Source organism: Gobio gobio (assembly GCF_949357685.1).
Source record: "Gobio gobio genome assembly, chromosome: 23".
In the NCBI taxonomy this organism is placed as follows: domain Eukaryota; kingdom Metazoa; phylum Chordata; class Actinopteri; order Cypriniformes; family Gobionidae; genus Gobio; species Gobio gobio.
Window position 1 is genome coordinate 41,163,751 of NC_137119.1, and position 72,089 is coordinate 41,235,839.

General features: G+C 39.9%; 1 protein-coding gene and 2 long non-coding RNA genes across 3 annotated transcripts; all 3 read left to right on the plus strand.

The window, feature by feature from the left end:
- Positions 1 to 1,866: 1,866 nt before the first annotated feature.
- LOC307119865 lies at positions 1,867 to 3,340 on the plus strand. Its single transcript, XR_013815694.1, has 2 exons — positions 1,867 to 1,915; positions 2,886 to 3,340. It is a non-coding gene; the product is annotated as an uncharacterized lncRNA (long non-coding RNA).
- A 19,144-nt stretch (positions 3,341 to 22,484) lies between these two features.
- On the plus strand, positions 22,485 to 24,231 carry LOC307119471. The gene is made up of 2 exons (XR_013815647.1): positions 22,485 to 22,607; positions 23,780 to 24,231. It is a non-coding gene; the product is annotated as an uncharacterized lncRNA (long non-coding RNA).
- A 6,519-nt stretch (positions 24,232 to 30,750) lies between these two features.
- LOC307120019 (receptor-type tyrosine-protein phosphatase H) lies at positions 30,751 to 54,719 on the plus strand (the record flags this gene model as incomplete). The annotated part of the gene is made up of 11 exons (XM_079806846.1): positions 30,751 to 30,911; positions 30,996 to 31,096; positions 33,469 to 34,161; positions 43,263 to 43,517; positions 47,242 to 47,505; positions 47,812 to 48,099; positions 50,514 to 50,774; positions 50,863 to 51,132; positions 51,291 to 51,382; positions 53,511 to 53,599; positions 53,705 to 54,719. 10 exons carry the CDS (start codon positions 30,751 to 30,753, stop codon positions 53,592 to 53,594), a joined length of 2,469 nt encoding a protein of 822 aa, XP_079662972.1. The 3' UTR covers positions 53,595 to 53,599; positions 53,705 to 54,719.
- Positions 54,720 to 72,089: the final 17,370 nt, after the last annotated feature.

Below are 72,089 nucleotides of genomic sequence, written 5' to 3' on the forward strand. Positions count from 1 at the left end.
ACTAAATGTTTTATAACTGAATTAATGATGAATTACAGGAGGAATACGTGTTAATAAAGCATTTACACACTGAGTAACTATTACTATATGTCTAAAGAATATTTATAAATGTACATTTAAATAATTTATTAATCATTTACTTTCTAAATGATCTGATGAAACACTGACAACTCCTAAATAACTGGTTTGTAAATTATGTAATAATTTAGAAATGATAAATTGATCATTAATAAAGTATAAATATACAATTATTAAACACATTATAGATATGCTTATAAATCAAGAGTAAAGCATTTATAGCTGTATTTATAAACTGCTTATTAATGCTTTATAAATGATGAATTCATATTTACTAATGCTTAACTAATGATTCATATGCAGTTATTGTAAAGTGTGAATGTGTGTTTCTATGATATCTGCATTATGAGGATGAACTCACTCAATCAGAACATGTTTATGATGATGATGATGATGATGATGATGCCGTTTAGAAAGAAGAATATATTAAATCATAAATGCAGAAAAAACTAAAATGTGGTGAAGGATTGACTGAATTTCTACATGAAGGATGAAATAGGAGACAAATATGACTTCTAAAAAATCACAATCAAAAACTAATGAAGCTCAAGAAAGTGATGATCAATAAGATCATATTGAGTCGTTTCTTCACTGTTGAGTGTGTGTGTGTGTGTGTGTGTGTGTGTGTGTGTGTGTGTGTGTGTGTGTGTGTGTGTGTGTGTGTGTGTGTGAGCAGCTGCAGTTTCAGTTCAGTCACTGTGACTCTGACTGACGGAGGTTTTTGTACGACTCTTTATCACTGTGTGAACACATCTTTACTGTTGATGTAGTGGTAACTCTGACAGTAATAATGTCCAGCATCTTCAGTCTGGACTCCACTGATGGTCAGAGTGAAATCACTGTTAGATCCACTGCCACTGAATCTAGATGGAGTTCCTGACTGACGGCGGTTCTTCCAATAAATCAGGAGTTTAGGAGCTTCTCCAGGTTTCTGTGAGTACCAGAATAAATAATTATTATTGTACACATCTCTGCTGGTTTTACAGTTGATGTTGACAGTTTGTTCTGGTTGAGCTGTCATTGAGGGACTCTGAGTGACGCTGATCTGTCCTCTACACTCTGAAACACAACAAGAAGAAAATACACTCAAAACTTTGACAATATACTTGAAGAAATGAATTGATATCAAACTTGTGCTCCACAAACCTTGAGCAAACGCTGTGAGAGTCCAGATGAAGATGATGATGAAGGTCATGTTGATGAAGATTGTTGTGTGTGTCAGTGATGAAGTGTTGAACTCACAGCACTATAAACACTCTCACACACTGAAGCATCTGATCAATATGCAAACACACTCCAGATCATTTACCTGAAGACAGCACAAACACTGGTTTGTCATTTAGTATCTTTGCTAATAAACTTCTATTTTCAGAAACACACTCATGATTTACTTCATGTTATTTTGGGCAGATCTTCTCCCTCTAAACACAGTTTTAATGATCAGTTTCATTCAGACTTTGATGCTGAGAGCATTTAATACCTGTGCTGCAGATTTATATCATCCATGAGACTGTACAACAGGTCAAAGGTCAACAACAGTAAATGACCATCTAAATCTGGCTGAAGATTTCATTATAAAGCAGCTCAACAGAATTAGTGTGTGTGTGTGTGTGTGTGTGTGTGTGTGTGTGTGTGTGTGTGTGTGTGTGTGTGTGTGTGTGTGTGTGTGTGTGTGTGTGTGTGTGTGTGTGTGTGTGTGTGTGTGTGTGTGTGTGTCTCATCTCTTTCTCTGCTGGAGTGTGTGTTCATTTGAGTGTGACGGTTTTTGTACGACGCTTTCACTAGAATGAAACACTGTGGTACACTTTTGGTGGAGGAACTGAACTGGTGATCAGAAGTAAGTGTTTCTTAAATTATCTGATAGAAATGTGTATGATCTGTGTGTTAATGAAAGCAGGTTTAATGTTATTTAAGAGCATTTGGCAACAATATTCTTAATTTAATTTTTTTAAAATTCATAGGCTTAATTCTATTTAATCGATTGATCGCACAAATTGATGTATCTATTATTTAATTTTGTCTGTTTTATTATGAATATTTCATAGTTGGTGATATACTTTTTTTATGTTTCAAGGCATATTTCATATTTGCATTTAATGTTTTACATTAGTAATTTCACACCTAATGTATTCTAATTTTAGTATATTTTTTATAATTTCCTAATATATTTTTAATTTTGTTCATGACACAAAAGTTGGATAATATAGACAAAATAATTATAATTTTTCATCAGTGTCATCATCAAAAAGAAATGCAGTTGAAAATATGTTAAATTATGATTAAGTTAAGTTCACTATAATTCTGTCCTGAATGCTGATTATATTTCAAATACAAATATATTGAAATTTTCTTTAATATTGTTTCCTATATTTTATAAAGACATTTCAATAAAAATGATCAATTCGAAATAGCCATTTTTTAAAATTGGATTAAACATTTTGCTATTTAGTATTTATTTCACTCTATATCATGAAGAGAGAACTAATTTATATCTATACATATATCCTATACTTGGTATTTTAGTAGCAGTCAATATATTATTTAAACGGAGAATAATTCAAAAATTAAATCAGGATCATTTCTATGGGGTTTATGAATGAACTTAGTGATGTGTAATTTCTGTAAACATGAAATTGTAATTTTTTACTACATTACCATGTCTGACATCTAATCTATGAGCTAAAGACTGTGTTGTGTGTGTGTGTGTGTGTGTGTGTGTGTGTGTGTGTGTGTGTGTGTGTGTGTGTGTGTGTGTGTGTGTGTGTGTGTGTGTGTGTGTGTGTGTGTGTGTGTGTGTGTGTGTGCAGCCGGCGGTCCCTCCGTGAAGCCCTCCGTGTCTCTGCTGCCGCCCTCTTCTCTGCAGATCTCTGGAGACTCAGCCGCACTGCTCTGCCTGCTCAGCTCTTACTCTCCACAGGGGGCGACGGTGAGCTGGACGCTGGACGGGTCAGAGGTCACCGAGGGGGTTCAGACCAGCGCAGAGAGCGAGCGGGACGGACGCTACAGCCGCAGCAGCGTCCTGAGCCTCAGCAAAGCACGCTGGGAAGGCGCAGACCGCTTGGTCTGCAGAGTAACACATGACGGAGCTGATCAAGAGGCCTCGTTCCTCAAGAGCTCCTGCTGATGTTTCTCCAGTGAAGACGAGCCGTATCTGAGCGTCCGGCAGGATTCACAGCAGTCACGTGATCTACAGCTCAATACTGAAGCCGTCTGTCAATGTGCTGCCATTGCTGTTCATTCAATAAAGCTTCTGAACGCCTTACATTTGTGTTGGACTGCATCATTGATCAGTGTGTCGTTCATTCAAAGTCCTGCACTAAAGTTTCAGCTGCTTTTGATTGATTGTAATAGTTGAGAACAGCTGCATTTAGCAGGAAATGTCAAATGAAGCTCTTGGGGTTTGAACATGGTCACTGGAGACGGAGCTGCTCTATTCTGAGAGGATCACAATCACTAAACCTGACAATGCAAATGAGATTTACACCTCAAACTCACAGTTTCACTCTTTGATTGGTTCAACGCTCTGAACTGAACACTTTCACTTCTGCTCATGAGAAATCAGTTATGAGTCATAAATTCATAATCAGCTTGAGATGAAGGAGCTGCTTGAAAACTGCTCAAAAACATCTTTATGTTGCTGATACACAATGACTTTACAGTGTAGTTTAATGTACAAAACAAAACAACAAATTACGCCATTATTATTTGTTTGACTTCATATCATTCTACACGTAGGCCTACTGTTCATTCTGAGCACGGTTGAGCCAAAAATCTGTAACAGCAGGACAGATCAGAGTCTAATAGAGCTGAAGTCAGTTTTGAGCTCATGTGTAGTTCCTGTGTTTGTCGTGTGTGTGTGTGTGTGTGTGTGTGTGAGCAGCTGCAGTTTCAGTTCAGTCACTGTGACTCTGACTGAAGGAGGTTTTTGTACGACTCTTTATCACTGTGTGAACACATTGTTACTGTTGATCCAGTGTACACTCATACAGTAATAATGTCCAGCATCTTCAGTCTGGACTCCACTGATGGTCAGAGTGAAATCACTGTTAGATCCACTGCCACTGAATCTAGATGGAGTTCCTGACTGGAGGAAGCTTGTTCCATAAATCAGGAGTTTAGGAGCTTCTCCAGGTTTCTGTGAGTACCAGCTTAGACACTGTTTGCCATTACACCAGGAGACTGGACCTCTGCTAGTTTTACAGGTCACAGCGACTGATTGTCCAGTCTGAGAGAGCAGCTCTGAGGTTTGAGTCACTGTCACCTGACCAACAGATTCTGACAAGAGAGAAAGATTAGAAATCACAAACACTTTTACAACCATAGATCTTCTCAACACACATAAAGATATCAAGTAAATAACGTCTGTAATCTTGACCGACACAAACCTCGACATAATACTGCCAGCGTCCAGATCAATATGGTGATGAAAGTCATGTTTGTTGGTTGTAGGTTCAGTTCTAGTGAAAAACAGTTGTTGATGATGTTTGATGTTTGACAGAGTTATAAACACACGCAGAGACTGAAGCGTGTCGCTCATGTAAAACACACTCTCTATGCAAACGCTTCAGTCGTCGACAGATTTAAGTTGGTTTATTGACGCAAATGTACATTTACAGAGAAAATCCCTGTGTTTTTGTCTCTGCCCTGATCTGTGTGAAGCAGAATGTATGACCTGTAAAGCTGGAACGTGTGTGTCAGTGTCAAATAAAGGTGCTAGAGACCTAGAAGCCCACATAAGCTCCACAAAACACACAATTGCAGCTTCAGGAGAGTGAAAATGTTCAGACGCTCGTACTGAGGCCGAAGCAACTGTTAACGCTTTGATAGCAGCACATTCTGTCGACACAGCTCTGAAAGCACTGAAGACATTCCTTACTGTGATGTTTCTCCTGATGGGAGCAATCGGTGCTGTGGAAATATTCCCTCTGCTTATTCACTATTTGGAGTGGAAGAATGGACCGTAAATTAGTAAATTAGTCGAAGTTAAATGAGGGAATTTTTCTAAATGCATTTTGTTTACAGGTGAAAACTGCAATACAATGTTCAGGGCAATCCGGTGTGATGAAGAAGGAAAGAAAGTTTTCGCAAACTTACAGAAGTCATTGCAGAATAAGTCTTTAATCGGTGTGAGCTGCCCATCACACGTTTTGAACATTTGTGTTCATTATGGGGCAGACACACTAGATATTGTATTGTTCCTCTATACTCCATATTCAAGGACACAACTCACTGGATGAAATCAGACTCTTTATTTTCTTCTTCTAACTTGTTGCTTAACAACCTTAATCTCTAGCCCCACCAGGTGGCCATAACCTGCCACTACATCTCCCCCTTTTAGATGAAAGTATACTTGTTTTAACAGAACTTTAAAATAATAAGATACATTCAACAGTATGGCCGTTACTCCGTTATTTTACTCACTTATTTTGTACTTTACGAATTCCTTCAAATCCTTTCTTTAACTTAAAAGTGTAACCAGAGAAACTAACAAAAGACAATTTACTTCACAAACAGAAAATTATGACTCTTTTTTTTCTTTTCTTTTCTCTGTGGTGTGTATCAGTGATGCGCGGGTTGATCCAAAATGAGCGGTTACCCGCGGTTACGAGTCATCCAAAATTATTTTTAATGATATTCGGGTCACGGTCGGTCGGGTCGTCAATGAATCCTTATTTACCTTTTGAATGTTGAGCGTTATTAACTTTTGAATAAATGCTGACGCGGGAAAAAATGCCTGAATTCCCAACACGTTGAACTGAGCAATGCCATTGTACCATTTTAATAGGCTACTTTTAAACGCATATAGCTCAGTAATGTCAGTTTTATGTATTTTCTGAGAGGGATTTTTGCTGGGAAAGTCGGGGGAGAGACGCACACTCCGATTAGACTGGATAAACACATGCAGCATCTTAATTGTTAAGAAAATGAAACAAAATAAATGAATAAATCAAGCCTTTACATAACACTAGACTATATCATACAGCATTCAGAAAAAGAACAGTTTGCGCTCCTAACTCCTTTTTCTGAATGCTGTATGATATAGTCTAGTCTTATATAATAAACATGTCATTTAGTTGAAGCTTCTATTCAAAAGCAACTTATTAGCAACAGAAACTACATCACTCAGCTGGCATAAGAAAGTGAAACTAGCTCTTGAGGGCTTTCGCACTTTTCCAAAAGTGGGCCTTCTCTCAGTTGACCTGCTGATGAATTCTTCAAGCCGGGTCGAAACATAAACATCACGTTCATCAATAATATGCATCTAGAGCTGAAATGGAAAATTATGGGCCGCCTCAAGAACGGCCTGCTCTCGCCGCTGCACCTCTGAGCGCACCACGTCTGGGCCTGAAACATTTTCTCAATGGCCCAATGACGCTACGATGAGCATTTACTACTTTTAAAAAATGCGATCAGGAAGCGGGTCAGGTAGAATATTTTCTTTTTTTTTTTGCGGTCCGAGTTGCGGGCGGTTAGTTGAAAATGTCGGTTGGGTGCGGGTTGTTTATACATTGACCCTCGCATCACTGGTGTGTATGCATTAGGGGCGGCACGGTTCACAAAACTCACGGTTCGGTTCGTATCACGGTTTTAGGGTCACGGTTTTCGGTTCTGTACGGTTCTTGTTGTTGTTTTTTTTATCGTTAACACTCCAGAAATTTACTTCAGCATATGATTTATAGCTTAATCATCCACAATTTAGGATACAGTATTAAAAATTGTTATATCATGTAGAAGTTGTTTCCTAACTGACTGTCTACCGAGTCCGACACATTGGCGTAACATTTTTCCTGTTAATCATGTCAATTTTGATCAGAACAATGCACTGTGGCTTTAATTCAGCTGACCTGATGAACACATTTCACCATGAAGTGTCCCGTGTGTTTCACAATCACCATATGACATCCAGCGCTGTGAAAAGAAAAAAAAATACAGTTTTTGCCCAAACTTCAAAGGCATTTTAAATTATTAAAACTAGAAGCATATCTTAACTTTTAAATGTTACATTTATCATGTGAACTACGTATATACAACATGTCATATGTATGTGTGTATGAGACAGAGGGGAACAGGACGCATCTGCCGCAGATATATGCTGCCCATCATAAATCAAAGCATGAGACAGACAGGGGTCGGAGGAGAACACCGGAAAATGTGACAGAATGGACAATATTTGTCTGTATTTGCAATACACGAGCCGCGGTTCAGCTGCGCGAGACAAACACTGCCAGTGTGTGAATGCACAACGGGCGCGCGGCTCCCGCTCTCCATACGCACTGCATCTGCCCTGCCCTGCTATACGTCGCTGGCGCATCCTCCAACTCCGGGCAGCCTTCCTTATCTCTCCCACTTGCATTTCTACACGTGACATGACCTGCAGCACTCCACTTTTACTTTATTTTACTGTATGTCCACACACACACACACACACACACACACACCTCTTATTTCGCATGAAAAGGACACCCACTGTCTGAGGTAACATACGGGCACGAGGATACATTGCGCAAGCCTCGAAACCGTGCAACGCACACGCTCCGAACCGAGACAAGCGAACCGAACGGTTCAGTTTGTTTTCATGTACCGTGCCACCCCTAGTATGCATGTGTTTCATGTTCAAAGCTCCAGTCTCTCAGGAGCCTTAGACAGTCTCCCTGACCTAGTTATTGTCATTTCACCTGGTGCAGGAGACACTGGACCTTTCCTGAGGTGTGAACGGCTGCGTCTTCCATCCGGGGTCTCCACCTCGTAGGAACGTGGTGTAGGTGCAGTACTAACAACCAGGGGCGCCGCATAGGGGGGAAAAGTTAGGACATTTTCAAGGGCCCCTGACTGACAGGGGCCCCAACAAACAAATTAAAATGTTGTATTATATTATACACTATATAAACCATCATCACAGAGAATATTTCAAATAATAATAAAATGAATGATGTCTTTGATTTTACTTATTTTGGCAATAAAAGTTAAATATCCCGATTGACCAAAAAGTAAAGATCCATATTGCCCGACCCCCCCCTGTATCTGCATGAAATGGTTTGGTCCTGCCTTAGCGCACTCATCAGTAGCTGCGTTTCCATTACAGATTTGAACAACACTTGCTATATTGTAAGTCGATCAAAAATATTATGAAATGATGGGGTTTCCATTAACGGATGTTATGTGACTAAAAACTATTTTTTTTCTCTCGTTATAAGTCATTCCAAAAATGATGTTGTTAGGTTTATATCCCAGCCACCGCACGCCATTATTATTAATGGAAGGAGACGTGTGTGTTATCCAAGCATCGATGGATTAATGTTTGAAGGTTTTTTTACCACTTTGTTATTTTGGCTCGGAATTTCGTTTGTTGGAAATATAAACTGAATTTAGAAATGCTTTGAAATGAAAAACTTTGCGTTTAATAAACAAAATATATTTTTGAAATGAAGACAGCGTTTGGAGTGGAGTGCAAAATAATCCGTTCCCTGAGTTGTAAATCTCCATCCATTAGCCCAAAAACCGGATACTAATGACTTGGCCAGAAGGAATTCTGCGTATAAGCCTTTTCAGCCTTTCGGTGAAGTTTTCTGACTTTATTGATATCTCATTTTAAATCTGACTCCATTAATAATTTTATCTGACTCCAATTCTAAGTGACTCCATAAAGTGTGCTACATTTAGAGTTTATCAGCTGATTTTATGATTAGTTGCGATTTAATTTAGATTGTTGATTTTCTTTGTATCTTCCTAGTTTTTATATTCGTTCATCGAGAGACCCTAAATCGCACAGAGACATGACGCGTCCGGATTTCGCGCGCTCACGGGCACAAAACGGTTACTTCTGTGATTAGTCAGAGGGTGCAGGGTGAATATTTTACCTTTAAGTGGTTGCACATGCTCACTCAACAAAAAGTGTAATTTTAGTAATATTCACGGACTACAACGTGCTAACCCAGCGATAGTCAGAAATCGGAATATCGCGCACGCTGCGCTCCATGCTTCAGTCGTGGCGTCATCGGTGTGATCTATCATAACCCTAGATTTTGCGGTAATAAAGGACTCTACATCGATCCATACTAGAATAATGATTTCGGAACCATACAAGAGAAATCAAGGTTAACATTTATTTTGGCCAGACAGGAAAAGTAAATGCATAAACAAGAATCCATGGTAGCACAACTGATCAGCGTAAAAACATAAAACACAATTGCAAAGCAATATGAAAATAATTTAAAAGAGTCATCATGTCTGGCACATCTACATGCAGTTTGCACGGGGGGTCTGATTGCAGAATATTCCCCCCGAGAGTTAGAACATCCAGCCTTAAATACTCCAACCAGAACAAAAGGGTTGTAAATATTTGCAACACCCCCACCTGGTTTTGGGGGAGTGGATCAGATATCTTTGAAGAGCCTACTCAAAGGAGAACTGAATTCTCATTAGTTTTCCAATCTTTCTAATACTACCAGTGACTGCAGTGAAACTGAGACCATTTTACCATTCGCACTGAGACCTTTAAAAAGACATCAAACATGAAAGGGATAAAACAATAGTTCCCCTTCGAGGGAACTCGAACTGCGTCGTCGAGTGACAACACTCTGGGAACGCCCACAGCGTTACGCATCTGAAGTATGAATGAAATCAAGCCAATCTGATTGGTGGTGCGTCGTGACGTAGTAGATGACGGCATACCCGGAAGATACAAAAAGGAAGCTGATGCAAACACACACTAGCTTTTTTTGCTCTTCAGCGAAGCGCTATATGTAAAAATTGTCTGTCTATTTGGTGTTGTTTGTCACATATATCCAAGTACAAGATGGCTAGTGAGCAACAGTTCACAAGGTGTGTGCACCCGTGTCCGCGATTCCTTTCGGGCACGGACACACACCTTTTGTGTGTACAATGCCTGGGCGTGCAGCACGCTAAGGCGGCTCTCGAGGGAGCCGCCTGTAGCGAGTGTGAGAAGCTGCCGCTCAGGGTGTTGCGCTCACGGCTGGCTGTGTTCGGCGAGACCGGCCAAGCCCGCGAGCCCCAGGGTTCTGGGCCCGCTGTTGCTGAGGCACGGCGGCGCCGTAGATCATGGGGCTCGCAGCGGGACCTCGTGACGGGATATGGGACTGCTGAGGCACCTTCCCTATCCTCGTCCGAGGATTCCGATGTTCTCCCGCCCCGTGCGGAAGCCCGCGATGCGGCTTCTTCCCGCGGGCTGGAGAACCCGATGCTTCAGCTATCTGGCTCTGAGGAGTCGGATGTGCTGAGCGTCGAGGCGGGTACAGTGGAGCCTGAGCCATCGCTTCACGCACCCGCTCCAGAGGAGCTAGTGGAGGTTTTGTCCCGCGCCGTGGCCAAGTTAAACATCCATTGGCCACAGGAAGAACCGGAAATCCAGCCGCCCAGTAAGCTGGATGAACGGTTCTTCAGGCGCAAGCCTCAACCTCCACGCCGGGGTCTGCCTTTTTTCCCGGACCTACACAATGAGTTGTGTAGGTCTTGGGATAAACCCTATTCGGCCAGATTAACCAGCCCTCCAGTACTCGACTTCGGTAATGTGCTGGGGGCGGCCGAACAGGGTTATGGGACACTGCCTAGGGTAGAGGAGGCTCTCGCGAGCTACCTTTCTCCCGAGGCCGCTTCGTCCCTGAAGACCCCGGTATTGCCCGCCAAACCAGCGCGCAATACATCAGCGCTGGTTGGGAGGGCATATATGGCGGCTGGGCGGGCTGGTAGTTGCCTGCACACTATGGCGGTGTTGCAGGCCTACCAGGCCGACCTCCTCAAGGAGCTCGACGAGGGCGGGGCCCCGTCTCCGGACGATGTCCTCGAACTCAGGAGGGCCACCGATTTGTCTCTCCGCATCGCCAAGGAGACGGCCCGTTCCATCGGCCGCTCCATGGCAGGTATGGTGTGTGTGGAGAGGCATCTTTGGTTAAACCTGTCGGGGATGAAGGAGAGAGAGGAACACTTTCTCCTGGATTCCCCGGTCTCGCCTTCTGGGCTTTTCGGCGGTGCGGTTAACACCGTCGTCGAGAGGTTCCAGGAGGTGAGAAAACAGGCGGCGGCCTTCCAGCAGTATCTCCCTCGTCGATCCAGCTCTTCGGGGAAGGCTGTCTCAAAGGGACAGCCTCGGCCGTCTGCTAGCTCCTCGCACCGGCAGGTGCAGAAGGAGAGCGTTGCTTCTCGCGCCCCTCCCGAGGGAGCTTGGCAAAAGAGGCGGCGCTCTCGTGGCAAGCCTTCAGAGCCTAAGGTCGATCTGAGGACCGTCCTTCAGGCGAAGAAGGCTGCCACTAAGCGGTCCTAGCTGCGGCTGGATCGCTCAGAGCTGCCCCCCCCGGGTTGGAACGACCGAGGTCGTCTTCCCCCCGGAGCTCTCAGGAGATCAGTGCTGTGTTCCCGCCGTCACAGACGCTTCGGGCCTCACTGATCTCCCGCACACGCGTGCTGTCTTCGCTGCCTCCAACAGGACTTGCGGCTGGACAGCAAACGTGTGCACCCACCGAAAATCGTTCCCGACTTCTCCCTGCCGGTCAGCCGCTTCAGGGGAACGAGGCTCGGTTGACACCCGTGGCCAGCCTCGAGAGGCTGGTTCCCTTAGTAGATTATCTTGGCGCATGGACATGCCTTCCGAGTGTATCTACATGGGTCCTGCAGACTGTAGAGCTGGGTTACAGACTGCAGTTCGGTTCTCCTCCCCCGAAGTTCAACGGGGTGGTCCGGACTGTGGTCGGCCCAGAGCAGGTTCGGGTTATGGAACAAGAAGTACAGGCCCTGTTAGCCAAGGAAGCCATAGAGCGGGTTCCGTTGGCGAACAGGGACTCCGGGTTCTACAGCCGGTACTTTATAGTTCCCAAGAAGGATGGTGGGTTGCGTCCGATAATAGATCTCAGGCTTCTGAATCGGTCTCTGAGGAGATTCAGGTTCAGGATGCTCACAATTCCAGCCATCGTGAGTCAGATCCAGTCCGAGGACTGGTTCGTCACGATAGATCTAAAGGACGCATACTTCCATATTTCCATCCTTCCAACCCACAGGAGGTTCCTGAGGTTCGCTTTCGGGGGCGAAGCGTACCAATATCGGGTTCTTCCCTTCGGCCTGGCACTCTCCCCTCGCACCTTCACCAAGTGTATGGATGCAGCACTGGCTCCGCTGAGACTCCAGGGCATCCGTATACTAAATTACATCGACGACTGGCTCATATTGGCCAGATCGCGCGAGATGGCGGTTCGGCATCGAGATGTCGTTCTGGCCCACATAAGGTGATTGGGGCTGAGACTCAACACGAAGAAAAGCGTGTTGACGCCCTCCCAGAGGACCACGTTCCTGGGAGTCGTATGGGATTCCACGTCGATGCGGGCACGTATGTCTCCCGCACGCGTGGAATCCATACTGGCGAACGTCTCCAGAGTGAAGTCAGGCCGCAGCCTCACTGTGAAGCAGTTCCAGAGACTGCTGGGGCTCATGGCAGCAGCGTCCAACGTGATACCTTTTGGCCTGCTGCATATGAGACCCCTACAGTGGTGGCTGAGGGCCAAGGGGTTTTCCCCGAGGGGAAATCCGTTTCGTATGATCAGGGTAACGCGCAGATGCCTTCGTTCCCTCGTCATATGGCGGAAACCTTGGTTCCTGTCCCAGGGGCCAGTGCTGGGAGCATCATGTTGCCGGAAGGCCGTTTCAACAGATGCCTCCCTCACTGGTTGGGGCGCGGTCATGGAAGGCCGCTTTGCGAGAGGTCTGTGGGAGACCCGGCATTCTTCATGGCACATCAACTGCCTGGAGATGCTGGCGGTCTACAAGGCTCTGAGGAGCTTTTACCCGGACCTCCGTGGCCACCATGTCCTGATACGCTCAGACAACACTTCGGTTGTCGCGTATCTCAATCACCAGGGGGGTTTGAGGTCGCGCCCTCTATGCAGACTGGCGCATCAAATCCTCCTGTGGTCCCAGGGGAAGTTATCGTCCCTCAGGGCGATATACATTCCCGGGGACCAAAACCAGGGAGCAGACATCCTGTCGAGGCAGGGGCTGAGGCCCGGGGAGTGGCGACTCCACCCAGAGGTGGTGGAGGCCATGTGCGAGAGATTCGGCCCAGTGGAAGTGGACTTGTTCGCGTCTCGAGAGACGTCCCACTGTCCACTGTGGTTCTCTCTCAGGCATCCAGCCCCGTTGGGACTGGACGCCATGATGCAGACGTGGCCGAGGCTGCGTCTGTACGCATTTCCCCCGATCACTCTGCTCCCGGGAGTTCTGGAGCGGGTCCGCCGGGAGGGCATCAGCCTGCTCTTAGTAGCACCCCGGTGGCCCACTCGAGTATGGTTCTCGGACATCATAGCTCTGCTAGACGGCTCTCCGTGGCAGGTTCCTCTGAGGAGGGATCTGCTCTCTCAGGCAGGGGGCACAATATTTCACCCCCGGCCGGAGTTGTGGAGCCTCTGGGTCTGGCCCCTGAGGGGGCTCGGTACCTAGAGGCAGGCCTGTCAGCAGAGGTAGTCGAGACCTTACTCAGCTCCAGGGCTCCTTCTACCAGGAGACTGTACAGCCTCAAGTGGAACGTATTTTCCACTTGGTGTAGAGAGCGTGAGGTGGATCCAGTTAACTGCCCAGTGGCTTCAGTGCTGGAGTTCCTCCAAGATCGCTTCTCCGCTGGTCTTACCCCGTCCACCCTGAAGGTGTACGTGGCTGCCCTTGGGGCTTTCCACGCACCTCTAGGTGATGGACCTTTGGGAAAGCACCACCTGGTTGTACAGTTCCTCCGTGGGTCTCGGAGGATGAGGCCGGTAGCTCGCTCCAGAGAGTGGGAGATCTCCAGGCTTTGGCGGTCACGCCAACCTGCCTGGAGTTTGCCCCTGGCAGAGTAAGGGCCATTCTTCACCCTAGACCGGGTTACATTCCCAAGGTTCCATCTCAGGGAGCCCGGTCTCTGGTTCTTCAGGCTTTCCATCCCCCTCCCCACCTGACGGCGGAAGAGGGGAGACTTCATCTGCTCTGCCCGGTCAGAGCTCTGGGTATTTATCTAGAGAAGTCTTCCCATTGGAGGAGGTCAGACCAGTTGTTGGTGTGCTTTGGCTCACCCAAGAAGGGGCTGCCTGCGTCAACTCAGACGATCAGTAACTGGATCGTCCAGGCTATAGCCACGGCTTATGGGGTGCGCAATTTGCCTTCCCCCATGGCCGTGAGGGCCCATTCCACCAGGAGCATGGCTTCCTCAGTGGCCCTCCTTTCTGGCGTCTCGCTTCAAGAGGTATGCGAGGCGGCCGGGTGGGCCACCCCGCACACCTTCATACGTTTTTACAGTCTGCACCTCCCGGTGATGCCTGGTGCTCGAGTTCTTGCGTCCTGAGTGTGCCTGGGTCACCAGCTTCACACTGGGACGTGGGGTGATTTCGGTGTGGCCTAGTGGGTATTAACGTTCCCAGAGTGTTGTCACTCGACGACGCAGTTCGAGTTCCCTCGAAGGGGAACGTCTCGGGTTATGACTATAACCCTTGTTCCCCGAGAAGGGAACGAGACACTGCGTCTCGTCGCCACACCTATCACGATTAGAGCGCTTGCTTCATCGCAAAAGAGCTAGTGTGTGTTTGCATCAGCTTCCTTTTTGTATCTTCCGGGTATGCCGTCATCTACTACGTCACGACGCACCACCAATCAGATTGGCTTGATTTCATTCATACTTCAGATGCGTAACGCTGTGGGCGTTCCCAGAGTGTTGTCACTCGACGACGCAGTGTCTCGTTCCCTTCTCGGGGAACAAGGGTTATAGTCATAACCCGAGACGATTTACAAAATACATCATCACTGGTATATCTGCATTTGGTGACTTGAAACCAGGACAAGGAGAGGGCAAAATGCGGAGGGGGGAGGAATGTTTGTCAGGGTGTTGTCACAGTTTCTGTGAGATCTTTTCCTCAAGATTAGTGACTTTTATTGTTCAATTACTGAGGTGTGTATCTCAACTTTTGTCTTAGCACCAAAACCGACTCTTACAGAGTCCACGGCCTTTGCTGTTATTGTGAGTCTACACAAATAAAAGTAGACAGTTTATAATTATATCTTGCACTTTTCTGTATGGCTAAAAATGACGGAGTATTGTGAGTTTTTTCCACTGTCATAAAGGAAAAAAATCCATTAGAAGGCGCCGACAACTTCATCGCCATGGGTTAAAGAAAACGCAGCCTATTTAGTTTCATAGTTAGGCTATGTTTAAATAGTATTATTATTTTAATTTCATATGTTGATTATGAAAAGTGAGCAGCATGAGTAAGGCACATAATCAGATGCGCATAGGCTATGTCTGGGGACATGGATTTTGAGCATGTATTTCATTTAATTTTGTTTCCTATAAAGTCTTTCTTTAAAATTAATTTAGTTTTGTATAATGTTATCTTAATTTTAATCAATGTTTCATAAACTAATTGACTGAATTTAATAAACAATTAGGAAATATAGCAGTCAATATAATCGTGACATGGAGGCGTCAGAGACATTAATAGCATTGCTTGTGAACTGGAGCGCGTCTCACAGACACGAGAAATATGTCGCTTGAAATGTCTACTTTTAAATGAAACAATTCAAAATGAAAATAAATAGGCTACTCTCTGATTATGTAATAAAATGTGCATTTCTCTCTTGGCGTGTTCACTACTGCGGAGATGACACAGAAAACTATAGAGTTTATTAATAAACAATTAAAATGTCTCCTTGCTATTTTTGACACATTCATAATCAATACTTTTGCTGTTTTTTTGTGGCAAGCTTAATGTGTGTGCTTGAGTGGGGATAATAATAGCCTATTATATCGTTAGCATACTCATTACGGTAATATATTAATATATTAGCCTACGTAAACGCTCGGGTTTAGTTAGTCAACGAATGGCTTAAATGAACAACAGTCAGAACAGTCATTTATCCCTTCAGCTGTCAAAATTTTAAATGTTAGGAAAAATGTTGTTTGATAATTTTGTGTTTTTTATATGTTTGTATTATGGTGTTGTCTTATGATTATATGCTGCAACCAAATTGCCCTCGGGAAATGAATAAAGATGAACTGAACTGAACTGAACAACTGTCCCTTTTGTGCTTGTAGGTTTGATCTGTACCTGCTGTCCCGGCTGGAGAGGTGGTAGGGTTTGAGTATGGTGTCTCCGGTTGAACGTTTGTTGCTGTTGCAGTTTCAGCACCATGTCCTTTTCTCTGAACCTCTCAAGATCAGGCCACTGTGGTTGTAACTGCTCTGGTGACACTGGGACTGGTGTTCTGATTCTCCTCCCCATCAGGAGTTGTGCTGGGGAGCTCCCATGCGCCAATGGAGTGGCCCTGTAAGCCAACAGAGCTTTGTGGAAATCTTCCTCTTTCACTAAAAGGGACTTGACAGTTCTGACGGCCCGTTCCGCCTCCCCATTGCTACAGGGGTAACAGGGACTGCTTGTCACATGGGTAAAGTCATAGTCCCGTGCAAATTGAGCAAATTCATGGCAGGAGAATTGAGGACCAATGTCCGTGACCAGCACTTCTGGACATCCGTATCTGGCAAACACAGCTTTAAATCTGGCATTTGTCTGTTTTGCTGATGTGCTGCCCTACAGGGAGCAAACTTCAATGTAGTGAGAGAAATAGTCTATCATGACTAAATAGTTCCCATTCTGCCACTGGAAAAGATCAGCCGTGACTCTCTGCCATGGTCTGCTTGGGAGTTCAGTCGTGAGTAGAGGCTCGACTGGCATTTGAGCTTTGCATGCGCAAATCTCACATCTCTCGACCATTTGCTTTACTGCAGATGTGATACCCGGCCACCAGACTGATTCTCTGGCCCTAGCTAGACATTTGTTGATACCTTGATGTCCCTGGTGCAGTCTATGCAGGATGTAAGGTCTCATGCATTCAGGGATTATCAGTCTCTCTCCTTTCATGAGCAGTCCTCTTCCTTCATGCAAGACTGACCTATTGGGCCAGTAGGGTAGCAGCTGTTCATGCACATCTCGTTTGTGTCCTGGCCAGCCCTTTGCAATGTATTGGCTGAGACGTTTGCAGATGTTATCTGAAGTTTGTGCACTCTTAATCTGTTCCAGCTTTGTCGGTGTGGCTGGCAAACTTTATACTACACTGTCCAGATAAGCGTTGCAATCTTTTTCCAGGTTTTGCTCCGCCTCTGTAGCTGTGGCCAGATTTTTACCTGGGACATGGATGATCTTGAAATTCAGTTTTTTCTGAATTGAGTTGCAGGAAATTACCGGTCATCCAATGTTTTATATCAGCGATGCATTCCGTTAATCTTGTGAATTGATACGTTTCTTCAGGGCGTGAAGAATTATAGAGCTGAGTACTTTTCCAATTGTCTATGAACCCTATGTTATTTTGCAGACACCACTTAGACAACCAGCCATTGAGTGATGATAGTCTGCTAATCTCATCACTCCTTTGAACAGGGAGCGGTCCAGAATAATAAACAGCCTCTGACATCGTACTAGCGAGTTCACACACCTCTTTAATGTTAATTTTGGTGATCTCCGACTGGCGAAGTCGAACATCATTTGTGCCGATGTGAATAATAATCTTAGTGAATTTACGATTAGCTTTAGCCAGCACTTTAATTTTAAATTTGCTTTGATGTCAGACGCTCTGGCTCCCGGTAAACATGTGACTATGGTGGCTGGTGTCTCTAATGTCATGTTCCGTGTAATAGAATCACCAATGACTAGGGCACTTTCAACAGGATACTCAGTGGGTGCTTCACTGAGAGGGGAGAACCTGTTTGATGTTCTAACTGGAACGGAAAAGTGTTTTTTTTTTATCCGCGACAATGCCGTCTCACCGTTACCCAGTTTCTCTGCTGCGCGGGCCCTGCAGCCGGAACCGAAGAATGTACAGAGTTCACTAAGCTATTCGCATCCAAATCAGTATCTAAAGCTGTTACATTCTCACTACTCTCAGATAAAGTATGGATGCGTGTTTCTAATTCTGAAATCTTCTCCGTCAGCCTAACTATCTCCTTACATTTATCACATGTGAAGCCCTGTTCGCCAGCGGAGAAGCCTATACTGAACATGCAGCATGCGGTGCAAGTGACAATGACAGGAGAAGATTACATGATTTACCGTGTTTGTTGATTAATCCAATTTACCACAATTGTTTGCTGGACACTATTTACTAATCCAACTAATGAACTCAGGAGACCCGGGTGCAGAGATGACAAGCTAACAGGCTAGCGAAATGCTAACGTGTGATGGTGATTTAGATTAAAAGCTAGCGACGTCAAATTTAACGTGATAGGCAATATTTATGTATGGTGAGGAGTAAGTTACATTTCGCAGTAGAACAAAGAGGAAATATCAAAATAGAGATTTAAACATAAGCAACGTAACTGAAACGACAAATTAGCATATTTTTTATTAATATTAGAATGGAGTTCTAATGCGTGACAAAATAAATCCCATTTAAAATAATTACTGAAGAATTGTTTAATGTTAGAAAATACTATTATTATTAAAAAATAAAAAATAAGTATTTCCCTTAATCTGACAGGATGGGCAAACTGTCGATCTGTGGGCCTGGCCTGTGATCTGACCACTGCATGAGTGACCACCTCAGAAACTCCTCATGTGCTTCATCACTGCAGGAGGAGCACATCTCCAGATGATATTTTGCCATTTAATTCCTCAGAATTATATGTAGCCAAGAACAGCCAGACAATATATTAATACAAAAATATAACATTTCAAATCAGATGAGTATTTAAATCATTTAGTAAAGTAAAAACGGTCTGGATGAAAGGCTGAATAGTTATTTTCATATTAGAGCAGTTTCAACAAAGAATCATAAAATCATAGCTTGCAAACACACACAATCGTTTGCACGCGATCATAGGAACAAGAGAGAAAGGGAATCTGCCGTCGGCTCAGTTCTCTTGCATTATAGGCTCATGTATAGCGGACCCGTGATCTGAGACCCGAGTCACTTTATAGAGAAGAGACTCCCGTCCTCAGCTCTGAAGAAGCGCCATGTTCAGCGGCGGACGAGAGGACGAGAGAAAGGGAAAGACCGTCTCCGGCTCCTCAGCCAGATCCACTCGCGATATGAAGCACTTTAATAGTAACAACTCACAGTGTGTGCTCTCGCCATTCTCAAACACAAGCACCGGCGCATCTGTAGATCAGAAATTTGTTATTTTAATATTATTTATATGTATAATTAAATCTATAATGTATTTGTGAAGTTTAAGTGCATGAGAAAGTTATATATACTGCATGAGCTTAAGTTTGCATGACATATTACTGTCATATGGAGGGAGAAGGACGGAGATATTTTGGTCATACAAGAATGTGTGTACATGTTCTGTCATGAACTGTATGAAGGACCTTACTGTATATGTAGCACCTGTTTCCGATGATGTAACAGTAGCTTATATTATCAACTGATGCAAGCATGAAGTATACATTCTATTTTAAACAGACCAACATGTTTCTTTACCTTGTAAGGATTTGCAAATCCTGTGGTCAGTGGTATATAATGCTCACTGTTAATGTACAACCTCAGAGAAACATACAGCTGGCACGATAACAACACGTTTCTCTCCTATGTCGAGACATATGACAATAAAGAGCTTTTTGACAAGGCAACTGGTATTCCGGTCCTGTGATTCAATCATAACGGGGACAAAAGCTGAATTTTCAGATCTACAGCATCATAATCAGGGATGCCGAGAGCAGGGATTCATCTCTCGCTGGATTCTCTTTTCTTTTCGTTTAGAGAGAAAGAGAAATAGAGTGTGAAAAGGCTTTATTCCTGCCTAGCAAAACTAACTCCTAACAAAAGGGGATAGTTTGAGAAGAACAGTTTGTTTCAGTTCACAATGCAGTTCTGAAGAACACACACCTGATGATGAGCGCCTGTGTCACGTGTATTTATAGCCTCTGACGCGCGCATTCCGATGACATCATCACAGGTGATTTATTTTTGGAGCTCAATTATTGATCATATTAATTGGACCACAGCTTTAGGTTAATCCCCTTTAAATATTGTATTAATAATAAAACTAAAGAAATACATTTTAAATGTTGCACATCTACCCTGTTAAATCATTCATCTCAAGATCCTCTGATATTGATGATTTATGCTCCTTTTGTAAAAGTGAGAAAGAGCTGTTGACACATTTGTTTTTCCAATGTAAAATTATTCAAAGTTTTTGGAGGGATTTGGCAGATTTTATCTTTAATTTAGTGAAGATGAATTATTATTTCACATTAAAGGATATTATTGTATATTATGAAAACAATGTTAACAAAGATCTCGAATACATCATTAATTCAAATTTCATATCCATAAACAAAAGTATGTAAATTCATCCCCAAACTTTAAGGTGTTTATAGTGGGATTTGACTCGTTTGTGTCTTCTTTGAAATTGTTCAAAAACAAAAAGTCATGAACATGTTTAAATATTATGATATAATCTTCGGATCCGCTGCCACAGATTAATGCCACTCATTGTTGTGCACGACTGTATGTTATGCTGTGTTTGTTACGTGTTCCTTCTTCATGAAAATAAATAACTAAAAATGATTTGTCAGTCAAACGAAGACGTTTTTCCCCATAGCGCTCAGAATCAAGTGCAGCATTGAGTGTAGCTTTTGAAATAGTGGCTTTTTTTATGGCAACTTATTATTTCATTTGAACATATGGCCATGAAAAGAAACAGTGTCAGGTAAAGGTGTTAAAAGCTGAGCCCCGTCCTCGTTCTTGAAAACTAAAATACGGTCACCCTAAATAAATCATGTGTTCAGGAGCTTCTCCAGGTTTCTGTCCGACCAGCTGAATAAGTTTATCCTGTTCCAGTCGCTCTCATTAGATCAGAGGTTTGTTCATATTCATCAGTTTACACTGAGCTTTATCAGCTCATGTTATCGTCAGCTACCAGTTTGGACCTTCTCATAGTTTTATGAATAACAGTTCAATACAAATTCAGTTAAAAGCACAAATTAAAGTTCTTATCTTATCAGAGGCTTCTGATTGGTGCAGAGGAGGGAGAGGCGTGTCTAAACTGAACTAGTTGATCAGAGCTACAATTAAAACAAGCGAATATAAAACTCTTACTGTCTGCAGTCTATAGCACGAATACAGTGCATAGTGTACAAATGACATGTTAGGATGGGAAACTCAGATGAAATAACCATGGAGTATTATGAGAATTATGGTCTATTATTAATAAAAGGAGGCAGCTAGGGCAAACTGAAATCACTCAGATCTCAAACGTGTGACTGATCTATAAGAGCACAAAATCTCTTTCTGACCTCTATAATTATTAAGAGTGGCAGCTTCATTTAGATGGTTTTATTTCAGATGCTTGTGTGACGATGATATTTCACATCCTCCTTTGAGCAGCTGCAGTTTCAGTTCAGTCACTGTGACTCTGACTGACGGAGGTTTTTGTACGACTCTTTATCACTGTGTGAACTCATAATCACCCACACAATCACCATCAGAATCTGTTCTGCAGTGGAAATTCTGACAGTAATAATGTCCAGCATCTTCAGTCTGGACTCCACTGATGGTCAGAGTGAAATAATTCTTAGATCCACTGCCACTGAATCTAGATGGAGTTCCTGACTCAAGTTTTTTTGCATAACGAATCAGGAGTTTAGGAGCTTCTCCAGGTTTCTGTGAGTACCAGAATAAACCTTCATCCCCATCACTCCATCTGTGCACATATCTGCTGGTTATACAGTTGATGTTGACAGTTTGTTCTGGTTGAGCTGTCATGAAGGGACTCTGAATGATGCTGATCTGTCCTCTACACTCTGAAACACAACAAGAAGAAAATACACTCAAAACTTTGACAATATACTTGAAGAAATGAATTGATATCAAACTTGTGCTCCACAAACCTTGAGCAAACGCTGTGAGAGTCCAGATGAAGATGATGATGAAGGTCATGTTGATGAAGATTGTTGTGTGTGTCAGTGATGAAGTGTTGAACTCACAGCACTATAAACACTCTCACACACTGAAGCATCTGATCAATATGCAAACACACTCCAGATCATTTACCTGAAGACAGCACAAACACTGGTTTGTCATTTAGTATCTTTGCTAATAAACTTCTATTTTCAGAAACACACTCATGATTTACTTCATGTTATTTTGGGCAGATCTTCTCCCTCTAAACACAGTTTTAATGATCAGTTTCATTCAGACTTTGATGCTGAGAGCATTTAATACCTGTGCTGCAGATTTATATCATCCATGAGACTGTACAACAGGTCAAAGGTCAACAACAGGGAATGACCATCTAAATCTGGCTGAAGATTTCATTATAAAGCAGCTCAGCAGAATTAGTGTGTGTGTGTGTGTGTGTGTGTGTGTGTGTGTGTGTGTGTGTGTGTGTGTGTGTGTGTGTGTGTGTGTGTGTGTGTGTGTGTGTGTGTGTGTGTGTGTGTGTGTGTGGCTCATGTTTTTCTCTGCTGGAGTGTGTGTTCATTTGAGTGTGACAGAGGTTTTTGTACGACGCTTTCTCTAGAATGAAACACTGTGGTACACTTTCGGTGGAGGAACTAAACTGACCATCAGTAAGTCTCTTCAATTCTCTAATAATGTTTGACGTGTTTTTAAAGAATAGGTTTAATGTTATTTAGAAGCGTTTGGCAACAATATTCTTAATTTATTACTAAATGTATTATTGAAAAGCTGCATTTCATATCTTGTGTATCGTCATATTTAATTATATTTTACTGATTGATTGCACCGACTGATGTATTTGATTATTTAATATTGTCTGCTATATTTGTAATATTTGCAGATATTCTGTTTTTATGTTTCAAAGCATATTTCATATTAGTAGGCGTTTTAATGTTTAACTTCACACCTAATGTATGCTAACATTTCATTGTATTTAATCACAATATTTTATGATATTTGCAATTATTTCTTAATATATTTAATTTTGTGCATCTATAAAACAGACAAAATGAATTTAATTTCATCGGTGTCATCATCAAAAAAAATTCAGTTGATAAACATGTTAAAATGAATCATTTCTCAAACTATTAAGTTATGTTTATGAGGAAGTGCCTGAATGATGATTATTTTCAAAATACAAATAATGGAAACACTTTACAAACTCATTTGTGAACATGAACTAAACATGAGCAATACATTTGTTACAGTATTTATTAATCTTTGTTAATGTTGGTTAATAAAAATCCAGCTGTTCATTGTTTGTTCATGTTCGCTCACAGCGCATTAACTAATGTTAACAAATACAACTTCTGATTTTAATAATGTATTAGTAAATGTTGAAATGAACATGAACTGAGATTAATAAATGCTGTAGAAGTTTTGTTCATTCTTAGTTCATGTTGACTAAAGTAGTTATCTAATGTTAACTCATGAAACCTTATTGTGAAGTGTTACCCAAATAATATTAAAATTGCTTTAAACATTTTACTCAATTCAGAAAAGAACAGATTAGCGTTCATTTTACAGTATATCATGTCTGCTTCAGATAACTGATTTATTTATTTATACATATATATTGTTCTTGATATATTTAGTAGCAGTGAATATTTGATTTTAATGGAGAATATTTCTAAAATGAATTTGGGAGAGTTTGTATGTGGTTTATGAATGAAAGCAGTGATGTGGAATTACTGTACAGATGAAGTTATGATTTTTACTGCATTACCATCTCTGACATCTAACACAGACATTAATGTTGTGTTGTGTGTGTGTGTGTGTGCAGCTGGTCCCTCTGTGAAGCCCTCCGTGTCTCTGCTGCCGCCCTCTTCTCTGCAGATCTCTGGAGACTCAGCCGCACTGCTCTGCCTGCTCAGCTCTTACTCTCCACAGGGGGCGACGGTGAGCTGGACGCTGGACGGGTCAGAGGTCACCGAGGGGGTTCAGACCAGCGCAGAGAGCGAGCGGGACGGACGCTACAGCCGCAGCAGCGTCCTGAGCCTCAGCAAAGCACGCTGGGAAGGCGCAGACCGCTTGGTCTGCAGAGTAACACATGACGGAACTGATCAAGAGGCCTCGTTCCTCAAGAGCTCCTGCTGATGTTTCTCCAGTGAAGACGAGCCGTATCTGAGCGTCCGGCAGGATTCACAGCAGTCACGTGATCTACAGCTCAATACTGAAGCCGTCTGTCAATGTGCTGCCATTGCTGTTCATTCAATAAAGCTTCTGAACGCCTTACATTTGTGTTGGACTGCATCATTGATCAGTGTGTCGTTCATTCAAAGTCCTGCACTAAAGTTTCAGCTGCTTTTGATTGATTGTAATAGTTGAGAACAGCTGCATTTAGCAGGAAATGTCAAATGAAGCTCTTGGGGTTTGAACATGGTCACTGGAGACGGAGCTGCTCTATTCTGAGAGGATCACAATCACTAAACCTGACAATGCAAATGAGATTTACAGCTCAAACTCACAGTTTCACTCTTTGATTGGTTCAACGCTCTGAACTGAACACTTTCACTTCTGCTCATGAGAAATGAGTTATGAGTCACAAATTCATAATCAGCTTGAAAACTGCTCAAAAACATCTTTATGTTGCTGATACACAATACACTTATTATATTATTATTATTATTATTATATTATATTATATTATCATACACTTTACAGTGTAGTTTAATGTACAAACACAAAACAACATATGACGCCATTATTATGAGCCAAAAAATCTGTAAGAGCAGGACAGATCAGAGTCTAATAGAGCTGATCTCAGTCATAAGTCAGTTTTGAGCTTGTGTGTGTGTGTGTGTGTGTGTGTGTGTGTGTGTGTGTGTGTGTGTGTGTGTGTGTGTGTGTGTGTGTGTGTGTGTGTGTGTGTGTGTGTGTGTGTGTGTGTGTGTGTGTGTGTGTGTGTGTGTGTGTGTGCGTGCATGTGCATGTGCGTGTGCGTGTGTGTGTGTGCGTGTGCGTGTGTGTGTGTGTGTGTGTGTGCGTGTGTGTGTGTGTGTGTGTGTGTGTGTGTGTGTGTGTGTGTGTGTGTGTTAGTGTGTGAGCAGCTGCAGTTTCTGTCAGTGTATCAGTTCAGTCACTTATTATGGATGGGCATTTCAAGCAAAAATAATATTCGATGATCGCTGGGAATTATTTGATTATTATTCGAAAACACACACACGTATAGGCTACACACTAGGGGTATAAAAATATATCGTGTCACAATATATCGCAATACAAAATTGAAACAATATGTATCGTGGATAGTGACAATCTGTATTGTGTAGGCCTACAGTTCATCCAAAATAAAATGATATAGTGTGAGAAAAAATTCAAGTGTCAGTGCTACATTAAACTACCATATATAATGTTGAATATAACGTATAATGCAGTGGGGTAATATTTGTGGCTCCTGATGATGACAAATGTCTTTTGTTACCATTAAAAAGTGGCCTACATCATTTTAAATATATCTAGTCAGTGACAGAGTGCAAGCATATTCATCTAAAATAATTCTATATTTTCGGCTTCAGAATCATGAATATTTGTATTCTGGTGTCACCATTGTCCTGTGCTTTAGGTGACCAACACCAGGTCCAAGCCTATTCATTTCCACACAGTGGTGGCTGGTCAATAGAGGGCACCACCCCCATCAAAATTCCAGAAATATACATGTATACAAAAAGGATATAAAAATGAAACAAAAATAAAATAGTTTACTCATACGATGTGCCGGCTGTTAGTAAGAGCCTCAGCATTTAATAAAATCTGGCTTTGATGGGTTCACTATTTTATATGTTCTTCAATATGTGTCATGCGGTTTCATGGGCGAGGGACGCCGGACAAATGGATGTCTATCTGAGTCTAAAAATCTACGGGCAGCATGTGACCTGAAGCTGGTTTCTAATTGGTTCTTTAAGATCCTCCACCGAACACAGGTCGCTGCGTCCCTGGCGAATCAGAATTGGATGAGTCTTATTTTATCCAATCTGATTGGTTCTCGTCACCTGTCATTCAACTTTCCGTTCTTGGCAACTGAAGCGAAAGTACGCGGGCGACACAGTCACTCCGACTCCGCCAAAACCTTATTAGGATGATCAGTTTCGTAGAGATGGCAGCAGTTAAACCAAATTCTTTCACAAGGCATTCGCTGGAAGAAAAAAAAGAATAAAAGATCCCGGACCAACGCGATTTACAGATCCAGCAGCAGCCGGCCAGTGACAGGACGCAGCTGCACTCGAAGCTTCACGCTCTTGTTATGAGAAACGGAGGAGGCTGGCTGGATGTGTTGTTAGCGATGCCCTTTATTGCTTTCCCTGTCTTTTATTTCAAAGTGTCGGTACTGAAGTTTTGTGGACAAAAAGATGGGTAAGAGACCTCAAATATCTGACTGAACAATGCAAACGTCATGACACTACTGAGATGACTGACTTTAATCAGAGAGTCATTGAGAAATTTGCTGGCCAGAAAGAAAGGAGAGCAAAATGTCTGTTCAAGTAGTCAACATGCTAGTCTGTTGTTGCCGTTCTCTTTAGTTTTTTTCTTTCCTCATTCAATTATATGTGGGAAATGAATGTGTAAAAAGATAAAAGTGAAGACACTGTTTTCTCTTTAATGCTTGAATATAGTCAACATGCATCTTGATACTGCTTTGTATTTACTTGCAGTATAAATACAATATATTGTCGCTGCCCGATGAAATTCACGTATGTCCAAAACGGTTACTTTTCAGGAAGTGAAAAAAACACCGTATTTCAAAAGCAGCTGAATGTAGCGTTGTCATACCTGGTACGGCATCTTTACTTGTAACCATATTCTTGCCAGTGTAATGATATAATCCACATTTGACCAAAATTGAGTTTAAATGGACATACGTGCATATTTTACAGTAACGGTGGTCGATACGCATTCTTCCGATCATTAATTAGAATGGCCAAGTCGCGTTTCATATTGACAGAGGAATACGCTCAGTTTATTAAATAGCCTACGTCTTAGTTTATTAAATACGCTTAGTTTATTTAATATTAATTATACATTTATTAAATGTCTCTTGCAAACTATGAAGGGACAATGAATCAATACACTGACATGGTAATGCTAGACAGATACTTTGTTTGTACAGTCCTACCGTAATTTTGTCACTCGGGAAACGTTTACCTCGATGAAGGAAAGTCATTGTCTCACCAGGCTATGTTGTTTTGGCAATGTATTGCAGAAAAGAAAAGTGAAAATGAAGATGCAACTTCACGAGACCGGCGAGATGCTTCCACAGGGCGGCAAATACACGGCGTGATTGACAGCTTTGACACCAAATGGATATACGTGAAAATCAGATGACATGATTTCACAACTTTTCATTGGCCATTTAGATATGTGAAGCATACTGTTTACGGAAATGAACCTGGACATTCAATCCGTCGAAAAATCTCAAAATCGGCAAAATGGACATACGTGGTTTTCATCGGACAGCGACGATATACAATACCCCCCCCCCCCCCCCACGCCGAGAAAACAACGCCCCCCCCCAAAAAAAAATAATTATCAGCAGCCGCCACTGGTTTCAGCAATACATTTCTAACATTTCTAATGTGTTTAGAAACAAGTCTCAGAATTGCCTTTACAGGGACTTTAATGGCAACGCAAATAATTGTGGGTTATCTGCAGCAGCGAAGGATACACCTCATGCACACTCCGAATTCCTGAAAAGAAGGGCGCATTTGAAGGTCACATTCGGAGGGTCCTACTTACTTTTTTGAAATGAGACATGCAGCCTTCAAATGCGACCTCTGGAGGACGCAAACTTTCGAAATGAGACACAGCTAATAGTGCTTACGTCTTTATTCAGCATTCACACGCCGCACGCGCCTCTCAGTTTTACGCACACACGCAATGGAGCGCGCAGACACTATGACAGACTGGTTTTATCAACTAAAAGAGTTTGTTACACTTTCTATATTCTATAAATAGTTGCTTTAGTTTTTCAGTAACTGTATATAAGTTATAATTAGCAGTTTATTGCAGATTTATTTGAATGAAAAACTACCCTTTACAATTACAAATGTTCTGAAATAAATGGCCTTTTTGAAAGGACGCCTCGACTTTTTCATCCTCAAATTTGAATCAAAACCTGATCTGACTGGTTATTTTCAGGCCCTTAACATTAAATTCTTATAATTTTTTCCCTAAGTGAATTTCAATTAAAAAAATGTGAGTCACTTACATGTACTCTGTTCCTATAGTACTTTGAGTTATTATGACTCGTGGGTAATAAAATTTCAAGTGTCTAGTTTAAAATAAGACCAGATTTATAAATATAGACCATAGGGTTTAAGAGCTGCAGACATTTTTACCTGGGTATGTCGTTTTCAGAAAATTCTCAAAAAATAGGGGAGCAGATTAAGAGGTTAATTTAAAAAAGTTGTGCGCGGATACATCATTTATAATAAATACTGCAATATTAAGGAAGGGTAAAGAGTTAAATGTCAGACCAGGTCTCATCTTACAGGATGTTGAATGAAAATGCAAATGAGTTGTACTAAAATGAGCTCTATAAAACTACACGTCAAAGATGTTATGATAAGAGTGGCTGTTTACTTCACTGGACAGGGATTCAACTCAATACTGAAGAACAGGACGTTGCGTCTCTCATGGAGCGAGAATGAATGATTAAATTATTAAATCATTTAAGTATTATTAACGCAGGAAACCCAATTGACACAATTCAACAAGTCTCCTTTCACTGCAGCCACAGCTGTCATATCTAACAGAAGCATCGATCCGCTCCGGGTTTTCCGTGCATTTGTGTAGTAGGCTAACGTTACCTTTTGAGTTCTCCGACCACCGAAAGCAATTTTTGCATTTTTTGTGCATATTTTACACGAAAGAAAACGTAACAGCATAAATGGTTCTTGAAAAATCTTACCAACAGTATGACAAATTTATTTCAGGTGAGGATCAAAGATAATACAACGTTTTTTTACATTTAAACCCCACAAAACTATATTTTAACAGTATGAAAATGTTGTAAATAATATATTAATAATGAAAATAATAATAATTTAAAACAAAAATCGATCATAAATTTACAAGAAAAAAATCAATCACATTCATCATGGAAAAAATGGGGCACGGATTAGCCAGCCCAGGGTTGACTGTAAAAAATGTAAATAAAATTCATTATAGCTTAACTTTCTCACCAAAATAGGCTATGATTATTTGTACACAAAACATGCCAATGTGTGCAGTAAATTTACTGCTATTACCCATCCTCTCAAATAAATCAAGATCCACTGGACTTCAAAATCAGTGATGGTATTCATTACAGTACGTTAGTTTTTAGCCGTGACAGATCGAATAGCGTTCTGTGACTGTGCGTTAAGCTGGAGAAGGCAGTATGCGGGAATTTTGAAAATGGCTTTATAAGTATGTCAATTAATACATTAATTTCTTCTCCTCTGTCAGCCATTTGGGTTTTAAAAAACGCTATTAAAACTACAGGTGTATGCTGGTTATTCTGACTAGGCTACTAGTACGCTCTCTGATCATCCAATCAAAGGACATGAAAATGCCAACGTCATTGTACACCAGCTAGATGGCCCCGCTGTCGCCAACTCGAAATCTGATTGGCTGATTAAACCGGAGTGATTATCTGATTGGTTAAAGCGCAAAGTTTCATTGCCATTCATTTAAGCTAGCGGCACCCGCGATATTGATTCTGAAGGCCTCAAGGCAGATTTCTTTGACCTAGCAACACATGATGACTGAAATATGATTGGATAAAAGCTCGAACATAAACAAACACTACTAGAAGCAGCGCAACCAAGAGAAAAGCGATGAAGTTATAATAAAATAGACTATTGGGAATAATTTAACACACATTCATGGAAAAAATATAAAAATTTAAGTCTGTGATTCTGATAGTGATTAGGCCAGTAGAGAAGGCCTTGCTGGCCCTGACGGCCCACCACTGCTATATATACAGTCTTTGGTATAACAGACGTATAGAGCCAATAAGAGCTGGGCGTGTAAACCTCACTCACCTGCATTTTTAACAGCAGCCAAAAAATTATTTTACAATAATAAAAAATAATAATAATTACAATCTATTTTCTAGTCTTTTAGTTTGTCAAGAGATTTAAAGCACCTTTTTTGAAGAGTGCACATGTGCGGACGTGCTCTAGTATGTAAGAACGAGCCTATTTGAATCTGGAAATAAAGCAAAATAACTGAGAAAAATAATAATAAGTCCTCAGGTGCCATCTAGTCTAAAATCTAGCATGAATTCGATCTCAAGCTAATTCATTAAAAGCAGTTATTACACCACCACCTGCGTGACATCATTAACCAACGTGGTTGAACGACAGATTTGCGACAATGCGGTTTCGGGAAGCAGTTGTGACTAGCTAGTTGTTTTCTTCAACGATGCATCGTACTATGGTAGTTCAGCAGTGAGATACGTTGTTTTACGGGAAACGCACCCCTGGTTCATAAGCAGTGAAGCTAATTCTGTTATTGGAGTTGATTAATCCTCTTAATCCTACATCTTGAGAGATTTAATGTTTTCTTTTATCTTCAGTTAATTTGATCTAAAGCTGTGGGTGTACGTCAGTTGTAGTTCTTGTTTCTCTTTTTTCCTTTTCTTGTTGTTCATCTTTCCTTCAGTGTTTATGTTTGTTAACAGCAGGTGTTAATCAGTAATGCTCAATCATCACTTTGGTCTTGGTCTTGGTCTTGGAGGTCTGGTCTTAAATACAACTCTGACATGTTCACATGTGTCAGCTGTGTCCAGCTATTTGCAAATGCAGGCTCAATGGAAATGTTGTGGTTTCTAATGCAAAGTCACTGTGTGAATATGTTATTGTTAAAGATCAGACTGTAGAGCTCAGAACCAGATCAGGACGATCACTGGACAGGAGAGGATTGCAGACTGAGTGAGTATCTTAATCTGAAGAGTCTAGTTTGTCTTTCTGGCTCCTTTCAGGTTGTTAATTGATGTGTCTGTTTTCATTACTCAGAAAGGTGCTGTACATTTTCCATCCTGACCTGAGATTGACAACCAGCGAATCATCAAGAAGCAGATGTGAGATGAATGCACTGTGGCTGGCACTTCTCCTGAGTAAGTCTGTAAACTGACAGAAGTTTTTACTTTAACCCTATGTTTATTGTGAGGACAAACACATACACTACAGGTCAAAAGATTGGAAACATTTATTTAAAAAAATTATCTAATGCTCACCAAGGCTGAATGTATTCGAACAAAATACAGTACATTTATAGTAACTGTTTTACATTGTAATATATTTTAAAATGTGATTGATTCATTTGATGTAAAGCTGAATTTTCAGCATCATCACTCCAGTCTTCAGCCACATGATCCTTCAGGAATCATTCTAATATGATGATTTGCTGCTCAACAAAATTGTATCAATTTTATCAATGTTGAAAACAGTTGTGCTGCTTAATATATTTGAAGTTTCAAAATTCAAAATTATATTTAAATATATTAATTATTCCAAATGTTTGACTGGTTGTGTATATACAGTCATGGCCAAAAGTGTTGGCACTCCTGGTAAATATGATCAAATATGGCTGTAAAAATAAATCTACATTGTGTATCCTTTTGATCTATCATTCAAAAAATTTGCAAAAACCTAACCTTTCAAAGTGGGGGGGAAACTCACATTACGAAATAAATGTTTTTCTCCAAAACACGTTGGCCACAATTGTTGGCACCCCTAGAATTGTTTATGAGTAAAATATCTCTGAAGTATATTCCCATTAATATAAAAAAATGTTAGCACACCAGGGTAACTAGGAACATGAAATTGTCTAGCTATGACATCTTGTTTCACAGGAGTATAAATATGAGGAAACACAAAGGCTAAATTCCCTTAACCATTCATCACAATGAGTAAAACCACAGAATATAGTTCTAATGTGCAGCAAAAGATTGTTGAGCTTCACAAAATAGAAAGGCGCTGTAGGAAAATAGCTAAAGCATTGAAAATCCCCATTTCCACCATCAGGACAATAATTAAGAAGTTCCAATCAACTAAAGATGTTATGACTCTGCATGGAATACGACGTGTGTCTGTATTGTCCTAATGCACGGTCAGGAGGAGAGTTTCAGGGGCCAAAGAATCTCCAAGGATCACAGATGGAGAATTCCAGAGATTAGTCGAGTCTTGGGGTCAGAAAGCCTTAAAAAACCACATGTTGTTTGGGAGAGATTCAAGAAAAATCCTTCTCGCTCATCCAAAAACAAATTTCAGCATTTTCAGTTGTCAGACACGACTGGAAATTAAAACGGGACCTGGTTTTGTGGTCAGATGAAACTAAAAAAAGAGCTTTTTAGCAGCAAACACACCAGAGGGGTTTGGTGCAAACAGGGATAAAAAGCCCATGTTCACGGTTAAAAATACAGCTGGATCTTTAATGTTGTGGGCCTATGTTTTTGCTGGAGGTCCTAGACATCTTGTTCAGATCTATGGCATAATGGATTCTAGCAAATAGCAACAGATAAAAAATCTAAACCTGACGGCCTTCTCTATAAATATTATAATGGGCCGTGGTTGAATATTCCCTCAGGACAATGATCCAAAACAAACATCAAAATCAACACAAAAATGTGTTTTATTTTTAGATATTCAGATCTATTTTTACAGCCATCTTTAATCATATTTACCAGGGGTGCCAACACTTTTGGCCATGACTGTATATAACACTAGCATGTTACTTTTGTAGGATTTCAAGTACATTTATTAATTTACAATCATGTTGGACTGTTGTGCAACTGTTCCATTCCACTCTCATAATTTGCATTTACATCCTCAAAAGCTTGCTGGAAAAACACCCTGGCTCACCTAAAGTTTGCATAACCAAACCTAAATGATGAGCAATGCACAGTAACATGCAAACATGGTAAACCGATAACAGTTTTTGCTTCAAATGTGCTTTGTTGCAACTGTCTAATGCCAGACAACATTCATTTTTACTGAAGAGACAATCTATGTATTTATAAGTTTCTAAATATTTGACCTGAAAACTACTGAGATAAACTCACTTGACCCTCTGGTGCTCTATAGATTTGTTTTTATGTCATCAGAATACTGTGACACTTGGTGACTTTTGTGGCACTTGCTATATGAACACAATCGTGGACATGATTGATGATTAAATGGTCAAAACTTGGTAAGTGCCATAGGAATGATTGGCAAATATGAAAATACAGAGGATTTTTGATGGGTACAATGCACTTAAAATAGGTGGATGGAAACATAGCTAATGGCGGGAAAGCGTTGTATCATAATTTACATAGAATACCGTAAATGGCAGGGGAAAAGTCACATTTGAGGTGTTCAGCCACTTTTGACTGGGAGGAGTTTGAGTGTGATCCAAAATGAGGAGCACCAGAGGGTTCAGAGAAGTATTAGTTTTGAGGTGTATGCAAACATTACAGCAACTTGTTTATCAATTGATCATGTTCAGGCTCAGTCATATGGGCAGAGGAGGAGTATTTTCATATTTCCCTCGATGCAACATGGACCCCGCTCCGTCACCAAGATACCACGTGGGATAATGCCAGAAACCACTGTCGGGCCTGTTTCAAAGAACTGACGACCGTCACCAGTAGAAATGCCCATCTTATTGTGCAGCAGAACGTCTCTTTGGACTACTGGATTGGGCTCCACAAGATCTTCAATGGCACCATCCCATGGTACAGATGGTCCAATAATCAGCCTGTTACATATCAGAATTGGTACCCTGGTCATCCTTTGCAAAAAGTAAAGAAAATGATTTCTAAATGTCCCCCAACTACACAGTCTCCAGTGACCTCATCACAAACCTCTACAGCAACCTCTACAAGGAGTTCATCTCAAACTAACAACACAGCTACGTGTCCTATAATGATAGATATCCTTAGATGCCTAAATGTGTCATATGATGCGTTTACAAGTTATGTTCATAATTACACATATGCAACACCCCAGACCACAACGTACAGCACCCCCCTATATGCCACCACAACCGAGAGCCCCGCAACCAGCACCTGCAACTGCAACTGCGAACTCGAGCCAGATCCTGAAGTGTACATCGAGGATGCTTGTGTGGTCTTGCTCAGCTTTGGCATGTGGAAGGAAATAAATTGCAACGAAAGTCGACCCTTCATCTGTTATGATGGTAAGGCCTCTGTTTTAGAGCACACATCATATTGTTATCTCTATTGTTGGTGCTCTTACACTCTTCAAAATCAAGGTCCCAGAAGGAGTTTTTGAAAGAATGCCAGAGAGAAACCATTTTTGGTTCCTCAAAACACTGTTTCAGTGAACAGTTCTTCAGGGTGCTTTCACACTAGCAGTTTTGGTGCGCACCCGGGTTTGATTGACGTCAGAGTTTGGTTCGTTTGGATGATGTGAGCGTTGTCTTCCAAACTCGGGGAAGCAGACCTGCGAACCGTACCCAAGTCCGCTTAAAAATTGTAGTCTGGGGTAGCTCCGCCCTCCTACGTACTTCCGCTCAATTTTCATTTTTCTTCAGTACTCCGTCTTGGACGGAGGTTTTCTTAGGTTTTCTCCGAACAAATTTTAACCGGTCCAATCAGCAAACAGAGGGAGTGTCTGAGAACGATGACGTTGATGTCGTGAGCTAGTTTGAGTTGTAGTTACGTAATGGCAGTGGAGAAAGATGCGAGCGAAGCCATTCATTCCGTTGTGGCACTGAGGTTTTTTTTGGCCATGATGTTGTGTCCCGGGAAAAGTTTGATTTTCCAGCTCGTTCCGTTAGTGATGAAGGAGTTGCTGAAGCCCCGGTAAGTTAATTGTTTCGCGTTCGGTCGTAAGGCATTGTCATAATTTACAGGGGCTAGTCAGTGATTTTATTGCCGTCCATCTCCCACCACCCGCGTAAAAATCCCCGGCCGAATGACCTCCTGCTTTAGACAAACACCAAGGTCGTGTGGTCATTTAATTGCTGTCCGAATCCAAGAATTTTCAAGAATATAATCACTTCAAAATTCATTGTTTATTTCCTTTTTGACCACTGCGCTTCGCTGTAATTTGGATGCATTTCTAGACTTGCATTTCTTTACATGCTGGCAAGTATTTTCAAGAGCAATATATTTCATCACTGCTCAAAAAATAAAAGGAAGAAAAGCACGTAAACATTTGAATTGGGCCGTTATTTACAGCAGCATTTTTTTCTTATCATACCAAGCATATGATATTTTATTTACAGTATGTTACAGACCACGTGAGCAGCGTGTTCCCGAACACAAAACTCTCACCTCCACGTGAATAAATCACAATCCGAATGCACAAGGTTTTATCACTGAGGTGGTGCACAATCTGCACAGTTATTTTTACGGATTTCCATGTGAGAAAAGAAAGGCGAACAGCGCATGACATACGTCACGACCAAACGTTAGCGATTGGTTATGGCAGATCCAGAGTGGCTCTGGGCAGATCCAATAGTTTTAAACTTCAACAGAGTACCCACCTTCAAGGGAGTAAATGCTTGTCAATGGAGAGTGGCCAGACTCTCTGTACAAATGAAATGTACGAGAGTCTGGTAGGACCAGGCTAGGTCTGGGGTTCGGTTCATGTGAACTCCGGTACAGTTCACTGCTGATGTGAATGCAATCGTACTAAATCGCGCAAGTGAACCGCTATTGATGAAGTATGATTTGATAAAAATGGTGTGACTCATTTTCCTGGTGAGCGTGACTGACGTACTGCAAGCAGAGAGCTGTATATTTCATTTCTGCATGTCTTCAGCGATCTTTAGAGCATTCACAGTACATTCGCGGCATATAGGCGCAAGTGCCATTACGTACTGAAGCTTTGGAAACAAAACCAATGGTTCAAAAACAAAAAAATGAAAGTGAGTTGAGCAACGCTATAGACTTGGTCGGCGTCATGTCATAGCTGGGGATGGGGCGTGGGGGCGGAGTCGACGTGGGGGAAAACAGTCCCCACAATGGAAACGCATGGGGTTAACCCAGTGTAGCCTGCGTAGAATCACTTTTACCGCTCAACAGAGCAAGACCTATAGAAAAACTGAACCATATTGGGTCAGATTGTCCGTACAGTATCTGTGACTGATAAATGACCCAACGGAATCAATGGCCTGAGGTGGCATTTTCTCATCAAAATACATATAGGTATGACATGCCTACTGCATAAATCAGTCTCTCGATGAAGACGTTCTTTCATTGTTCCTGAATTTAATGGATTAAAAGTATGTATTACATATATTTAACATTTTAATATGATCATAAAACGTGTCTTGTGCTATGAAATTGATATTTGGAGTTGATATGTCAGTGTCACAATACTATTAGAATTACTGACAATAGCAACGTTTTTTATTTTATTTACTTTTTTATAGCAACCGTCTTCATCAAAAGACTGGGTGATGTATGAAGTAGCCACTATTATGTCGTGTACATTTTTTGTGAGCAGCATTTCGACGAGAAAATGTATAAGAGTCGTACATATAATGTGACATATAATCAGTTTGAAGCACAAGCATGAGCCGAGCCCTTCCCATCATGAAATAAACGAGACTTTTGAATGTTTTGTACATTAAAGGTGCACTATGTACATTTTTTTGAGTAAAATATCCAAAAACCGCTAGGCCAGTGTTATATATTTTGTTCAGTCGAGTACTTACAATATCCCAAATGTTTCCCAACTATTTGTAAATCGTGAGAAATTGCTATTGTAACCAAGGAACCGGGACGTGCGAAGGAGTCGCCTGTCGATGACATCATATCTGCTTTTATTTTGCAGAAACGCTTTACTCTCACTGCAGTGTGAACAAGTGTCATAGCAGCCGCAGAGATAACGCACAGAGTAACGTCATAACATAATTTAACACACTCAGATGTGTGTAATATGATCAACAGAGCTGCGTTACCTCACACTAATGACCGGAAAACCGGAAGTGGCGCTGGCGACTGTGGCATAATAAAAGTCCCGCCGGCGACTGTGGCATAATAAAAGTCCGGCCACTCTTCTCATTATCAATCACTCCAGCGGTTCCTCAGCTCCACAACACTCGGTCCTGCTCTGCTTCACTACAGTAACGTTAATAATCACATCCCTGAACATGATTTCTGCCCGAGTCCTATCCCAATTCTTTTCCACCGGCTGTGAGGTGAAGACCACATGTCCCCAGAAATTTGGCGTCATCAAACTACGCCTTTGTTTTGAATAGGCGACCTCTAGCGGACGGAAAACTTACATAGTGCACCTTTAATAACCTCACGCATTATGTGGCTATGTGATCACTCATCGTGAAAAACTGCTTTAACGATAAATTGAGTCCCGTGACAAGACTTTATTAGTGTTTTGTTCAACAAACTTTTGCCATTGCAATGAATGAAATCTCTTTTTTAATCTTTACAATAATACCAGCATCATGTAGTGCAAATGTTTCATTGTAATGGACGTATTACACAGGCTTTCGGAACTGACGAACGGCTCTGTCTGTTTATTTGGCAGTATAAAACTTATCAGGGTTTTAACTTACTAGAGGTGCAGAACGCCACATGGCAATTTTTCAGCACTGCACCAAGCAAAAATAAATCGTAATCATTACAAAGAGTAAAGATAAAGCATCTAACAAGGTCTATGTGCATTCATTCTAATGGCTTGTTTTCCTCCATGGCATATGGCGAATATGACGTTTTTGTGAGCGTTCCCAGTAATGCCGACCAAGTCTATGCATTTTGCTGCCTTCACACTAGCTGTCGTTACTAATGCTGCCTTCACGTGCTATGGGAATTATCGTAAATATGAGTTTCCTAGGTAAAAAGTGCACACGAACTCCCTCTGATGTCGTGTTTACCACTGGGAAGTTCGGAAATAATTTTGATTATTACCCCAATTCCCGAGATGGGCGTGTCATAAACTTTAAACACGGTGACTGGGAGAACTACTGCTGTGGCAGGTGTGAGTTTATTAGTTTTTTTCCCCAAAACAGCTAGAATGTCTTGTCTGGACATTAATGTAGTGAATATTTACATGTACGAGTAATCATTTGAAGCGTATTGTATGTTTGATACACAGCGAAAATAGCCTGCATTTGACTGAAATGACAGAATCGGCAGTAAGTGGACTATCTGGAATGTTTATATGGTAACTTGTCAGTGCATGGGACACATGACGTTGGTTTTAATAAGATTTTCCCAATAAATAGGCAAGAATAACCTGGTGTCCTCCATGATTCCAGTTCATTCCGACAACAAAGCACTTGAATGCAAAAAGCTCGTAATCACAACTTCTAAAGTGGGAATTAGGAAATTTCCGATAGCACGTGAAGGCAAGCAATGGGGTAAACAGCTGCTGCTTTGATTATGCAAACGCACCCCGGTTCGGACCCAAATAATATAATATGAACACAGTTCAGCGGGGGAAGGGGGAGCAATCGAACTCGGGTTCGGTTCAGGCAATCAAACCAAGTGTGAAAGCACCCTAAAAGAACCACTTTAAAAGTTTCAGAACCTTTTGTGCAATGCAAAGTTTCCATTGAGGTTAAAGAGATAGTTCACCCAAAAATAAAAATTTGCTGTTAATTTACTCATCCTCAGGCCATCAGTGGAAGCTTGTTTCTCAGAATTGCAAGTTTATATCTCACAATTCTGACTTTATTTCTCACAATTACAACTTTATATCACACAATTCTGACTTTATTTCTTGTAATAACGACTACCACGCAATTCTGTTGAAAAAAAAAGTCATTAATCTCATCCAAAAAATACAGATCCTCCATATTTTGAGACCCTATCTCGAAAGCATATCATCACTTATTTCTTGCTACCCAACCATCTCAGGAGAACTGAACATTTTATTAATCTCCACATTGACGACTTCATTCATTTGAACATCCTCACTATCCTTACATGCTTCTGAAGACATTGCCCTGTTTCTACGGTCTTGTCAAAAGTCTTTTTTCTTCATGTCCTACACCTGTTATGATCTAGCTAAGGATCAAACTCGGGTCTCTCTCTCTGTCTGTCTGTGTGTGTGTGTACGTCCTTGATGCAAACCGCTCCACCACTGGAGGAGGTTGAACCCGAATGCAGAGGAATAAGGAACAGTTTAATTTTTGCCTCTTTACTTCACATGGATAATAGCAACATTCTTATTTAGCACTTTAGGTGAATGTGCTACAGGGAAACTCAAACAACTCTCCTTTAGAGGTAATACAAAAAAAAAATATCCTGACAGAAGAGATCTTCTTAAATATCAGTCCAGAAAGATAAATCCAGAAATCCAAAAAAAGGTAACAAAAATAAAATCCAAGAACAAAACACAAGGCAGGAAAAAAAATCTCTCAAGAATGACAACCCTTTGGCTAAAGCTGGGCATACACTGTACAATTTCTGTGTGATTTCATCAAGGTTACCTACTCACACTGTACGAGTAAATCGCATGCGATGTAAAGCCAAAGCTCACGGTGTATGTGCTCACACTGTGCGGTCCGTTCGTCGAGCGCGACTTGTCTGCTCACACTGTACGAGTGAAATATGCGCAAAAAAAACCTATAATAGAGAGATAGCCTATCAAACGCATCAGCTATCGATATCAAGAGAATTTAGCATTTACAATTTATAGGCCTATAAATGAACATTATTATTAGGGTAGGCCTACTTTTATTATTAAATTGATATTACATTTAATTTGCCCCTGCGCTAATTTTATAACGCATCTATGCATAACCGATACTCTGCATAATAAAAGAATAGATAGATTAACTTACTTCTCATTATTTACATACATTTTGCCCAATTAAACAAGGAGGTATAGGCCTATAATTAAAATGATTATCGGTCTATAATATGTCAGAACACTGCAATAATATTATCAGAAAGTAAGAGCAGCTTTATTTCAAAAACAACTTGTTTAACACGAAATGGGCCTATACTTCTCTTCTAATTTGTTTCACAATATGGGCCACAAGAGAAATATTATTTTAAAGAAGATGTATCTCATCTCTGTAAGAATATGCGCCGAAAGCTCGTCAGATTTTACTTTAACTTTTTACTTTTTGATATCCACTGACTCGCCTTCATGATTTAAAACGAAAAGAAAAAATATATATATTGCGCCGTGACATTTTGTCATTCTTTTATTTTGTCAAATGATGGACAACGGTTCACATTTTTTCCATGATAATAAAAATTAAGTAAATATTAAATAATAGTAAATAAAATAATTTGTGAAAGTAAAACAAGTAAATTAATGTTCAAAGTTAAATGAATAAAAGAGGCACTGATAGGCTAAACTCGGTGGTTTGAACGTCTTCGATTATCCATTTTACAACACGAACTGGAGGCAAGCAACAGTTTGCAAAATTTCTGCTATTTGATAACTGCCTACAGAACTTAAAGATCTCCCTCTTTTCATTTTCTTTCTTGCTGAATTAAAGATGAAAAGCTTTACATCAGGACTGAACAAGAACAAAAGACAGTGAGGCCTTAAATAGGGTTTATAATTAGGGGATTCAACACAGGTGAGAGCATTACAACCGTTTAATCAATGATAAATAAACTGGGTAAAAATAACACCATCTAGTGGTAAAATCAAGGAACTTCAGACAAAACATTACAACAACACTACATGATGCACTATCATTTCCATCACTTTCTTTTATTTCATTAGGAGTCGATCTTTGATCTCCATTAGATTTGTTTTTGTCCTCTGAATCAGCAATAGGATCCACATTAGGATTTGTTTGCTCTTCATTGGATGTATTGGCCTCTGAATACAGGATTCTGTATAATATTAACACCACTACTGCCAGCCTAATGAATAATAATAATAATAATAATAATAATTTGTTACATTTATATAGCGCTTTTCTAGACACTCAAAGCGCTTTACATGGAAGGAGGAGATCTCCTCAACCACCACCAATGTGCAGCATCCACCTGGATGATAAGATGGCAGCCATATTGCGCCAGAACGCCCACCACACACCAGCTTATGGTGGAGAGGAGACAGAGTGATGAAGCCAATCAGTATATGGGGATTATTAGGAGGCCATGATGGACAAAGGCCAATGGGAAAATTTGACCAGGATGCCGGGGTTACACCCCTACTCTTTATCGAAGGACATCCCAGGATTTTTAATGACCACAGAGAGTCAGGACCTCAGTTTAATGTCTCATCCGAAGGACGATGCTTATTGACAGTATAGTGTCCCCATCACTATACTGGGGTGTTAGGACCCACACAGACCACAGGGTGAGCGCCCCCTGCTGGTTTCACTAACTTCTCTACCAGCAGCAACCTAGTTTTCCCATTTGGTCTCCCATCCAGGTACTGACCAGGCTCAACCCTGCTTAGCTTCAGTGGGAAACCAGGCTTGGGCTACAGGGTGATATGGCTGCTGGCATTCACACCAAACGCGAATAGAGCGTCAAAGTCGCATCTACCGCGTCTAGTTGGACACTATTGGAACATTTTGAATCCATTTACGCGTCCACAGCGAATTGGACGCACATATAATTTGAGCGTTTGAAGCGAAATAGATGCGCGTTCATGGCGCTCCAGGAGAAATATGTCATAAAACACCACTCTGCCTCTTTTCATTTTCATTAAAAAATATATTAAACAATAATAGCCACACAAATGTGGTCCAGGCAACGCACTACCGACATTATCTTCACTGCATGTATATTTGAATATCCTAAAGAATAAAGTTATGAATCTTCTCATTGCCCTCAGTCAAAACGATTTGGCAGACAACAAATTAAAGATTCATGACACCAAAGATCGCCCGTTAGATCTACACAAGACGAATTCTCTATCTCTTGTTTAACCACTACAGAGACATCAGAGCCAGCGGCAGATGCCAGAAGGACTAACCGAGGTAAGGCTGCTCTCGCCAGGGTTAATGAGTGCTGAGCACCCCGGTGATCGACTGGATCTCACAACTCCAAAAACAGTAGTATGTTTAAATTATGCGGGGTTTCTTATGTCACTTCACCACTTGACAGCAGCAAGCAGGCCCCTGATTGGTTAACATGCAGCGAATTGACGCCAAAGTTCAGATTTTTCAACTTGGGCACCAGACGTGAATTTGCTTCAAACGTGTAAATGCACAAAAAGCACCAAATAAAATCACTCGCGTCCATCACGCCGCAGGACCTCCAGATACACGTCAACACGCCTTTACATTGACTTAACATTGAAATCACTTGTTTCAGACACTCGTGATTGGTGTGAACGCAGCATTATGTGGACATGTAGACCTTTTATGTCCAACATATCCACATGCAAAACACTTTAGACTGACTGTAATTGCATAGACCATATATAGCTGCGTTTCCACTATGAGAACTTTCCCTAGGAACTAGGGACTTTGGGGTGGTACTCTGTGGGTTTCGACCGCAGGAACCGGGGTCTAAATAAAGTTCTGGGTAAAGATTTTCCCCTCAAAATGGCCCTGCTCGCGAGGTAGTACTTTTTCAAAGTTCAGGAAACTTCAGGGGTGGGACTTGGGCGCTTAACATGCTGATTGGTTAAGCTCACACAGCATTTTATTTCAACCTAAACGTCTCTTGCAGTGCGTGCAGTAAAAGTCGTTTACTATTCGAATCAACAATGGAGTTTAAAAAATACAACAGATGGAGCGACGATGAGGTTCAGACTTTGTTAAGCTTATTAGCAGGGGACGAAATCCAGTGGGCTCTGGAAAGTTGCGTGCAGTCCTACGTCACCGGACTAATCTTCATGGTACTTTAGACCGCGATGGAAACACAGACAGCAGCAGGTCTGGGGGGAAAAGAGTTCCTGGGACAAATTGTCCTGGGTAATTTCGGTGTAAACGGAGCTTATGTCTTCCCTTCAAATGAAACTCTGAAACATTGCCACCTGTCTCCTAAACGGCATTACATGTTTTAAGACCATATTTTTACATCCGAGTGGAATTGTTTTTAACGGACTAGCAAACTTTCCATACAATCAAAGTGCACGTTCAAGAACCCTATAATTCTATTTAAAACCTCAGACTGACACACATATACAAAATTAAAGGTTCTATATTGGCATTGGTGGTTCCATGAAGAACCATGAAGCCTTTGCATTGCACAAAAGGTTCATTGGGTTATTAAATTAAATAATTTCTATTATATTTAAATTGTTTCTTTTAAGAACTATCCAATGAAAGGTTATTTGTGGAACCATAAAGATGGCATCAATCTTCATTTTGAAACCTTTTATTAACTTGTCAGTTTCTGCCAATATACATGGTTGCACTGTATCTGTCTGTAGATCGCTTTTTGGGGCAAATAAACATTTCCGATGTGACCACAAGTGATGGCCATCTGAGCTGGAGCAATCCACCTGGTAACATTACTCACTACAGAGTGGAAATAACTGCAGGGGACCAGAAAATACAGACATCTAATGAGACTGTCCTGTATAAACAAATACAGGGTCTGACACCAGGAAATCTGTACAGTGTTCAGGTGTTTCCAGTGAAGTGTGGCCGGGATCTCAATCCGCTCTATATCTCCTTCTACACCAGTGAGTAGACTTGGACTTCAATGTGCACAAGTTTTCAAAGTACAGCACAATAAGGTCTTTCACCTTGAGTTTAAGTTGTGATAATGAATAATCAAGTATTCCAGAGAGCCAAATAATAAGGTGCACATTTTATGACTATTAAAATATCAGGTTTTTTAATAGAATTCAGGTTTGTTCTGAATTCATTTACATTTTACTTGTACTTTTTAAAGTGTCCCTATTATGCTGTTTTAAACCTTCCTAATTTTGTTTTGGAGTCTCCCACAACAGGTTTACATGCATCGAAGGTCACAAACACTAATTTCCTCATAATATAGTGGGGAGAACAAGTATTTGATATACTGCCATCTTGCAGGTTTTCCCACTCACAAAGCATGTAGAAGTCTGTAATTTTTTATAGGTACTCTACAACTGTGAGAGACGAAATCTAAAACAAAAATCCAGGAAATCACATTGTATGATTTTTAAGTAATTAATTTGCATTTTATTGTATGACATAAGTATTTGATACATCAGAAAAGCAGAACTTAATATTTGGTACAGAAACCTTTGTTTGCAATTACAGAGATCATACGTTTCCTGTAGTTCTTGACCAGGTTTGCACACACTGCAGCAGGGATTTTGGCCCACTCCTCCAAACAGACCTTCTCCAGATCATTCAGGTTTCGGGGCTGTCGCTGGGCAATACGGACTTTCAGCTCCCTCCAAAGATTTTCTATTGGGTTCAGGTTTGGAGACTGGCTAGGCCACTCCAGGACCTTGAGATGCTTCTTACGGAGCCACTCCTTAGTTGCCCTGGCTGTGTGTTTCAGGTCGATGTCATGCTGGACCCAGCCACGGCCCATATTCAATTCTCTTACTGAGGGAAGGAGGTTGTTGGTCAAGATCTCGCGATACATGGCCCCATTCATCCTCCCCTCAATACGGTGCAGTCGTCCTGTTCCCTTTGCAGAACAGCATCCCCGAAGAAGGATGTTTCTTGACCAGGTTGACCAGGTCCTGCCGTGTAGTTCTGGGCTGATCCCTCATCTTCCTCATGATCATTGATACCCCACGAGGTGAGATCTTGCATGGTGCCCCAGACCGAGGGAGATTGACCGTCATCTTGAACTTCTTCCATTTTCTAATAATAGCGCCAACAGTTGTTGCCTTCTCACCAAGCTGCTTGCCTATTGTCTTGTAGCCACTTCCCAGTCTTGTGCAGGTCTACAATTTTATCCCTGATGTCCTTACACAGCTCTCTGGTCTTGGCCATTGTGGAGAGTTTGGATTCTGTTTGATTGAGTGTGTGGACAGGTGTCTTTTATACAGGCAACAAGTTCAAACAGGTGCAGTTAATACAGGTAATGAGTGGAGAACAGGAGGACTTCTTAAAGAAAAACAGGTCTGTGAGAGCCAGAGCTCTTACTGGTTGGTAGGTGATCAAATACTTATGTCATGCAATAAAATGCAAATTCATTATTTAAAAATCATACAATGTGATTTTCTGGATTTTTGATAAAAATTACAGACCTCTACATGCTTTGTAAGTGGGCAAACCTGCAAAATCGGCAGTGTATCAAATACTTGTTCCCTTTCGTTCAGTCACTCCGAGTAACGTCAGTGACTGACGAATGGGGGTTTCGCCTAGAAGCCTATCATCTTCGACATCTAGAAAATGCCCAATGGCAGTGCCAATGCCATGGGCATGCGGAATTTGCATGCGTAACTCCGCCCCACCACCACACCGTCTGTTGACGCCCCGCTCGTTTTGTTCACACTCCAGATAGCAACGAGATGTCGATCGCTGCATCTCAAGCTGGGCTAGAGTTCTTTGGGGATGACGATTCGGCTGTGCTCCACCTTCGGTTGTGCCAGCACTGCACGAATCCAACCTAGAGTTGACAGCCATGTTATCGGTTGGGCGATTGGTTTTTGGGGGTGTGAAGATTGAAATTTTATTGTTTAATGTTATTTTTATTTAGTATTATTATGTTTTATTATTTTTCATAATTATTTGTATAATGTACAATGTAAAGTCAGACTGTGTTGAACATTGTGTCCCAAGGAGAGACTTGGATGAGCTGTATCTGTCACAGGAATGTGCATACTTATAGAACATGTTTCCACTGATGCACACAGTAGCATGCATCTGTTCCTGATGTATTGTCAACTGAATCTTTATAAGGAAAGTGGATTGTGCAACTGATGTAAGCATGATGTATACGCTCTATTTTAAACATAGGACGCATGTTTCTCTTCCTTCTATGGAAGTCTCATCCTAGTGAGATCCTCTGTTAAGTAGTATATAACATCCAAATTGAGTGTCCGGCCTCAGACGAGACGGGACGAGACGAGATGAGAGATGGACGAGGGACGAGGAGAGGATGAAGAAGGGAGAGGGGAGAGAAATGGAGGAATGGAGAAACATACAGCTGGCATGAGACAATAACTTTTCAATGTCTCAACTATGTATGATATATAAAATAATAAAAAGAGATCTCTTGGCAAATTACTGGTATCCGGTCCTGTGATTCAATCATAACGGGGACAAAAGCTGAATTTTCAGATCTACAGACGGGATACGTGCGATATTTGAGGAGGGAACGGAGACGTAACGTCCCTGTGCCACATCCGCTGTACCGCTGGAACGGTTGGGAGTTCAGTCTTGGCTCCTCAGCAGGTAAACATAATACGATGTTGCCAGCATACTTCCTTATATACCCATGTGGTGGGACGGAGTTACGCATGCAAATTCTGCATGCCCATGGCATTGACACTGCCATTGGGTGTTTTCTAGATCTCGAAGATGACAGGCTTCCAGGCGAAACCGCCATTCGTCAGTCACTGACGTTACGTCTCTGTTCCCTCCTCAGGGAACGAGGGTTACATACGTAACCGAGACGTACTACCCACTGTGTATTGCAGCATCAGCTCTTTTCTTAGTGTCTGAAACAGTTTTGGTCTCCAAGCCCCTCCTTTCTGAGAGCCTCCTCTGCTCTGATTGGTCAGATGGCCCAGTCTGTTGTGATTGGTCTACTTTGCTCTGATTGGTCAGACGGGCCAGTCTGTTGTGATTGGTCTACTCTGCTCTGATTGGTCAGACAACCCAGTCTGTTGTGATTGGTCTACTCTGCTCTGATTAGTCAGACGGTTCAGTCTGTTGTGATTGGTCTACTCTGCTCTGATTGGTCAGACAACCCAGTCTGTTGTGATTGGGCTACCGACGCTCATTACCACATCTGAAATTCAGCTCTTCCTCAGTCATATGAACAGGAACGATTGTGTCAGTTTTACCGTATCAATTCAAGCCCGAGTCCTCATCCTTTGGAAGTGCATGCAAAGTGGATTTCAGTGACATCTCATTCTCAACGACACGGACCAAACTCAGCAACAACTAGTGTTGTGAGGGGGGGCAAAGTAGACATTGTTCACCAGCAGCCAAATGAAGGCATTATGCAAATTTGTTACTAACCTACATAGATTTGAGCACACTGGAATCACTGACAGCTTGTTTCAGGCAACTCAGAATTGTTTCTTTCTTTTGGGAGACAATCTTTGAAACTTTGCAGACTAACATTCACAAACAGCTCTTTCACACACTACAGGAAAGGTCATGAAAAGCATAATGGGGCACTTTAACACATCCAAATACCATTCTGTAGAGTAGACTGTGTTGTTAATCAACACAATGAATGACTAATTTACATGTTGACTAATGATCTGAGTGCTGTCCCTCTTTCAGAGCCCGCTGCTGTTAAAGATCTGACAGTAGTGAGTGTGACGGCTGTTGATGTCAGCCTCAAATGGAGTAAACCAGATGGAGACTGCGAGTCCTATTCAGTACTCATCAAAAACCTGTTGAATAATTCAGAAATTAATCAAAAGTGTGAAAGTGTACAGTGCACTATTACAGGTCTAACTCCAGGAAACGAGTATGATTTCACAGTTAAAGCTATAGTGAATAAGACTACTGAAGGTGTGGCGAGCAGCGTTTCTGATTACACCAGTAAGTGCAGAAAGATTCACATATTACTGAACATCAATAGCTATGTTTCCAGTTGCAAATGTAACTTTAATATGCGCAATATGCGAGATGTCCAGGTTGATGCGTCTTCTAATTGGATTTTAAAAAAAACTGAGCACATAAGGTTTTAATTTTTTTAATTTATGCACATCTTGCAGTTTTTATGTGATAATCTAAAATTCACACAAAACAGGATGGAAACAGCTATTGTCAAAATAACAAGCATTCCTGTGACCACAGCTTTCAAAGCAGTGTAAGTTGATCGTTTTATTGGTATTTATTTTTCAGTGCCGTCATCTGTCATAAACCTAACATCAGCAAACAATGACAGCACAGTCATAACAGCCTATTGGGACCAGCCTTGTGGTGAACATACAGGCTACTGCTATTGTATTTATGAAGGCGAAACGTGCCCTGAAGCTTGTTGCACATCTGTAAAAAAATGCAAAATTACAAAAAACAAGTTAATTAAAGAGGAGAATAAAGAAGAAGGCACCAGGTATTGCCTGTGTGTGGCAGCACTAACAAACAATGACATCCTACCAGGAGAAGCGGTGGAGATCTCAGCATACACACGTGAGTCTCATGCTCCTTTAGGCATTTCATATCATGCATACAAACTCTAAAGCTCAGCGCATTTGATAAAGTTGAATGCGAGTTTGACAGTCAAACTTCTATGGAAGCTTGTTTCCACCATGGGATAAAAAATAAAAAAAGGCAATTGAAACTTTTTTCAGAATTTTCTTTGCAGTTGCAGTTTGGACTTTATAACTTGCAAGTAGGAGTTTTAATCCCTGAGAAAAGTCAGAATTGCGAGATATACACGTACAATTACAAGGTAATTGCAACTTTTTATTTTACAATTCTGACTTTATTTCTTGCAATTGCAAGTTTGTATCCTGCAATTCAGATCTCACAATTCATAACTCGCAGTTGAGTTTAAATCTCAATTCTGACAAAAACCTCTAAATTGTGAGATATAAACAAGATATTTGAATTGCAAGATATTTATTTCACAATTCTGATTTTATTTCTCGCATTTGCAAGTTTATATCCTTCAATTTGGAATTTATAATGCATCTGTGAATTTAAATGTGAGAAATTTTGATATAAACTCACAATTATATATATTTTTTTTAATTCTGAGTTTATATCTCGCAATTCTGAGAAATTAATTCTGAGATAAAAAGTTGGAATAACCTTTTTTAATTCTGAGTTTATATCCTGCAATTCAGGATATTCAGGATTCTTTATCTAAAAATGTCTCACGTTTATATTCACAAGTTCTAAAGTTATTAAGTTATATTCTAAGTTATAAAGTCTGAATTGTGAGATATAAACTTGCAATTGTGAGAAATAAAGTCAGAATTGTCAAATAAAAGGTTGTAATGATCTTTTTTAACTGTACGTTTATATCCTGCAATTCTGACTTTATTTCTTGCACTTTTTAGCTCATATCTCACAATTTAGATGTTTTTCTCAGAATTGAGATTTAAACTCAACTGCGAGTTATAGTCTGAATTGTGAGATATAAACTCAAAATCACAAGAAATAAAGCCTGAATTGTGAGATATAAACTTTTTTAAATAAAAAAAGGTAATTGTGACTTTATCTAAAAATTTCTCATGTTTACATTCACAACTTCAAGTTATAAAGTCTGAATTGCAGGATATAAACTCAGAATTAAAAAAGGTTATTTCAACTTTTTATCTCAGAATTAATTTCTCAGAATTGCGAGATATAAACTCAAAATCACAAGAAATAAAGTCTGAATTGTGAGATACAAACTCTAAATCCCAAGAAATAAAATCTGAATTGCGAGATATAAACTTTTTAAATAAAAAAAGGTAATTGTGACTTTATCTAAAAATGTCTCACGTTTATATTCATAAGTTCTAAAGTTATAAAGTTATATTCTAAGTTATAAAGTCACAATTACCTTTTTTTATTTAAAAAGCTTATATCTCGCAATTCAGATTTTTTTTCTTGGGATTTAGAGTTTGTATCTCACAATTCAGACTTTATTTCTTGCAATTTTGAGTTTATATCATACAATTCAGACTTTATTTCTTGCAATTTTGAGTTTATATCTTACAATTCAGACTTTATTATGGAGTTGTGGATTTAAATGTGAGAAATATTTCACGATTACCTTTTTTTAAATTCTGAGTTTATATCTCGCAATTCAGACTTTATTTCTTGTGATTTTGAGTTTATATCTCACTTTTTTCAAGTTTATATCTCTCAATTCTGACTTTATAGTTGTGAATTTAAATCTCACAATTCTGAGAAATTAATTCTGAGATAAAAAGTTGCAATAACCTTTTTTAATTCTGAGTTTATATCCTTCAATTTGGACTTTTTCCCTCAGAATTGCAAGTTTATATGTTGTGGATTTAAATGTGAGAAATCTTTCACAATTACCTCTTTTTTATTGTGAGTTTATATCTCACAATTCAGACTTTATTTCTTGCAATTTTGAGTTTATATGTCACAATTCAGACTTAATTTCTTGCCATTCTGAGTTTATATCTCACAATTCAGACTTTATAATGAAGCTGTGGATTTAAATGTGAGAAATTTTTCACAACCTTTTTTTTTAATTCTGAGTTTATATCTCGCAATTCAGACTTCATTTTTTGTGATTTTAAGTTGAAAAAGTTTAAGTTTATATCATCTGAGAAAAAAAGTCATAATTGCAAAACATAAACTCAATTGAAAAATAAGGTTAATTGGGACTTTTTATCTCAATATAAAAACTTGTATCTTTACAGAATTGAACTTGCAATTCTGATAAAAAATGTTTGAATTGTGAAATATAAACGCAAAAAAGTCTGAATTATTAGTATTCTGTGGCTGAAACAGCTTCCATAAACAACTGAAAAAGTTTTTAGGAGTGAAATGTATTGTGTTGTCCAAATGAATGCTCAGATTTAGATTTTCCTAAACTCTGACTGCCTGTTTTATTCTTGCTTTTTTTTTTCACGCAGGTCCGAATACTGTGAAACTCTCTCTGAAGGCCGATAGTCAATACATTTATGCCAGCTGGACAATAAAAGGGAAATTTGAAAAATTCAACGTGATGATTGTATCACCCAATATCTCTTTAAGCGATAATAACGTGATTAATGGCTTAAGATATACAAATCACAATTTCACAAGCCTGAAGGCAGGAGTGATGTACACCGTTACAGTTGTCACTATTAATGGGAATCTCTCAAGTGAACCTGCTATAAAGTCAGATTACACACGTGAGTAATTATTACATTGTGATTAATATTTTTCATACCATTTGCCCAATGGCTTAAATGACTTAACATCTCACAAATCAATCCACAGGCCCTATTAGTCCTAGGTCGGCAAAGACAACAAAAATCAACAAAAACACCATAGAAGTAACCTGGGAAAGTCCTGCTGAGTCAGCCGGGGCCTTGATTTGGTACAGGGTGGATTGTGTCACTGAATTTTGGAAAGAAAATTTCACAGAAATTACAGACAAGACAAACAAAATTTTTTTTAATTTAAGACAAGGAACAAAATATAACTTTAGTGTCAGTGTTGTGGCAGACAATCTGATCAGTTCACCAGCCTGTGCTGATGCAAAAACAGGTAATGAGACACCATTTTGTTTGTCTTCTAACATTCGGCTTTGTTTACATATTTTTGCATGATTATGCTATTCTGTTATGCTTTGCGGAGACACTCACTTTGAGCTATGAGTATGTTTTTGCATATTTCTTGGTGTTTAAAACTGTCTTTGTTTCCAGATCCTGAGAAGCGGACACTGACCCTCGCGATGTTGTGTTCCTCTGAAACGCCACATTATTGTGCAAATAATAAGAACGAGCTATTCTCTAAGGTAAAGAAGATGTTCAGTGACTATCAAGATTGTGTTTTGACAAAGCAGCTTTACATTATCAGAATCATCATGGGATGAATGTTCACAAGAAATAGATGACGATTAACCTCTTAAACGCCAAGGACCCGGTACAGGGTCCGGAATGACATCATCAAGTATATACTTTAGATTGTAAATGTCTGTGGAGGAACTCATATATGGTAGCATTTGAAAGCTTAGAGTCTCTACTTTCTGGAGATATGCATCACTTTGGCATTTGTTTTACACAAAGTTACTTATTTACACTAAATTACTCGGGGACCATTTCCACCTGGATTTGGCCGACCCAAATTGAAAAGCTTCCCATACACACATACAGTGGTCTCTAAATACACAATACTGGTGTCATTTTACAGGAAACCCTTTGAGGTTACATAAAACACTGGTAAAAGTGATAAACATTTAAAGGGTTAGTTCACCCAAAAATGAAAATTCTGTCATTAATTACTCACCCTTATGTCGTTCGACACCCGTAAGACCTCCGTTCATATTCGGAACACAAATGAAGATATTTTAGTGTAAAGCTGATGGCTGAGAAAGGCTTCAGATAGGCCTCCATTGGCATTCAGTACACTTATACTCCCAAGACCGATAAAAGGCACTTAAAACATCGTTACAAAGGCCATCTCACCACAGTGACTCTACAATAATCTTACGATGCGACGACAATAGTTTTTGTGCGCAAAAAAAATCAAAATAACACCTTTTTCCAACTTGTTACTGCCTTCCGTGTGTGCCTCCACGACGCATGCGCGAGAATATGACGCAGATCCGGCGTTCGGACAGATGACCCAGAAGTGATTTGTTTACGAGCAGAGGAAGACGCGCGTATCTAAGCTGTTGAATTCTACATTGATCGTGCTTTAGGTCTCGGCGTAGTTCTCAAAATGGGGCTTAAGTGTGTATTTCATGGATTCCCGAACCCCGGCGCTACGTCATATTCTCGCGCATGCGTCGTGGAGGCACACGCGGAAGAGCCATCAGCCATCAGCTTTCAACAAAAATATCTTCATTTGTGTTCCGAATATGAACAGAGGTCTTGCGGGTCTCGAACGACATGAGGGTGAGTAATTAATGACAGAATTTTCATTTTTGGGTGAACTAACCCTTTAAGTATATGTTGTCTGAGCTGTAATAACCACCCCAAAAAAGAGGCACTTTTTGATTTTGTGGTTATTAATTCACTTTTGAAAGTGTGTAACTCAGGCCCTGTGTGCTCTAGCACCCTGCAGACAGTTTGGGCTGTTTCCAGCATATCTTAGCAAACACTGGTAAAAATAATTCAATGACGCTGGGATATTACATTTATACCACTGTATATGGGGAGACTTGTATATTGGAGAGATTTAGGTAGGCGGAAATTACATAAAAAAGGTAATATTCCTCCCTTCAGATCCATTTGAATAAATCTTGCATGCAAATATTTTTTTTCAGTATTTGCTGCCATCTAGTGGAAACAGCCAAGACTTTTTTTAATATAGGCCTATCCGAATCATGTCCATGATTTTTGTGTTATGTTGACAAACCACTATAATTTGAACAAGCATCATGTATACGTGATTTGGCATGGCAGCCAATTTAAATAATATAAATAGCATAAACTTCACCTTACCTAATGCAGCACGTACATTTTGAGTGGTGAGGAGAATCTTAAACTTAAACACGTCTGATTGGCCAATCAGTTTGTGATTGGCTACATTGCTCAATGGGGCAAAATAACCCGATTTATATAAGTTTTGACCCTCTCAAAAGCTCAATCATCAGATATGTTTATGTTTATCAGTTGTTGAGTATTCCTGTGCAGATAGAGAGTTCAGTCAGAATTCAGAGTTTTGCTCGCGCACAGAACACAACTCCTGCATTTCAGCGATGACTAATCTCAACACTTCTGATTGGCTATTGCAGTCCTAAGCTCAACAGAGTCGTGTGTGATTGGTTAGAGTGCGCAACGCTGTAAAACGCGCAGAACGTATGACGCAACATGATCAGATCTAACCGCACTTTTAATTTTCACTTTATTACTAGATTTAGTTTAAATGTGCAAGGTGCATTTTTGACAATAAACTCATTCTTCCATTCTGTCTTTCAGCTGAACTATACATTTAAGGAAAAACTTAATGACTTGGTCCACTGGAAGCTGAAGTGGGTGGAGAGGCCGGTGAACAATCCTTAAACAAGGTTTGTTAAACCTCTATCCAGCCTAGTCACAAGTTGTCATTGATATTTCTTAACAAGATTACAAATGAGTATGATTTATATTTAACTCTGACTCTCATTTCACAGAAACGGTGTCCTTTGAATGCTGTGGTCATACTGTAAAAAATGGCTCATGGATGGCAACATGTGTTAATGACTGAAGCAATTTATCTGTTTTTATTTGTTATACGAGATTCAACTCCACGTCAGTTTAATATAATTTAAGTTGCATATTTGATTACACAACTGATCATATTTTTTCCAGTCAAATATACTGAAATATTTTGGGGTTTAATGTAGAAGACTTTTTTTCCTGATTTGGAAATCAGATTTTGTTCTACATTTATGCATGCAAGACTTCATAAACAATTTGTCAAAAAGCCAACAATATTCATAATACACAATGTTTCGTAATGTACAATGTGTGGAAACACTGACAAAGAAAGAAGAGAAGAGGAGAAATGCAGAGGAGGAATAGAAGGGTTTTTTATGTGTGGTCTGGGTAAACCTTATGTTGTAAGGACCGAATGTCCTCATGTCCCTAAAATGTTTGACCTTGTGGGGACATTATTTTCGTCTCCATGATAAATCATACTAGACGTTTTTTTGAAAATGTTTTTGTTTAGGGTTAAGGTTAAGGAATTTAATATTCAGTTTGTATGGCATGTCCATTGAAAGTCCCCATAAAACATGGAAACCCATGTGTTTATATGTGTGTATTGGTTTAAGGGTGTGTATTGGTGTAAGGGTGTGTATTGGTTTAAGGGTGTGCATTGGTGTAAGGGTGTGTATTGGTGTAAGGGTGTTTGATGGTGAAGTGCTTGTCTTAAGCTTCTTTAAAGAGTTTGGGTTCAGATTCTCATTAGTTTGTAGGCTTTTGACCTGTATTCTCAAAATGCAGATATACAGTGAATGATATTTGCTATAGTTGAGGGAGCTATATAAATCATTTTTGTATAACATTTACACATTTTGCCAGCTGCATGTGACTTGCAGTTTTAATTTTCATGATGGATTATTACTATTACTATACATATAACTATTTTTGATTTTTTTTGTGGGGGATTGTTTTCATTACAAATAAAGCTATTATTAAACATGGTTTTATTCACTTTATTTCACTACATTATTCAAGCATAAGTTTTGTTTTCTGAAAGAAAGAAAAAAAGCTAATTCAAATTCTTAATGACGCCTTGATTTCACAGAGCTTTTATTGTGCCACAGTCGCTTCTTCCTCTCATGCCACAACGGGCTCATTTAAAGGCACAATATGTAATTTTTCGCCACTAGAGGTTGCTTACTCAAAACAAAGGCGTATCTTGATGACGCCTTGAATTCGTGGAGCTTTTATTCTGTCACAGTCGCTTCTTCCGGTCGTGTGTGTTTGTGGTAACACAGCAATGTTTTATCATGATACACACATTTGAGTGTGTTAAAATATATTGAGTAAATTAAATGTAACGTAGATATTGCATAAAACGTCATTAAATACTGAATTCGGGGGTAGGAAATTTAAGGACCTTGAATATTCATTAAACACCAGCTGCTTTAATACACTTAAGATGCACTTTAAAACACTTAAGTGAGATTATTCAGCAAAGGATTCATTAGACTGGTTCTTAGGGGGTAAAAATACAAATAAAATAAATAAATAATCATAATAAAAATCTTAATTATCTGAATAATAAAATAATGATCTTAAATGAGTTCAAAACCTACATGTCTTACAAGATAAAATATTTCTTCCGGACAAAGTGTAAGGAAAGCGCACGCACGCACACGCGCACGCATTACATTGAGAATGGTGATGTTAAAAATTGGTAAACAATTTCAAAAGCAGTGTGTTTCAGGAGAAATGCAAACAAAATCTAAGATGCATGACACAAATATCTCCAAACTGTCACACGCATAACGGTTTGGTATGGTTTCAGAGTCAGTATACTACAATGAAAACTTTGTGCCTTGTGTAAACTTTGTTAAGCAGGCAAACACTGATAAACATGCTGTGGGTAGTAACTGTTAAATACAAACAAGAACCCAACTCTGATGTGTTTGTTTCACATTACTGTAAATGACTTCACTTGCAGTTGCTAGCTAACTATTGAAATGTACAATATGTTAAAAACATTTTGGTATTGTGCCGATGAGGATAAAAACTGCTTACCATATGTTTAGCATTTTCTTATAAAGAAAACAAAATATTAAAACATAAAACGCACGTCGGTTTTTGGACAAGACCTAATAGACAGACGCCTAAAACACTGGTGTTACAGTATTGGTGTGCAGCGAATAAAATAAAAATAAAAATAAATAAATAAAATAAAAACATGAATCATCCCACCTTTCACCTAAAATGTCTACTTATCAACTGTAATTAATTTACTTAGCCGTTGTTTAGAGACGGTCACTAAATAAATGTGTATGACTGCTGTGAAATGCACAGCTTAAAGCATAATGGTTAGAAAAGTTTGAAATGTATTAGTTGTAACAGAAAAACAGAAAGACTCACTTTTTCATGTTGAGGTGTCATGTCCACATCATAGACAAACCAGAAAGATGTCCTAAAATAAATATAATTTGTTTAGTCTTAAACACTCTCATGTAGAAGGACTGTCATTTAATTCTCTTTATGCTGTATTTGTTTGTGTTTTTAATTAATTCCTATGAACATGTTTCCTATGAATGTATTACAAACTGTACAAAACAAAAGAAACAAAATGTGAACATCGTCATCGACTAGAGGAAAAATGTCACTTACAAATCAACATACATTTTCACAATAGACCAGGAGAGAAGATTTCTGTATTCATTTTAAATGGTTCATGCTATTTATGTTTAGTAAGTTGCTCTCTTGAATATACTTTTGTGCAAACATAATTTCTGTATAAAGATGATGTTTGAATCTTATCCATAGTCTTTAAAAGTTCTTAAATGTATTTATTACAGCAGTGGGGCATAGTTAATATAACAAATCCCACAGAAGAGCAAAAATGTGCAAAGATTTTTAGCACATATAGTAGTTTTATTTGCATGATGATGATGATGATAGTTGAAAAATACTATAATCTTTAATGTCAAGTAGGATGTTGAAAGAAACCATTCTGTGTACATTACACACTTTAGGGGAAAAAATATATTTGAAATGCTAGTTTGTCAAAAGAGAAAGTTCAATCATATATTTAAAAAAAAAATTCTTAAATGAAAGGTCTGCGTTCAACACACGCTTTCCCATGTGAGGAATAGCTTGAACTCACAACTCTTTGTTGACAACAAGCATCTTCACCTAAAACAGAACTCACTCCAGCAAACAAAGAAACGTGAACAGTGTTATGCTATCTGGACAAGGTGGATAAATCATAGTGGAGTAAAAAAACACCATTTGAAAAACCACAATGCATTATAAACTGTGCTTTTCTTGTATGGTGTATATTTGAGCTATATTTTATTTGTTATTTGGGGGTCTTGAATTTACATGGTGTGTTGCACACTCATCTTTTTTTTTTCTTCTCATTTTGTCTACGGGTTTTACCAGAGTTGTACCTTTGTTTAACAACCTCAAACTTTAATGAATGTGAGGCTTTCAGTACAATAGTCAGATGTGATTCAGATGTAATTGTTTTAAGTGTAAACTGCACAAATTCATTTGTGTTGATGCTTCATGCGACCCCACATCATAAATAGCTGTAAAGTTGTTCAAACCTTCTCAAACAGCAAGGACTATTACTTAAATTCATTATTTTATTTATTCCAATAAACATTGAATGTTGACAGCTCTCAAAAAGAGTCTTCACCTAAAAACAGTGAAATGTGAACAGTGTCGTCTGCTTTCTGAACAAGATGACTAAAAACTTGTCTAACTTTTGCAACATTTTGCAAACTTCCAAAACTGCTCACGAATGGATTTTGTATATTTATTATAATTGGTACTTCACAATATGTGCTGTGCCCTCTTTTCTTAGTTATTTAGTCTTTTGAATTTTACATGGATGTTCTAGATACACATAATTCCTGTGTAGAGTTTATGTTTGAAAGTTATCTTAGCCTTTACACGAGTGTGGAACTTTGCATCACAGCGTTGTGACATTTCCCTGACAAAATATGTAGGTGTGTAAAAATAAAAAAATCTGATTTTAGCACAACTACTGTGTAATCAAGAAGGTTTTCCCTGTGGTTGTTAAACACTTCAGGTAATTAATTTGAAATGTAGGCGTTCTGCTTTTGTGACACAACATGTATAAATGTTTAAATCGACTTTGGGTCATTTAATTGGAATACATGGTTTAGAGCATCATTCTTTTAGTTTTGAAAAATACAGAAATAAAGGAATAACTATATGGCTTACTGGGGGAAGATAACTGTGGGTGTAAGTGACTTTTTGTCTTGTTTTAGTAAAATAACCGTACTTGGTCAATCAAAAGTTGCATTAATGTTTTTATTATGTCTAATCAATTTCTTGAGAGAAACCGAAAGGTTTGCAATGCCAACCAAAGTTCACAATGCCATCTAGAGTTCACGATGCCAGACCCTTGCCGATTTACCAGAGCTGTGTTGTAAAACATCGCAAAACATTGTTAGACCATGTTTTACAGCCTTTGACGCTTTACTGATTCCATGTTCCGACCAGACATCCTTTCTCGTATTACAAAAACAGAAAAATACAAAACAGCATGATACAAAGTATTTACATTCTGTATGATGTCGTAAAAGTTTAGACGTTCAACTGTCCGTGCGTGCTTGTGTGTGTGTGTGTGTGTGTGTGTGTGTGCAAGGTGTTAGATGGTTGAAAGATCAAAGAATGAGTAAATAACTAATTTACCTAAAAATAACAATTTAAAACGATATTTGGTCAAATTATTTTACCAAAGTCTAAAAAAACTACACTTTGCATGGGGCTACCTTTTACTTTGGTCGGGGAGATACAGCTATACACACCAGTTCTATCCTCGTTTGTCGTTTGTGTGTGATGACGTCTCAAACAGAACAGATTAAGCTATTTGATGTTAAATGTTAAAAACTGCTCGTTGTAAAAATTTAAACTACTGTTGCGTGATATGTCTAATGCTTACGCATTGTAATCGTCACTTACAGTAACTTACTGGTGCATCTGTTCATCTGGTACCTTTCATGGCAACGGAACATTTCAACTTTGCGTTAAACCTGGTTTGAAACAGTGGTTTAGAAACACATTTTACCTCTTCTGAAATTGTTTACATCATGTGAAAACATTGTACCTATCCTATCCTGTCTTGACTTTTTTGTTTTTAGCATTTTTAATGTTGTGTAATGTTTTAATGGGGAACCACTCTTCAAATGTAGGCCTGTGTGAAGAGATTTTTTATAAAAACAACCCTGATTGCAGTGTTTAACCTCAAAAGTTTAACATTTAAAAAGCATATAGTTTTATACTGCTTCAGAAACACATTTTTACTTTTCTGACAAATGCCTGAATATATTACGTTTTTGTATTTAGAGGTCTGCATCACTTTAAAGTTTTAAAGTTATATGTGAAAGTGTGTGTGAAAAACTTTCTTCAAATGTAATAAAAATGTTCTTTAATGAACCCCCCCCCCCCCCCCCCCCGTCGATAGTAGCCTACTGTTTGGAGACAAAAGTATAAGATTTTTAATTAAAAAACCTGAATCCAGCGTTTAATCTAAAACTTTTCACATTTTACAATTTTAAAGCATTTTTTTTTACTTTTTCTGATAAGTGCCTGAATAAGAAATGTTTTAGTTGTTAACGATCTGCATCGCTTAAAAGTTTTAAGTTAGTATGTAGAAATGTTACATGCGTGTAAAAACTTTCTTCAAATGTAAGAAAAAAACTGTCTTTAATGAAAATTACCATGATGATGTTTACTAACCACGTTTCACGCTTTTAAAGTTTAAAGCGCATAGTTTTGAACAGTTTAAACTTTATTTTTTTTAAGTAAAACTCTATTATTTTTATAAATGTTATTTAATTATTTTGCCAACATTTAAATCTACGTGTGTGTGTCATTTGTTCAATTATTTTACCGTTATATTAAATCTGTATGGACTGGGGTGTATTCTTCTGCGCCGAGGGGAGTGTAAGGGGGGCGGAGTCTGGGGGGGGGGTTTACGCACAGCTCCCCAGAGTCCATTCATGTTTCATCGTCAGAGAGAAAGGATGTATTTGCTTCTTAGTGAGTAAGAAACAACTGTTTTTGCCTAAACTAAATACAAATTTAACAGCTTGGAAGGACGCTTTCGCGCAGAGCTCAGTAAGATGTAATGTTTTGAAGATGTAATGTGAAACAACTTAACATTGTTTGTTTGATGTGATTTTTAACCACATTTCTTTGATATGTTTAATGCATATACTCAGGGGTGTAGCACAAAATCCTGGGCCCTATGCATAGGCAGTCCTGATGGGCCCCCATGTTCCATGTTAAAATATATTCCAGACTTTTCAAAGGGCCCTCTCCCTAGACGGGGCCCTGGGTAGTCAGGTCCACTTTTCCCCCCACTACCACGCCCATGCATATACTTGTTTGAAAACAGTGTTTTCTCTATCTTTACAAACCGTACGTCAAATATATTCTTTAACTTGTTTTTATATTTATGTTTAAAAACATTTTAAATGATTGAACATTGACTTTTTACAAAGTTTTATGTGAAATACAATCTTTGTTTAATAAAAATTATTCCCTGATCTTGTCACTGTTATCCCAACACAATCTCTCAAATTTTAAAACGTTTCAAGCACATTCATTTATATTATTTTAAAAGAACAGAATGTTTGTGCGTGTGTGTGTGTGATACGCTTCAGACTGTCACAGACAGTCTGTATACTCTGGAATGCGGAGGGGGATCCTAAGGATGTAGGCTACTACGCTGCTAAAAGATTATAATTGGGTAATAAATTAGGAGAGATCTAAAGCGGTATGCTTATTCACCCGAACCTGTCTCACACACACACACACACACACACACACACACACACACACACACACACACACACACACACACACACACACACACACACACACACACACACACACACACACACACACACACACACACACACACACACACACACCTGAGTCTTCAAAAACTCAAACTTTGTGTCAAGACATGATTAGTATTGTGCTGCTTCAAAAGCAGGTTTGTTTTCCTTCAACTCTGTAAATATTTGGATTTTTTAGTAAGCTATTTTATAAACATTCAACTTGTGTGAGGTATTTTTTCATTTATATTATTTTAAAAGAACAGAATGCATGTGTGTGATACGTTTCAGACTGTCACAACACAGTCAGATATGCTATGGAAATGCGGAGGGTGGGAGGGAGATCCTGACATCAAAAACTCAAACTTTCTGTCAAACCATGATATACTAACTTCAAATAATAAAACCGTAACATCAAAGATAAAAACTTTCTGTCAAAACATGATATATTGTGAATCCTGTTTGTGTGAAATACACTTCAGTTTTCACAGTACAGCGACATCAAAAACTCAAACTTTATGTCAAAACATGATATATTATACTAACTTCAAACAATAAAACCGTATGTCAAAAACTCAAACTTTATGTCAAAACATGATATATTATACTAACTTCAAACAATAAAACCGTATGTCAAAAACTCAAACTTTATGTCAAAACATGATATATTATACTAACTTCAAACAATAAAACCGTATGTCAAAAACTCAAACTTTATGTCAAAACATGATATATTATACTAACTTCAAACAATAAAACCGTATGTCAAAAACTCAAACTTTATGTCAAAACATGATATATTATACCGGAGGGGAGGGGAGGGGAAACAACAAGGTCAAAGGTCATTCTGATCTATACCGGATGACCCCTCACCCGGAAGCCCCGCCCCCTAAAGGTCAAAGGTCAAAGCCATAAATCATTCTGACAGTTGGTATAGCATACTTACTACTCTGGTGCAATATGATCTGCCATCATTTTAATAGAGCTGTTGAATGCACTGGTGCTCATCAGTGAAAAGCAGAATACCACCATCACAGACCTCTTGCTGGAATACAACACTTCCACCTTGTGGTCTTACTGCATTAATGCCATGAGTTAACATCGGCACAGTCATACAACACTGTTCATGTAGCATCCACATCAGTAATGCACCAATGCCACTATTCCATTGTTGTTGTTTTTTTTATCAGATGAGACGTTTTCAGTTGTCTGTCGTTTCTTTTCAAAGCATGTGAGCATTTTGTCCTCAGAGTTGATGTGTTAGAAGCAGGAAAAATGGGCAAGTGTAAGGATTTGAGCGAGTTTGACAAGAGACAAATTGTGACAGCTAGACGACTGGGTCAGAGCATCTCCAAAACTGCAGCTCTTGTGGGCTGTTCCCGGTCTGCAGTGGTCAGCCTCTATCAAAAGTGCTCCAAGGAAGGACCAGTGGAGAACCGGCAACAGGGTCATGGGCGGCCAAGGGTCATTGCGTCTAGCCATCACAATTTGGCAGGTGATAAGTGTCACGTTTTGACTAAAGAAAACTAAGGTGAGGACTCAAGTGCAGGAAGGGAGATTTATTTACAAAATAAACATAAACACAAAACAAAAACCCACAAGGGGGAAAAACTAGGGATGGCTGACGCGAAACAGACGTTTCGGGGCTTTGCCGAGATCCCGAAGCGCAGATGTTTCGAAACACTGCTCCGAACTGTGATTCGAAACACCCATGTCACGTGACTATGGCTAAATGAAGCTTCAAAGTGTTTCATCAGGTGGCGCCTTCCGAAACTGCGTTGATAAAAGGGGGCGGGAACAAACCACACAGTCACACATCTGTATAAACCCAATTCACCACAGTTTACAAGTGAAGTAAATCCATCTTCACCTCGTGGGTTTTTGTGAGAGGAGAGTGATTTTGTGATAGCAGTGAGATTTATAGTGCGCTTTGGTTAGTTATATTTAGGCTAGATTTAAATTAGATATAGGCTATTGACTGATAGGTATAGACAGTGACATATAGTTAGGATAGATATAGTGACACATTCATATAGGCTAAGTTAGATAGTGACAGATAGATAGCACAGCATAAGTTAGATATATAGAATTATATAGATATAGATTCATAGGTGATATATAGATAGATATATTAATAGAATATATAAAAATGGAGGCTGCACGCAAGAGATGCCGTACATCTGTGGTGTGGGAGCATTTCCATTTGGAAGCACCAAATAAAGTGAGATGTGTGTATTGTGATAGGCAGCTAGCCTTCTGCAACAATACATCATCCATGTATTTACATCATCCAAAAATATTTGTGCATGCCAGAAACAAGTGTCTCTTGTGAGAGGATTTTTTCAAAGGCTGGAGAAATTATATGTAAATAAGTCAGCTGAGTCCTTCAACAGCAGAGCAATTCATATTTTTGAATAAAAATGTTTTGCGACAAATGTGACACATTGTGGCTTTATTTATTTTATTAATGTTCATTTTGTATAACAAACAAAATATATATAGTTCTTTACAATGACGAGGCTACAGGTTACAAAACCAAGATCATGTAGTTGTCAGACAGATGTTAAAAACAATTTTTTTTACATGGATCATTGTCAAGGTATTTCAGATCAACACATGGAAATGACCACTAGATGGCGCCGTAGAGACGGGTGTCAGATTGATTCGAAGCTTCGAAACAATATGGCACATTTGCTTCAACTGCTTCAGTGCTTCACGAAGCCTCGGTCTGCCCATCACTAGGAAAAACATAACGTAACTCAAACAACATAAACATACCAAGTAGGGGAAGGAGCGGATCACGGAAGGGAGATGTAGACATAACAACGTACCGACCAGAACTGCAAACACAAAGGAACTTTTAAAGGGGACAAATGAGGCAGGTAATGAGGGAACACAGGTGGGGCAAATTAAACCAATAACAAGATAACAAGGGAGGTGGGAACGAGACAGAGACAGGAAAAAAACAAACCACCACATGTGCTACACAAGACAGGACAGGCATGTGACAATGAGAGAAAAAATTATATGAGATACATTTCAGACCAGGTCTCATCTTACAGGATGTTGAATGAAAATGCAAATTAGTTTGAAAATACAAATGAGCTCTATGTCTCGATGAAACTACATGTCAAAGATGTTATGATAAGAGCGGCTGTTTACTTCACTGGACAGGGATTCAACTCAATACTGAAGATATAGTGGATAGACCAAATGTGAACGCTTAAAAATATACTCTGCACACTTATGCAATTTAAATGAGAATGTCTTGTTATGAATTTGTAAGAATATCTACAAACTGCTGATGAAAATGCTGATGTTTATTTTAATGTTTCATTTGACGCCACCATTATAGTGACATTTGTATGTCGTTCTCGACAGCCTTATGAATTACGCTTCGAAGCTTCATGATGCATTGTTTTGAAATCGTCATCACTATATAAGTCGTTATTTAGGTTTTTTTTGCGTACAAAAACTATTCTCGTCGCTTCATAAAGTTATTGTAGAACCACTGTAGTGAGATGGACTTTGTAACGATGTCTTTAGTACCTTTTATGGGTCTTGAGAGTGTAAAGTGCATTGTGCCAATGGAGGCCTATATCTTCATTTGTGTTCGGAAGATGAACGGAGGTCTTACGGAGGTGTCCAACGACATGAGGGTAAGTCATTAAGTCATACCTATCTAACAAGGGTTTTTCAGTTGCCATGGGTGATTTTACATCATCGTCTGCCTCACTTACATGTGGGATTCCTCAAGGATCTATTTTGGGGCCCATCCTATTTTCTTTATACATGCTTCCAATTGGTGATATTTAAAACAAAACACAAAGTATCATTCCATTGTTCTGCGGATGACACACAAATATATATGCCAGTGAAAAAGGAAGATAATGCATTAGGGCATGTCTGAATGATTTAAAAACTTGGCTGGCTGTCAATTTCCTGCATTTAAATGAATGCAAAACTGAGATTATTGTGTTTGCATGCCCTAATGGATCTGGATCCTCTTATATTGATTTAGGCACTTTATCTATTTATGGTAAAGCCAGGGAAAAAAATGTAGGGGTAATTTTTCGATGACGCTGTTGTCCGGTTGGGTGTCTTTCAATTAAGAACTTTGGCAAAAGACAAGCCATTTTTGTCATTTTACAATCTAGAGAGAGCGATGCATGCATTTGTGTCCTCACGTTTGGACTATTGTAATGCCCCGTATGCAGGGACAACATTGACTCAACTGCAAATTGTTCAAAATGCTGCGGAAGAAAGTCAATAGAGACGGTTGGTTTGTTTTGCCCCCTATTGGGCGGGGTTTTCAGATTATGATGCATGTCGCTCTGTCTCAATTGGTTGCCAATCCCTTATAGGATTGATTTCAAGATTTTGTTTGTTTTTAAAACTTTAAATGGTATGGCGGTAACACTTAACAATACGAGTGCACTAATATGCATTAATTCATGCTTAATTAATGCACAGAAAATCATGAGTTATGACTCATGACGAACTAACCCATGTATTAATGATTACTGCCTCAGAAACTAATGAACATTCTACTGTGGGGAGAACAAGTATTTGATACACAGACGATTTTGCAGGTTTGCCCACTTACAAAGCATGTAGAAGTCTGTAATTTCTATCATAGGTACACTTCAACTGTGAGAGACGCAATATAAAACAAAAATCCAGAAAATCACATTGTATGATTTTTAAATTATTAATTTGCATTTTATTGCATGACATAAGTATTTGATCACTTACCAACCAGTAAGAATTCCAGCTCTCACAGACCTGAATTACAATAGTCCAGCCGTGATGTAATAAATGCATGAATAACTTTCTCCATGTCTTGAAAGGAAAGAGTCGATTTAAGTCTGGAACTGATTCTCAATTGATAGTAGCGGTTTTTAAAGGGTCACTTCAGGGACTTAGCATTAGGCTTTGTATCAGTAGAAACCCGGTAGTATATTCAAATTATGGTACTTTCCCCCTCATTTCCCCCTGAGACGAGAGAATTATGCAATTTATTTCTGGAAAAAAATCCTCTGATGACGCAAATATCATCATTTTGCGTCATCTGAGGATTTTTTGGCCAGAGGCTAAAAACTACAGCCACTAGAAGGAGCTAGATCCACATGTTTTCAACCCGCCCACAGGGCACACTGAATGTAAATGCATGCAGCCGCTCGGCTCGGGCATTGATAACGGAGCGGTGTGGAGAAAAGTTCGTGTTTCAACTTTTCAATTAATTCCGATTTAGCTTCCATATGCGATCTGAAAGCGCGCCAGACTGGACACACGCTGATAATGACTGCCGCGTTTACCTCAGCTCTGCTCAGCTCTTCGCTCTTGTGATGAATGAAATCTGACTCCTGCTGCATCTGTTCCGTGCCTTTCGTTCGGCTCACTCACACTTTATAGAAAAGACACGTTCAGTTTTTAATTGTAGTGTCTATTCTCTAACTGAACGAAATGATTGTATTAATCAAAACGGCGGCGGGGGCAGTGTATGTGGGCAAGTAGCCGTGGTTTTGGGAATGGCTTCGTTGGGCAGCGAAGCAAGTACATTCTGGGAGTGGTTGTCTTTCATCCTAATGAGCCAAAAAAAACATTTTCTGTCTTTTCTCATTCTAGAAGGCACCAAATTCAAAAATAATTTCACTTTTCTACTACATAAATGACCCAGTTTAAATACACATTCCTCTTCCCAGCTCTGAAGTACCCCTTTAAATACTTTGAACCCCAAGGTCTAATAGCTGTACGTCTACAGGTCTGTACATCACTATAGTCACCTGCATTTTTTCTTGAACAGCAGCCAAAAAAGACAAAAATAAGAGTCTAACTAAAGCAAACACTGATCACTATAATGGTGAATTAATTTAATAATCAATAAGAACCTTTGTAGACGTATGGCAGAAATAAAGTCAATCTGGTTTGTAACCAGTGAAGCTAATGCTGTTGGTGGAGTTGATTAATCCTCCTCTGCTGAGATCTTCAGAGATGTAATGTCTTCTTTTATCTTCAGTTCATTTGATCTAAAGCTGTGGGTGGAAGTCAGTTGTAGTTCTTGTTTCTCTTTTTTCTGTTCTTCTGTTGTTCCTCTTTCCTTCATTGATTATGCTTGTTGACAGCAGGTGTTCATCAGTAATGCTCAATCAGTCTGGTCTTGATGGGCCTTGGTCTTAGGGCGTTTTCACACCTGAAAGTCTGCACCAAGATTTGAACCAAAGTTCTATGTTTTGATACATTTTATACATTTTGTTAGTTTTGGTTTGGTTTCACAAAAAGATCTTTACATGACATCCTGTCGTCATCATCTATGTGGGCTGCATCTTGACATCTTGGTTTGTAAACGGACATGCGTCTGACATCAGTGTATTTGACAAGAATGAATGAACAGATGCATACCATTGCCACTAGTGAACAGTGCGCATTGCTTGACTATTTATTTTCATTTCGAATTGTTTTGTTTAAATTGGACATTTCAAGCTTTCTATACACATATTTCTCATGTCTGTGAGGTAAGTAGCTGCTGAGTTGTGGTTTATTTATGAGACATGTGCAATGTGATCACTTCGGCACCTCTATGTCATGAGTGTTGTCTGGTATAGCCTATTTGCTTCTTATTTATTAAATCCAGGCAATTGGCTGATGAAACATTGATTAAAATTAAGATAACATTTATACAAAATAAAATTCACTTTAACCCTTGTGTGGTGTTCATATTTTTGTTATTCAGCCAGGGTTCGTGGGTCTGGTGGACCTGCTGCATTTTTGGGTTTTTAATTCAACACAATCAAAAATTTTATGTTAAAATACTCAACAGATGTTTACTTCATCCCAATTACAAGCAATATAAACAGCATATATGGTTAATATTTTCTCTTTACCTTTGTTAGATCACATTTAAGAATTGCAACCTCGTGTGGGAACGGCAGGAGTAGAAACAAAACTCACTCTTGCACTCTCTCACACTTACACACAATCTCTCTCTCACACGCACGCGCAAACACACACACACACACACACACACACACTCATGCACACATACACACGCACACACACACACACACACACACACACACACACACACACACACTTGGATATGTGGTGTATGGTTACTCTCCATAGGCATAATGGTTTTTCTAATGTGCAAACTGTATAATCTATCCCTCTACACTAACCCTACCCCTGAACCCTAAAGAAAACTTTTGGCATTTTTTGAATTTCAAAAAACACCATTTAGTATGTTTTAGTATGAGGACACAGATGTCGTCATAAACCATGTTTACGTTGTAATACCCATGTCATTATACACATTTGTGTCCTCATAAACCATATACATGAACATACACACACTAACAGCAGGCCCTGACAGGAGGAGGACAGAGTAAAGGTACACAGGACCTACAATTTCCACACTTTTATTAGCCCGGGTTTAGTGGACCCGAACATCCTGTGTGTAATATAAATGTGTAGGAGGGGTGTACAGTGTGTGGTCATTGAAAATGTGTTCTGATATATATTCCTCACAGAAAATGAGCCAAGGCCAATGAGTCTCAGTTTGAAAAAATAATTAATCGTATCATTTTTCTTTTGATAAAAAATGAAAACGTGTCCAACAGACCTGAACACCACACAAGGGTTAAAGAAAGGCTTTCCACAAAACAAAACTTAATGAAGTGGTCAAAATCATTTCTGACCCCATGTCTTCTGACATATTGCGCATCTTTTCACTTTTCATAATCAATATAGCCTAGATGAAATTTAAAAAGAACATTATAATATTTAAACATAAACAGGAACTTCCTGTAAATGGTCTGAAAGTCCGAACCATACAGAAAATGCTTTCACACTAGAAACGAACCGAACCAAACCTTTGTTCAGTTTGATCCGGATGGAGACTACCTCTTTTCATCTGACCAAATTTCATCTGTTTGGTCAGGACCGTGGTCTGGGAGAGGTTTCATACCTGTCATTTTGATTCTGACCAAACTGAAAAGTCTGAAAATCTGGACCAAACAAGGTAGGTGTGAAAGGACCCTTAGTCTTGGTCTTGGAGGTCTGGTCTTAAATACACCTCTGACATGTTCACATATGTCAGCTGTGTCCAGCTATTTCCAAATGCAGGCTCAATGGAAATTTTGAGGTTTCTTTTGCAAAGTCACTGTGTGAATATGTTATTGATAGAGATCAGACTGTAGAGCTCAGAATCAGATCAGGACGATCACTGGACAGGAGAGGATTGCAGACTGAGTGAGTATCTTAATCTCAAGAGTCTAGTTTGTCTTTCTGGCTCCTTTCAGGTTGTCAATTGATGATTCTGTTTTCATTACTCAGAAAGGTGTTGTACATTTTCCATCCTGACCTGAGATTGACAACCAGCGAATCATCAAGAAGCAGATGTGAGATGAATGCACTGTGGCTGGCACTTCTCCTGAGTAAGTCTGTAAACTGACAGAAGTTTCTGTTTCCTTTCTGTTTATTGAGAGGACAAACATACACAACATGTCAAAAGATTGGAAAAATTCATTTTAAAAAGTCTCTAATGCTCCCCAAGGCTGCATTTATTATGTAACTGTTACATAATAAATGCAGTAACTGCTTTCCAATAGTAACTGTTTTCCATTTTAATATATTTTAAAATGTAATTGATTAATTTAATGCAAAGCTGAATTACTTCAGTCTTCAGTGTCGCACGATCCTTCAGGAATAATTCTAAATAATTTGCTTCTCAACACAATTTTCCAAAATTGAATCAATGTTGAAAACATATGTGCTCCTTAAATTTAAAGTCTTATTTCAAAATTATATTAAAATATATGAATAATTCCAAATGTTTGACTGGTGGTGTATACAGTATATAACACGTTGTGCAACTGTTCCTCGTTCAGTCCACTCGTAATTTGCATTTACATCCTCAAAAGCTTCATTGGAAAAACTGGCTTCTGAAGTTTGCATAACCAAGCCTAAATGATGAGCAATTTTCATTATATTATTTACATTGAATTCACAGTAACAAGCATAAATGGTCCCTTTATGCACTTTATTTACTGTGAATTCAATGCAAATATTATAATGAAAATTGCTTCAAATGTGCTTTGTTGCAAGTGCCTAATGCCAGACAACATTCATTTTTACTTATATACATTAAGTATTTCTAAATATTTTATCTGGATACTACTAAGACAAATTCATTTAACCCTCTGGTGCTATTTAGATTTGTTTTATGTCATCAGAATGCTGTGACACTTGGTGACTTTTCTGGCACTTGCTATATGAAGGTTAAATGGTCAACAACAAAAAAATTGGTATGCGCCATAGAAATGATTGGGGAAAATAAAAATACAGAGAATTTTTGAGGGGTACAATCTACAAATCAGCTGCAATGCAGGAAAACACAGTAATGGATTCATTAACTGTATTGTAAAACTGTGGAAATAAATGCATAATAATTATTGTCCAAATGCACATAAAATAGGTGGATGGAAACATAGCTAATGGCGGGAAAGCGTTGTATCATAAATTACATAAAATCCTGTCAATAGCGGGGGAAAAGTCACATTTGAGGTGTTCAGCCACTTTTGACTGGGAGGAGTTTGAGTGTAATTCCAAAATGAGGAGAACCAGAGGGTTCAGAGAAGTATTAGTTACCTTTCAGTCGGTCACGTTCGACGTATGTCGGACGTCACAGACAAATTGGGATCACTTCAGGGAGCCTCTATCAGCTTTGAGATATAGAGAACAGGCCAATGGGCCACTGGCGTGCAAGATTTGCATCTCGCGCTCCGCCCCCCACCGCGGGTATAAACAGGAAGCGAGAGCAGCGCACTATTGTCATTCACTTCGGAGCCAAACGGCGTTGATGAAGCAAGACTGCTGGAATCGTGCCTGGAATTCGGGCCTGGTAACTCTCGTGTAATTCTGAGACCCCGGCCTGGATATGTGCCCATGGTTCCCACCACTCCCTGCCGGGACCAGGTGGTGAGCCTGCAAGCGCTGCCTTCGGAGGATACAGACCCAGCCCTAGCTTTTCTCTGCCCCATCCGCACCCCGCAGACTTACATCGACAGAACGCAAAGCTTCAGGACCTCAGAGCAGCTCTTCATCTGTTACGGAGGCCAGCAGAAGGGAAAGGCTGTCTCCAAGCAGAGGATGGCCCACTGGATAGTGGTTGCCATCGTCTTGGCGTATGAACATAAGACATGCCCTGTCCGCTTGGGTTAAGAGCCCACTCAACCAGGGGTGTAGCTTCTTCCTGGGCGCTGACTCGTGGCGCCTCGCTGACAGATATTGTAGAGCTGTGGGTTGGGCGACACCTAACACGTTCGCTAGATTTTATAGCCTCCGTGTAGAGCCAGTTTTTTCCTGTGTGCTCACTTCCCATAGTCAGTAACACTGAAGTGCCCGTTCTAAGTGTCGGCTTGCTGCTCCATTCCCTTCCCCTTGGAATGGATACGTGCACTTATTACTCCAGTCGAGTTCCCCAGAACGGCGAACCCTGTTGAGTCCTCCGCAACCCGTGGCAGTCGGACGTGGCGGAACATTCTAACATTCGTATGCATTGGTGGAACTTGTGTTAGGCTGGGTTCCATATGTTGTGACCCCCACGGTGGTCCCATATGTGTATTCTCCACGGTACAGCTCCCTACGGCAAGCCTGTGTCTTCCCTCGGCAGAGCTTCCTCTGCCATCTCAGTGCAGTGATGTTCTCCCGCCTACAAGGCCGGGGCCACCCCTGGGACTTCCGTATGTTGTACTGCCCAAGGCCAGTCCATACGTCTATTCTCCACATGGTAACTCCCTCTAGGCATGATGTGGCTTCCGCAGCGGCCCCTCTGGGCACGCTTTCCCAGCGCAAGTGTCTGCTGAGTGGGTCTTGCGGAACAGCAGCAGTGACTCTCCCTGCGTGAGTTTTGCCACCCGGAACAGATGGGGTCTGAAGGGCTCTTCGCTGGGTGCTGGAAGTGGTAGTAACTGTGGCGTTTTGCAATTGGACCCCTATTTGTAGGTGACGTCTGACGTGCGTCGAACGTGACCGACTGAAAGGGAACGTCTCGGTTACGTATGGTAACCCTCGTTCCCTGAAGGAGGGAACAGAGACGTACGTCCCGTTGCCACAGTTGCTGTACCATCACTGCATGGCTAAGTCACTAGTTCAGCTCCTCAGTGAAAAACAATAGTGTGCTGCTCTCCTTTCCTGTTTATACCAGCGGTGCGGGGTGGAGCGCGAGATGCAAATCTTGCACGCCAATGGCCCATTGGCCTGTTCTCTATATCTCGAAGCTGATAGGGGCTCCCTGAAGTGATCCCAATTCGTCGGTGACGTCCGACGTACGTCTCCATTCCCTCCTTCAGGGAACGAGGGTTATCATACGTAACCGAGACGTTTTGAGGTGTATGCAAACATTACGACAACTTGTTTATCAATTGATCATGTTCAGGCTCAGTCATATGGGCAGAGGAGGAGTATTTTCATATCTCCCTTGCTGTCACATTGGATGAGGAGC